This window comes from Phyllobates terribilis, unplaced genomic scaffold, assembly GCF_046119375.1.
Source record: "Phyllobates terribilis strain yellow unplaced genomic scaffold, ASM4611937v1 Scaffold_4__5_contigs__length_816908805, whole genome shotgun sequence".
Taxonomy (NCBI): Eukaryota; Metazoa; Chordata; class Amphibia; order Anura; family Dendrobatidae; genus Phyllobates; species Phyllobates terribilis.
The window spans coordinates 636,542,047-636,614,135 of NW_027362764.1; positions in this window are offsets into that span (position 1 = coordinate 636,542,047).

The following is a 72,089-nucleotide window of genomic DNA, read 5'->3' on the forward strand; positions in this document are numbered from 1 at the left end:
GGACCCGGGCGGGGAAGCCGGCAGTGAAAAGACTTCACCGCCGGCTTTCCCGTTCTGTGCTGCGCTTTCCCGCCGGTTATTTCAAATGAACAGCTGAGGTATCAGGTGATGCCGATCAGCTGTTCATTTGAAGTAGCCGCGGTGCCCTCAGAGGGTTCATGTGAGTTCATGCTTGACTGCATGAACTCACATCAACTTTCCCACGGCCGCACAGGTCAGCCTCACCTCCCGGACCCGTCATGATTAGTGTGTGCGGGGTGTGTGTGTGTGCGGGGTGTGTGTGTGTGCGGGGTGTGTGTGTGCGGGGTGTGTGTGTGTGTGCGGGGTGTGTGTGTGCGGGGTGTGTGTGTGTGCGGGGTGTGTGTGCGGGGTGTGTGTGCGGGGTGTGTGTGTGCGGGTGTGTGTGCGGGTGTGTGTGCGGGCAGACATAGGCCGATGTGACACTACTACTCCCATCGGCCTATGTCTGTCCCCCGTCCACTCCTGCCAGCAGGATCAGCTCGATGGGAGCAGTAGTTCCCATCAGCCTGATCCTGCTATTTAAATTGCCCTACTGTGTCCCCAATAAATTTTAAATACATGTCATTGGTGGCCAGTGGTTACCTAAAAGAAATTAGTTCATACATTACCTGTCTCCGCCGATCGCCACCTAAAATAAAGTAAAAAATAAAAAACTACACCTATACTCACCAAGACACCTAATTCCCCGAAGCCATCGATCTCCTGTAATAAAATATAAAATAATAAACCACAACCTTATCCTTACCCCTCCGTAGTAGTCCACGAGTGTCCCACGAAGATCTCCAGTTCAGAGCAGCCACATAGAATGTGACCGCTCTGAACCGCTGCCGCCGCTAGAATGACGGGGCCGTAAGGGTTCACCGGAGTTCAGGCAGCGCTGCTCCGGTTAGCTCCTTTACGGCACTGCTGTATCGTGAGAAATTCCCACGGTACAGCACTGCCGTAAAGGAGGTCTCCGGAGCTGCGCTGCCTGAATGCACTCCGGTGACCTCAGTCAGTGGCTCCCGCTGCCGGGAGCGGACGTGTTCCCGGCAGCCTGAGCTTACAGCAGCCATGCACAGCTGTCACCATCTCCAGATGTGACAGCTGTGCATGGGAGATCAGCGCAGGAACGTGGACAGGTAACTATTTTTTTTTTAGTAAACTAAGAATTAAATAAAATGGTGTTTTATTTCAAATAAATTATTTTTTTCTGGGTGTAGTGTGTTTTTTCTTTTTAACACTTTGTAGGTTAGTAATGGGGGTGTCATATAGACGGCCATCATTACTAACCTGGGCTTCATGGCAGCTGGCGCTGACATGAACCCCACCACTATTACCCCCTGCCACCGCACCAGGGCAGCGTGGAAGAGCGAGGCTAAGTGCCAGAATTGGCGCATCCTATGGATGCGCCATTTCTGGGGCGGCTGACGGCTGGTGTTTCTAGCCTGGGAGGGGGCCAATATTCATGGCACCCTTCCTGAGCTATTAATATCAGCCCCCAGCTGTCTGCCTAGCCTTTGCTAGCTATTAAAATAGAGGGGACCCCACGTCATTTTTTTTTGGGGGGTCCCCCATTTTAATAGCTAGTAAAGGCTAGGTATTCAGCTGGGGGCTGATATTAGTAGCCTGGGAAGCTCCGTGGGTTTTACCCCCTTCCCAGGCTTCAAACATCTGCCCCAGCCGTCTGCTTAACCTCCGCTAGAGACTAAAATTATGGGGGATCCCACGCCATTTTTTTTTTAAATAAATCCTTTATTTTAACACTAAATGACATTTGAGGACTTAATAAAGATGCAGTCCCTAAATTATTATTTATTTTTTAATAAATTTTTCCCAAAACTTTTGACGTGGGCTTCGCCATATTTTTGTATGCCAGCCAGGTACAGCATCCAGCTTCTATGAACGCGCCATTTTCCGGGGCGGCCGCGGACTGCAATTTTCAGCGGGGGGGGGGAGGGCAAAAAGCTTGGGCCTCCCTGCGCTGCAGATTCCATCCCCCAGCTGCCTAGTTGTACCTGGCTGGACACAAAAATAGGGAGAAGCTCCACGTTTTTTTTTTTTTAATTATTTCATGAAATTCATGGAATAATTAAGAAAAAAAGGGCTTCCCTATATTGTTGTGTCCGGCTAGGTACAAATAGGCAGCTGGTGGTTGGGGGCAGCCCGTTCCTGCCTGCTGTACCTGGCTGGACACAAATATAGTGTGAAGCCCCACGTCAATTTTTTTTTAATTATTTCAGGAAATTCATGAAATAATTAAAAAAAAATTATGTGGGGCTTCGCCCTATAATTGTGTCCAGCCAGGTACAGCAGGCAGGAACGGGCTGCCCCCAACCACCAGCTGCCTATTTGTACCTAGCCGGACACAACAATATAGGGAAGCCCTTTTTTTCTTAATTATTCCATGAATTTCATGAAATAATTAAAAAAAAAAATGTGTGGCGCTTCGCCCTATTTTTGTGTCCAGCCAGGTACAACTAGGCAGCTGGGGGCTGGAATCTGCAGCGCAGGGAGACCCAAGCTTTCTGGGTCCCACCCGCTGCAAATTGCAGTCCGCAGCCGCCCCGGAAAATGGCGCGTTCATAGAAGCGCCATCTTCTGGCGCTGTACCCAACTCATCCAGGGCCCTGGTGCGGTGGCTCACTGGGTAATAAAGGGGTTAAGGCCAGCTTGGCATTATCAGCTGGCCCTAAGCCCGAAATTCATGGGGTCACGCCAATATTAGACATGACCGCCATGAATTTCTAGTAAAGTATTTAAAAAAAACACAAACACCCAGAAAAAAGTCCTTTAATTGAAATAAAGACACAATTCTTTATTGTTCTAAATTAAACCATACTTACCGCCACACCCATTCCAGCTGAAGCCAACGATCTCCTGCAATAAAAGTAAAATAATAAAGCAACCTCATCCTTACCTTTCCATGGTTCCCAGGACAGCTTCAGCTCTGCTACATCGAGATGACAGGCTGGACCGCAGCAGAACGCTGCCATCCAGCCTGTCATCCCGCGGACACTGAGAAGCGCAGGCATGCTTGCGCTCCTCAGTGTCTTTCTGTGACGTCATCCAGATGAGCCGAGGTCATGTCCAATGAACTCAGCTCACCTCATGCACGTCACTGACAGCGTGGGAAAATTCTCCTGCACTCAGCGCTTCAGCGTGAGAATTCTCCCACGCTGTCAGTGACGTGCATGAGGTGCGCCGAGTTCATGGGACATGACCTCACCTCATGCACGTCACTGACAGCGTGGGAAAATTCTCACGCTGAAGCGCTGAGTGCAGGAGAATTCTCCCACGCTGTCAGTGACGTACATGAGGTGAGCCGAGTTCATTGTCGGCTCATCTGGATGCCGTCACAGCCAGACACTGAGGAGTGGAAGTATGCCTGCGCTTCTCAGTGTCTGCGGGATGACAGGCTGGATGGCAGCGTTCTGCTGCGGTCCAGCCTGTCATCTCGATGTAGCAGAGCTGGAGCCGTCGTGGGAGCCATGGAAAGGTAAGGATGAGGTTGCTTTATTATTTTTCTTTTATTGCAGGAGATCGTTGGCTTCAGCTGGAATGGGCGTGATGGTAAGTATGGTTTAATTTAGAACAATAAAGAATTGTGTGTTTATTTCAATTAAAGGACTTTTTTCTGGGTGTTTGTGTTTTTTTTAAATACTTTACTAGAAATTCATGGTGGTCATGTCTAATATTGGCGTGACCCCATGAATTTCGGGCTTAGGGCCAGCTGATAATGCCAAGCTGGCCTTAACCCCTTTATTACCCAGTGAGCCACCGCATCAGGGCCCTGGATGAGTTGGGTACAGCGCCAGAAGATGGCGCTTCTATGAACGCGCCATTTTCCGGGGCGGCTGCGGACTGCAATTTGCAGCGGGTGGGGCCCAGAAAGCTTGGGCCTCCCTGCGCTGCAGATTCCAGCCCCCAGCTGCCTAGTTGTACCTGGCTGGACACAAAAATAGGGCGAAGCTCCACGTTTTTTTTTTTTTAAATTCATGAAATTCATGGAATAATTCAGAAAAAAAGGGCTTCCCTATATTGTTGTGTCCGGCTAGGTACAAATAGGCTGCTGGTGGTTGGGGGCAGCCCGTTCCTGCCTGCTGTACCTGACTGGACACAAATATAGGGCGAAGCCCCACATCAATTTTTTTAAATTATTTCATGAATTTCCTGAAATGATTTAAAAAAAATTGACGTGGGGCTTCGCACTATATTTGTGTCCAGCCAGGTACAGCAGGCAGGAACGGGCTGCCCCCAACCACCAGCTGCCTATTTGTACCTGGTTGGACACAACAATATAGGGAAGCCCTTTTTTTCTTAATTATTTCATGAATTTCATGAAATAATTAAAAAAAAAAAATACGTGAAGCTTCTCCCTATTTTTGTGTCCAGCCAGGTACAACTAGGCAGCTGGGGGATGGAATCTGCAGCGCAGGGAGGCCCAAGCTTTTTGCCCTCCCCCCCCCCGCTGAAAATTGCAGTCCGCGGCCGCCCCGGAAAATGGCGCGTTCATAGAAGCTGGATGCTGTACCTGGCTGGCATACAAAAATATGGCGAAGCCCACGTCAAAAGTTTTGGGAAAAATTAATTAAAAAATAAATAATAATTTAGGGACTGCATCTTTATTAACTCCTCAAATGTCATTTAGTGTTAAAATAAAGGACTTATTTTAAAAAAAATTGACGTGGGGCTTCGCCCTATATTTGTGTCCAGCCAGGTACAGCAGGCAGGAACAGGCTGCCCCCAACCACCAGCTGCCTATTTGTACCTGGCCGGACACAACAATATAGGGAAGCCCTTTTTTAAAAAAATTATTTCATGAAATAATTAAAAAAAAATTGACGTGGGGCTTCGCACTATATTTGTGTCCAGCCAGGTACAGCAGGCAGGAATGGGCTGCCCCCAACCACCAGCTGCCTATTTGTACCTGGTTGGACACAACAATATAGGGAAGCCCTTTTTTTCTTAATTATTCCATGAATTTCATGAAATAATTTAAAAAAAAAATGCGTGGGGCTTCGCCCTATTTTTGTGCCCAGCCAGATACAACTAGGCAGCTGGGGGCTGGAATCCGCAGCGCAGGGAGACCCAAGCTTTCTGGGCCACCCCCGCTGCAAATTGCAGTCCGCAGCCGCCCCAGAAAATGGCGCGTTCATAGAAGCGCCATCTTCTGGCGCTGCACCCAACTCATCCAGGGCCCTGGTGCGGTGGCTCACTGGGTAATAAAGGGGTTAAGGCCAGCTTGGCATTATCAGCTGGCCCTAAGCCCAAAATTCATGGGGTCACGCCAATATTAGACATGACCACCATGAATTTCTAGTAAAGTATTTAAAAAAACACAACACCCAGAAAAAAGTCCTTTAATTGAAATAAACACACAATTCTTTATTGTTCTAAATTAAACCATACCTACCACCACGCCCATTCCAGCTGAAGCCAACGATCTCCTGCAATAAAAGTAAAATAATAAAGCAACCTCATCCTTACCTTTCCATGGTTCCCATGACAGCTTCAGCTCTGCTACATCGAGATGACAGGCTGGACCGCAGCAGAACGCTGCCATCCATCCTGTCATCCCGCAGACACTGAGAAGCGCAGGCATACTTCCACTCCTCAGTGTCTGGCTGTGACGGCATCCAGATGAGCCGAGGTCATGTCCAATGAACTCCGCTCACTTCATGTACGTCACTGACAGCGTGGGAAAATTCTCCTGCACTCAGCACTTCAGCGTGAGAATTTTCCCACGCTGTCAGTGACGTGCATGAGGTGAGCTGAGTTCATTGGACATGACCTCACCTCATGTATGTCACTGACAGCGTGGGAGAATTCTCACGCTGAAGCGCTGAGTGCAGGAGAATTTTCCCACGCTGTCAGTGACGTGCATGAGGTGAGCTGAGTTCATTGGACATGAACTCGGCTCATCTGGATGACGTCACAGAGAGACACTGAGGAGCGCAAGCATGCCTGCGCTTCTCAGTGTCTGCGGGATGACAGGCTGGATGGCAGCTTTCTGCTGCGGTCCAGCCTGTCATCTCGATGTAGCAGAGCTGGAGCTGTCCTGGGAACCATCGAAAGGTAAGGATGAGGTTGCTTTATTATTTTTCTTTTATTGCAGGAGATCGTTGGCTTCAGCTGGAATGGGCGTGATGGTAAGTATGGTTTAATTTAGAACAATAAAGAATTGTGTCTTTATTTCAATTAAAGGACTTTACTCTGGGTGTTTGTGTTTTCTTTTAACTTTGACTATGGGGTTAGTAATGGGGGTGTCTTATAGACGCCTCTCCATTACTAACCTGGGCTTGATGTCAGCTGGCATTATAAGCTGACATCAACCCCAACCCTATTACCCCCTGCCACCGCACCAGGGCAGCGTGGAAGAGCGAGGCTAAGTGCCAGAATTGGCGCATCCTATGGATGCGCCATTTCTGGGGCGGCTGACGGCTGGTGTTTCTAGCCTGGGAGGGGGCCAATATTCATGGCACCCTTCCTGGGCTATTAATATCAGCCCCCAGCTGTCTGCCTAGCCTGTGCTAGCTATTAAATTAGGGGGGACCCCACGTCATTTTTTTGGGGGGGTCCCCCATTTTAATAGCTAGTAAAGGCTAGGTATTCAGCTGGGGGCTGATATTAGTAGCCTGGGAAGCTCCGTGGGTATTACCCCCTTCCCAGGCTTCAAACATTTGCCCCAGCTGTCTGCTTAACCTCCGCTAGAGCCTAAAATTAAGGGGAACCCCACGCCAATTTTTTTTTAAATAAATCCTTTATTTTAACACTAAATGACAAGTACAGTAATCAACACTGTCACTGTACTTCATATATATGTGACTGACATGTTTCTATCTATCTAATCTATGTGTGATTCTCTATTCCTTCTATTCTAAATTGTCGGGTACAGATGCTGAATTGCCGGCCGGCTTTCTTAAAGAGACGGTGCATGAAAACACTATTATTTTTTTAAATAAATCCTTTACACTAAATGACAAGTTCTGTAAGCAACACTGTCACTGTACTTCTTATATATGTGACTGACATGTTTCTATCTATCTAATCTATGTGTGAAGCTCTATTCTGTCTGTTATAAATTGTCGGGTACAGATGCTGAATTGCCGGCCGGCTTTTTTAAAGAGACGGTGCACGAAAACACTAATATTTTTTTTAATAAATCCTTTACACTAAATGACAAGTACAGTAAGCAACACTGTCACTGTACTTCATATATATGTGACTGACATGTTTCTATCTATCTAATCTATGTGTGAAGCTCTATTCTTTCTGTTGTAAATTGTCGGGTACCGGTGAATGCCGCTGATGAATTGCCGGCTTTTCATGTCATTCTACATTATTCTTAGTTGTTTTACTTCATGTAGAATTAACCTACAAGGAAAGAAAGGGTTTATTTTCATTCCGATATTTGTGTCCCATTGACTTGCATTGGTTTCCGGTATCGGAATCGGCGATATCCGATACTTTTTGGGTATCGGCCCGATCCAATCCGATACGATATTTCCTGATATCGGAAGGTATCGCTCAACACTAGTCATAAACCGTATTTCCCATGCAACATGTCCACGAGCCCAAGTGGCAGACCGGCCCACTTGGCTCTAATTACAGCCTCCCGCAAGGTAATAAAACAATGTCCATGAAAATGTCCATAACATAAAGAGTATTACCTTTATCGGCTTTCATCTGCTTTTAGTCCGCCACCACTGTGACTCTAAGGCTTGACCACACGTGGTCTCCAGCCCTCCACCCTTTAAGGCTTACTGGCGTATTTCACATACCCAGGCTTCACCCTCCAGGACGCTTGTGTGGCACTCCGAGGCTTACTGGCATCCCACACACACACACACACACACACAGGGATCCAGGCTTCACCTCCACCGGAGTCCACCAGGCCTCACCAGGCCTCACAGGAGCGGTGTTCCCCCACACACAGGGAACAGCCTCGTGTCTCTCACACGGCCTCTCACGAGCGGTGTTTGTGTGGCACTCCGAGGCTTACTGGCATCCCCCACACTCTCACACGGAGATCCAGGCTTCACCTCCACCGGAGTCCACCAGGCCTCACACGAGCAGTGTTCCCCCCACACACAGGGAACAGCCTCGTGTCTCTCACACGGTGCCCACACAGGAGCTCCCAACACATAGGAACTCCTACACACCGGAACACACCCACACAGGAACACACAGGGTTTTTATATCTTGCAGCACACATGCACATATCCACAGATAGGACCTTAACTGATGTCAGAGTCATGTGTCCACACCCTCTGTGTTCATAAGGACCTGTGTGATGTCACGGTCATGTGACCAGTCAATTAAAGGGGAAGGTACATGGTCATTCAAACACACTGAACCATTAAAGGGATGTCTGCTACATCACATATTCCCCCCCTCTGTTCAAACTTGTGGGGTTGAACACATAATATATAAAACAGTCTATATCCCACAGTTCACACTGAGACCATGCACTCGACCCTTGCGTTTTGCAGCCCCTGGAACATTAATCATTGACATCAGCCCACTCCTTAGGGACCTACCATCTGTCAATGTCATCGACTCCGTCAAGTCACATTTCCGAGTCGTAAACTTGGCAGACTTCCGCCGCTCCCAACGGCTCCCCCGCTCCCAGCGGTCAGTCGTAACCTTGTCAGGACTCCCCCGCTCCCAGCGGTCAGTCGAAACCCTACCAGGTCTCCCCCGCTCCCAGCGGTCAATACAACAGTGTGACTCCACATGGTTCCGTCCCCTATTGGGTCAATTGTATGGGCCACTCAACCCTGAGTCACTGGAGGTCTCACTACCTCCAAACCCACTCCCAGGACTTCTTGAAAGGTCCCTAACCTCAGCTGCTCTGATATTTAGGGAGCCCTTTCTCTGTCTGGTCTCACACTTTCTAGACGGCTGCCATCTTCTACTGCTCAGATGATAGTGTCCATCTACTCGCAGTCCAGCGAGATTCAACTTTTCCACCTCTCGCAGGTAGGTCACTCGGTACTCCACCAGCATGTTCATATCTGCAAGACTTTCTTCCGTTCCTACAGCGTAGAACGACACCATGCCGTCTTCATCCGACATCCTGTCCTGACGATCACGTGGACTGCTTACTTTTACCACACCAGACTTCTTCACCATCATCTGCATGGCTCGGCCATTTCTCCCAATGAGCTCTCTCACCAGAACACGAGGCACCCGGATGACCTCTTCCCGCAGACTGTGAGCCTTTCTCATCAGCTCCAGTTGTCTAGCGGCTTGCTCCGTCTTCAACCGGAGAAACCGCTTCGTGCGAATACATCTCCAATGTATGTCACTCAGGATCGCCACCCTCTTCACCGTGACTTCAGCCTTGGACAGGACCACCAGCTGTCTAGCCTCTGAGGTCAAGTACACCTTACAGGCTCCCACGGCCTTCTTAAACTCCTCATGCACGAACTCACGGGTGCATTCTTCCCTCTAGTCCTCGGGTACATCTACGAGGCACTTGTACCGAGACCTTTCGGTCTCACCAGTGGTTTCCAGACAATCAACCAGCTCAGGTTTCAGGGACAACTGACTTCCAGCTTCTTCACCCTGGATGCTTCCCCTGAGCTGACTCACAGCTACAACTTCACAACTTTTCGTCTTGACCACCTCCACTTTACCTTTATCTTCCAACACCATACTCTTAGCTCTCCTCAGGTCTACCTTCTCCTGGTCTAAGGGAGTAAGTGCAACTTGTTTGCCTTTTCCCTCCTCCAGGGAGACCTCGTTCTCCACGTGACACTTTGCTAGGCGACCTTTGAGCTCTAAAACTTCTCCTTCCAGCTCAGTTACTCGCCTCTCAGCAGTCCATATCTGAAGCTCTTCCTGCTTCAACTGCTCTTCCAGCAGCAGAGCTCTCTCAGACCTCTCTGTCTCCAATGCGCCCACTCGGCTCTCAATAGCCAGTCTCTCACGCTTCTCTTGCGTCCACTGGGCTTGTAGCAACTCCTTGAGCTGCTTGATCTCGGCTCCGACATCCACCGAATCCTCCGAGCCCACATCACTCGAGGTGGTATCTGCTTCATACCTCCCATCACCAGCGGTCAACTCCTGGCCCTGGTCTGTGGCTTTTCCGATGGACTCCTCCATCTTCTCTCGCTCAGCTTCCATCTTGCTGACTGTTTCCTTAAGGTACGTCTCCGCCTTCTGGAGCGTATCACAGGACATCTGTAGCTCCTTCACCTGAGCTTCCAGATCTAGGGTCTTTCCCCGGAGATCATCATTCTCCTCACGGATATCTTGCAGAGTGGTCTCAACCACTTGGCACACTTGCTCTGCATCCGCCTTATCCTCCTCTAGTTTTTCCTTCACCTTGAGGAGATCCTCATAATCTCTCTTAACCTGTTGCAGTTCCTCACTGAACTTTCCATACCTCTTTTCTGCCTCATGATCATGAGCAGACACTTCAACTTTTATTGCCTCTTTCAGGGTGGATAGCTCATGGTCTCGCTGGTACAGAGAGTCCTCCAGCCGCTCCTTCTCCTGCATTAGAGGCTTTACTTGGTCCTGGAACTGCTGCAGCTACCTCATGAGTTCATCATACTCCTTTTTAGATTTACACAGCTCCCGGTTGAACTGTTCGCGCAGTCGTTCTAGTTCCTGATCACGTCCAGAAACTCCATCCTGCCGCGTCTCCTTCTCGCACCAGAGAGGAAGAAGTGCTGCTATCGCTCAACCCTTCATAAGGAGTAATGAATATCGCCGGCACCTCCCTCTGACACACAGCAGGTATTTATACAAGTAGGCCAGGGTTTGTCGCCATTCTTCGAACACCAATTTGATCGCCAAAAGTTCCCTATCACCCACGTCATAATTTCTCTCAGCCGAAGACAATTTTTTAGAAAAGAAGGCACATGGATGCCATTTACCAGGGGACGGACCCTAAGACAACACAGCCCCAAACCCGACATCCGAAGCATCAACCTCCGAGATAAAGGGTTGGGAAATATCGGGTTGACTGAGTATAGGAGCAGTGGCAAAACTATCCTTTAAGGAAGAAAAAGCCTGGAGGGAGGCATCCGAACATTTGGAAAAATCAGACCCCTTCTTAGTCATATCAGTAAGGGGTTTCACCGTTACTGAGTAATTTTGGATGAATTTCCGGTAAAAACTAGTAAAGCCCAGGAAACATTATAGAGCCTTCAGGTTCTCGGGACATTCCCAATCAAGGACTGTACAGATCTTCTCTGGATCCATTCGAAAACCTGAAGATGACAACAAGTACCCCCAAAAATGCACCTCTTGAACAGCGAAAACACATTTTTCCAGTTTGGCATAAAGTTTGTTATCCCTTAATATCTGGAGCACCTGCTTAACATGCCCCTGATGAGTCTCAAAATCAGGTGAATGTTAGGCGTCGGGCAGTTACTGGATTTGAAATGGGTTCAGAGCCATCAGGGGACTTGATGGTCTCCCATTCTGGTCCAGCCAGGGCTGATGCTGCTCTGCATTTTCATCAGTCCCAACACCTAGCTGGTGCATGAGATGGATGAGTTGTTTCTCGGGCCTTTATCCCTAGCAACATGAAGCGTAGGTTGCGGAGGGAAACAGGGCTGCTACAGCTGAAGTCCAGGATTCTCTGCACTGAGCATGCCCGTGACATGGCGGACCGTGATTGGTGGTTTGGGAGTCAGCTGATCCGGGTGACCTGGCACCACCTGATTGGTCGCGGGTGATGTAACAAATGGTGCGACGGTGGGCAGGGCTTAGTCTTTAAAAAGCCCTCCCACAAACATGGCTGCGCGCTCTGATCATTGAGCAGTGATGCTGTTGTGTGGACGCTTGGTCGTTTGAGCTCCACGTGTGCTATAGTTGAAATAGGCAGGTTTAGTGGAATTAGGCAAGTTAGTGGAAATAGGCAGGTAGTTTGGTCTGGCAGTCTGGCTCTTACAAGGGGGTCACCATACACCCCGAGCAGTGTGCAGACACCGCATTCCCGGTACCGCCTGTGAGCCACGTGGAGCGGTTCTCCTCAGTCCGGTAGCACGCACGTATACCCGGCGTGTATCACACACGCATCCTAGCGCCTTTCAACTGCAAAACCTCCTCCTTAATTTTGCGGCGGTCCTCCTTAATTGTGTGGAACATCTCCTTCCACTGGACAACTTCCTCGTTGCTTTCCTTTAGACCTCGCTGTAAGTCCTTCACAACCTGGTATACTCTCTGCCGTTCAGACTCCAGGCTCCGCTGGTCTGAGGACACGTTCTCCAGGTCCGTCACCTCCTCTTCTGCCTCTGAAGGAGGATCCATCCTTGTAACAACGGCACACACCATTACATTTTCTTTATTTTCACTTTTAGTCAAGACTACAGGAGCAACCTTTTTGTGGCCCTTGCGCTGTCTACGCGAGGTTGACTTTCTCACCTCATCTATCCCCTCCTGACTGACCTCTCCTTCTACTTCCATAGTGTCACCGTCAGCTACGTGGTCTGTGTCACTCCCCATGATGTTGTGGACTACCAGGTCACCTCCCACTTTGACTTCACCCCCTTCCACTGGAGCTACCCCGTTCTCAACGGTCAAATTGTCATTTTTAGGAGGTACCAACCCACCATCATCAACAATTTCAAGTTTTCTACACTACACACTCTTGTGAAAATTCGCCCCCTTTTTAGACTCCGCCCCCTTTTTAACAACCACACCTGTAAGGGAATTTTTACAAAAAACATCAGCGACAGTCTTAGGACTCAGTTCACAAGACCTCTTACCACCTCCCCGGGCACTCTGGGACAACACGGGCGCCCCCGGAGAGTCCATAGAATGGTCCACGGCCGCCATTCTATACGGTGCCCACAGCTCCTGCGGTTCCCGTACCATGTCCAGTAAGAGTTTCCCAAATACCTGATCCGGTCCCAACCAGTCCTTCAAACGCTCAATAGCTCCAGACACCTCTGTTGCTTTGCTCACAGCCATAACGGTACACTGTTCACACTTGAACTTCACCGCTCTCCCCGAAAAAATTTTCGTGGCCCCGCCGAGCCACCGCAAAACAGTATTTGAGTGCGCCGTCAATCTTCGCAACCCCGCCGAGTTGCAGCAAGATGCTTTGACTTCGTGAGCCCCGCCGAGCCACAGCAAACCAGGTTTGAGTTCGGCGACAACCTTCGCAACCCCGCCGAGTTGCAGCAAGATGCTTTACCACACTAGTCGACCTGTACAGTTGCTCCCAGCAACCAGACTGCAGCTGCCCCTAGCAACCAGACTGCAATTGCTCCCAGCAACCAGACTGCAGAGTGCCCCTAGCAACCAGACTGCAGCTGCCCACACTCTCAAACCACATGGAAGGCAGCGCTGCTTATTATCCTGGGGGATAGTCGCTTTGCTGCGTCAATCACTGCACACCAGCAACTACTTTGCCATTTTTCATAACCACAGTTTATTACACGTCATAAACCGTATTTCTCATACAACATGTCCACGAGCCCAAGTGGCAGACCGGCCCACTTGGCTCTAATTACAGCCTCCCGCAAGGTAATAAAACAATGTTCATGAAAATGTCCATAACATAAAGAGTATTACCTTTATCGGCTTTCATCTGCTTTTAGTCCGCCACCACTGTGACTCTAAGGCTTGACCACACGTGGTCTCCAGCCCTCCACCCTTTAAGGCTTACTGGCGTATTTCACATACCCAGGCTTCACCCTCCAGGACGCTTGTGTGGCACTCCGAGGCTTACTGGCATCCCACACACACACACACACACAGGGATCCAGGCTTCACCTCCACCGGAGTCCACCAGGCCTCACCAGGCCTCACAGGAGCGGTGTTCCCCAGCACACAGGGAACAGCCTTGTGTCTCTCACATGGTGCCCACACAGGAGCTTCCAACACATAGGAACTCCTACACACCGGAACACACCCACACAGGAACACACAGGGTTTTTATATCTTGCAGCACACATGCACATATCCACAGAAAGGACCTTAACTGATGTCAGAGTCATGTGTCCACACCCTCTGTGTTCATAAGGACCTGTGTGATGTCACGGTCATGTGACCAGTCAATTAAAGGGGAAGGTACATGGTCATTCAAACACACTGAACCATTAAAGGGATGTCTGCTACATCACAATATATATATATATATATATATATATATATATATATACAGTACAGACCAAAAGTTTGGACACACCATCTCATTTAAAGATTTTTTTCTACTTTCATGACTATGAAAATTGTACATTCACACTGAAGGCATCAAAACTATGAATTAACACATGTGGAATTATATACTTAACAAAAAAGTGTGAAACAACTGAAAATATGTATTATATTCTAGGTTCTTCAAAGTAGCCACCTTTTGCTTTGATGACTGCTTTGCACTCTCTTGGCATTTTCTTGATGAGCTTCAAGAGGTAGTCACCGGAAATGGTCTTCCAACAATCTTGAAGGAGTTCCCAGAGATGCTTAGCACTTGTTGGCCCTTTTGCCTTCACTCTGCGGTCCAGCTCATCCCAAACCATCTCAATTGGGTTCAGGTCTGATGACTGTGGAGGCCAGGTCATCTGGCATAGCACCCCATCACTCTTCTTCTTGGTCAAATAGTCCTTACACAGCCTGGAGGTGTGTTTGGGGTCATCGTCCTGTTGAAAAATAAATGATGGTCCAACTATAGAATAGCATATAGAATATAGAATAGATGGAATAGCATGCCGCTGCAAGATGCTGTGGTAGCCATGCTGGTTCAGTATGCCTTCAATTTTGAATAAATCCCCAACAGTGTCACCAGCAAAGCACCCCCACACCATCACACCTCCTCCTCCATGCTTCACGGTGGGAACCAGGCATGTAGAGTCCATCCGTTCACCTTTTCTGCGTCGCACAAAGACACGGTGGTTGGAACCAAAGATCTCAAATTTGGACTCATCAGACCAAAGCACAGATTTCCACTGGTCTAATGCCTATTCCTTGTGTTCTTTAGCCCAAATAAGTCTCTTCTGCTTGTTGCCTGTCCTTAGCAGTGGTTTCCTAGCAGCTATTTTACCATGAAGGCCTGCTGCACAAAGTCTCTTCTTAACAGTTGTTGAAGAGATGTGTCTGCTGCTAGAACTCTGTGTGGCATTGACCTGGTCTCTAATCTGAGCTGCTGTTAACCTGCGATTTCTGAGGCTGGTGACTCGGATAAACTTATCCTCAGAAGCAGAGGTGACTCTTGGTCTTCCTTTCCTGCGGCGGTCCTCATGTGAGCCAGTTTCTTTGTAGCGCTTGATGGTTTTTGCAACTGTACTTTGGGGACACTTTCAAAGTTTTCCCAATTTTTCGCACTGACTGACCTTGATTTCGTAAAGTAATGATGGCCACTCGTTTTTCTTTACTTAGCTGATTTTTTCTTGCCATAATACAAATTCTAACATTCTATTCAGTAGGACTATCAGCTGTGTATCCACCAGACTTCTGAACAACACAACTGATGGTCCCAACCCCATTTATAAGGCAATAAATCCCACTTATTAAACCTGACAGGGCACACCTGTGAAGTGAAAACCTTTTCCGGTGACTACCTCTTGAAGCTCATCAAGAGAATGCCAAGAGTGTGCAATGCAGTCATCAAAGCAAATGGTAGCTACTTTCAAGAACCCAGAATATAAGACATATTTTCTGTTTTTTCACACTTTTTTGTTAAGTATATAATTCCACATGTGTTAACTCATAGTTTTGATGCCTTTAGTGTGAATGTACAATTTTCGCAGTCATGAAAATACAGAAAAATCTTTAAATGAGAAGGTGTTTCCAAACTTTTGGTCTGTACTGTATGTATATATTTATATATATATATTAAGAGTTTGTGCATATAGATGGATAGATAGATAATAGTCGTTATTCCAGATGTGAAATCAGAGCATCCCATGGTTCTACTGAACTCAACTTATATAAAATAAATCTCTGGTGCTGTAAGTTTTGGTCAATATAATCAGAGTCCTGGTGTTAAACCCAACATATTGACTGGTAATCATTGATATAATACTCCCCTCAGAATTACTGCAAAATATATTAAAGATCTTTACTTGAGTGTTAAACACGATATATAAACATATTGTATGTTACACAATTTCTTCCACAGTTTCCTTATAAAATAAGACATAATTTAATTTTCAAAGATATTTTAACATCTTATACACAGTGATAATATTTTTCATTACGGATTATATTTGATTGAGCTTGCTTGGCTATTATGCAAATAAGAACATTAGTCTTATTTTAATAGGTGTCACTCTTGCCAAATGCAGAGCTCTAATAAACAACTAAATTTGTATATCCAATAAACACACTGTGAGTAATTAAATTCATTTTCCATTAACACAAGATAAATAATTGCATCTTGGATAAGCAGGCATAATTCCTCTAAGGTGTTGCATTGAATTATGATAGATTTGGCAAATAACACAGACAAACATATATATCATAAATATAGGATGGGCCGCAATAAACAGTACCCTGATTACTTTGTGTGGTTTGTGCAAGAAAATGGTTAATGGAAGAATGAACTATGTAGCCATTACATGAGATGTTGGAAGTTGAAAATGGTCAACTGTGATCATATCCAAACCAAAAATAAGTATTCCAAAAAGGCAAAAATTCAAAGAAATATAACTACTTCATTAAGAATAATAACGTAAATCACAAAAGACAATTAAGAATTAAAAAAATCAAGGTGTGGGAGGAATAGACCGATATTGACTAATGTACAAGGAAGAGGTCTGAAGTCAATTTATCAGGATTGCATGATCAAAAAAAAAAGTGGCATTGTGGACTTTTGAATGAGGGGTGAAATCAATTAAATAGTATCATGATCAAGAATTTGAGACAATATAATTAAATATTAAATAAAGATATTGCAATAAACCTGTGATGTAAACATGATAACGTTGATTGACACTGTGGGTAAATATATGTGAGAATAATGACAAAATTAAATGTGAACAAATAAAGAAAAAAGCCAAATGAATATGCATCAATAATATTACAGACTAGACTGCATAATTGAGATTGGATGATTGCACCGCCACCCACTCCAATGTGCGTTTCACGTCAGCTTCCTCAGGGAGTGTGATCATATCCGGTAGCCAATTCCAGTGGAAAACACTCTGAGTATCCGCTGCCTCTAACTCTTGCTTATTTGACACTCGGTATGGCCTCAGATGAAGTGATTTCAATGCACACAAACATGTTCTGCTGATGTGTGCCTGATGGAATAGTTTTGTGCGTCAATTTCATGGGGCTTTCCATAATTTTCTCCTTGATGTCTGCAATAATGGCTAGTATTTGAATATGCAGTTGTCTATTTCCTTTTTCATTGGCCATAGATCCGGTGTTACGCCATTTCCACACCAAACCATGTTTAACTACCATTTCCTGGAATGGAAAGGTCAGGAAATTGCCCAGCAGAACATTCATATTTTTTTTTGGAAATGACCCTGTCTGAACACTGCACTACACTATCCCAATTCTTTGAATCAAATGCAGCTTGTTGAACAAACTCATACACAACATTACTAATCTCCCCAAATATACAATTCTGCTAGCAGGGAAGGATACAATCTGCCTCTCATTTCTTACTCTCTGGTGAAAGGAATACTGAGCTTTAATCAGTTTCTTTCGGCAACAAAGACAATGTTATTGTAAGACAGTTCTGTTAAACAAGGCCAATAAGCATTATCCCATGCAAACCGCCCCAGTGAAACAGGGACCTGTTTCTTGTGCCTCACTCTATTTATCAATAGATTGAAATTTAGTATATATTTTACACATTAAAAGTATTTTTAAGACTAGATGATTTACCTGACTGTTATAATAAGTAAGTTGTTAATTTCTTCAGGCCTGCGAAATCTCACATGGTGTGGTTATTCTCAAGAGAATTGCTACAGCAAAGAACTGTTGAGCGTGGCCTAAGTGGGTGCTAAGGGGGTGGATACATGGAGTATATTTTACCTATAATCCAGCTGTGAAATCTGCTATTTGTTATCATGTATGAACTGCCTAAATTTATGTACATGTCTATATTGATCAAGGGTATAAAATATACAGACACTGCAGAACTCCCTGGAGATTGTTGGAAATTACACATCAGTTTTTTTCTTCTGTTTTCACGGGGTTTTGACTGAATCTCAGAAACTTGGAGTTGGATGCAGACAGATTTAGACCACAGAAAACAGAAAACAAAATATTTATTAAAAACATGACTGTTGGTCTAAGAAAGTGGAGATATTTGTGTCTCTAACTTTGGTAGGATAGTGCATTATTTCTTGCCATTGTAGGGTAAAAGAAAGGGTTAGTATTTAATTGTATAGTGATCTAAAGAAGTATGGGTTCATACCTGTGGTTTCAGGCAACATTGCAGTGTAAAATCACCAGTCACAAAAAAGCCTAATATCTTTTATGAGAAAGTTGAGTGAGCATCCGCTTTCATATGTGTCAAAGTTAGTGTTCCAGAAGAGGACGGAGGAGATGTGCAGTACTCATCAATGTTCAGAGCTATCCTTTTTTTTCTTGTGACTTTATAGTGGAATAAGGGGTGGTTTGTGGGCTTCCATTTATAAGAATATTCACATAATTTAATGCAGGAATGTCAAACTGAAACACACAGGGCCAAAATGAAAGACTTAGACAAAGTCGCAGGCCAACCAGTATACAGTATAATGGGCCCCACATAGTCCTTTATACAGGATAATGGGCCCCACATAGTCTTCCATACAGAATAATGGGCCCCACGTAGTCCTACAAAGAGTATAATGGGCTCCACATAGTCCTCCTTATACTATTATGGGCCCCACATTGCCTTCTATACAGTATAATGGGCCCCACAAAGTTTTCCATTCAAAATAATGGTCCCACATAGGGGTAGTGGTTCTTGTGTCGTGGGCCAAATATAATCACCCTGTGGGCCAGATTTGGCCCACGTGCCAGAGTTTGACATGTATGACTTAATGGTTATATATATGATATAGATACTTTTTACAAAGACATACACATATGTATGTATATGTATACATATAAATACAAAGCATTCAGCATAAATGAGTACCCCGCTTTTGAAAAGTACGATTTTAATCAAAATCTCTATATATACAAGAACAATTTTTAAGACTGCATGTTACATTAAGCCCTTTCGTAACATGAATTAGCAGTAGCCAATATTTAATACTGCTCAATATTAAGTTATAAAAATTAATATAAAATAATAATAAGAGCCATAATATACAGTGGTGGCCAAAAGTATTGGTACCCCTGCAATTCTGTCAGATAATACTCAGTTTCTTCCTGAAAATGATTGCAATCACAAATTCTTTGGTATTATTATCTTCATTTAATTTGTATTCAATGAAAAAACACAAAAAGAATTGTCCTAAAGCCAAATTGGATACAATTCCACACCAAACCTAAAAGAGGGGGTGAACAAAAGTATTGGCACTGTTTGAAAAATCATGTGATGCTTCTCTAATTCGTGTAATTAACAGCACCTGTAACTTACCTGTGGCACCTAACAGGTGTTGGCAATAACTAAATCACACTTGCAGCCAGTTAACATGGATTAAAGTTGCCTCAACCTCTGTCCTGTGTCCTTGTGTGTACCACTTTGAGCATGGAGAAAAGAAAGAAGACCAAAGAACTGTCTGACGACTTGAGAAACCAAATTGTGAGGAAGCATGAGCAATCTCAAGGCTACAAGTCTATCTCTAAAGACCTGAATGTTCCTGTGTCTTCCATGCGCAGTGTCATCAAGAAGTTTAAAGTCCATGGCACTGTGGCTAACCTCCCGAGATGTGTACGGAAAAGAAAAATTGACGAGAGACTTCAACGCAAGATAGTGCGGATGGTGGATAAAGAACCTCGACTAACATCCAAACAAGTTCAAGCTGCCCTGCAGTCCGAGGGTACAACAGTGTCAACCCATACTATCCGTCGGCATCTGAATAAAAAGGGACTGTATGGTAGGATACCCAGGAAGACCCCACTTCTTACCCCGAGACAGAAAAAAGCCAGGCTGGAGTTTGCCAAAACTTACCTGAGAAAGCCTAAAACGTTTTGGAAGAATGTTCTCTGGTCAGATGAGACAAAAGTAGAGCTTTTTGGCAAAAGCATCAACATAGAGTGTACAGGAAAAAAAAGAGGCATTCAAAGAAAAGAACACGGTCCCTACAGTAAAACTTGGCGGAGGTTCCCTGATGTTTTGGGGTTGCTTTGCTGCCTCTGGTACTGGACTGCTTGACTGTGTGCATGGCATTATGAAGTCTGAAGACTACCAACAAATTTTGCAGCATAATGTAGGGCCCAGTGTGAGAAAGCTGGGTCTCCCTCAGAGGTCATGGGTCTTCCAGCAGGACAATGACCCAAAACACACTTCCAAAAGCACTATAAAATGGTTTGAGAGAAAGCACTGGAGACTTCTAAGGTGACCAGCAATGAGTCCAGACCTGAATCCCCTTAGAACACCTGTGGAGAGATCTCAAAATGGCTGTTTGGAGAAGGCACCCTTCAAATATCAGGGACCTGGAGCAGTTTGCCAAAGAAGAATGGTCTACAATTCCAGCAGAGCATTGTAAGAAACTCATTGATGGTAACCGGAAATGGTTGTTCGCAGTTATTTTGGCTAAAGGTTGTGCAACCAAGTATTAGGCTGAGGGTGTCAATACTTTTACCTGGCACATTTTTGGAGTTTTGTGTGAAATGATCAATGATTTGATTTTTGCTTCATTCTCTTTTGTGTTTTTTCCTTGCAAGCAAATTAAATGAAGATAATAATACCAAAGAATTTGTGATTGCAATCATTTTCAGGAAGAAACTGAGTATTATCTGACAGAATTGCAGAGGTGCCAATACTTTTGGCCACCACTGTACAGTCATGGCCAAAAGTATTGAGAATGAGACAAATAGTAATTTTTCCAAAGTTTACTGCTTCATTTTTTGTAATGGCAATTTGCATATACTCCTGAATGTCAAAGAGTGATCAGCTTAACAGCAATTACTGTACTTGCAAAGTCAATATTTGCCCAGAAAATGAACTTTAACCCCCAAAACACATTTCAACATCATTGCAGTCCTGCCTTAAAAGGAGCAGCTAACATCGTTTTAGTGATTGATCCATTAACACAGGTGTGGGTGTTGATGAGGACAGGGCTGGCAATCAATCAGTCATGATTAAGTAAGAATGACATCACTGGACACTTTAAAAGGAGGCTGGTTCTTGGTATCATTGTTTCTCTTCAGTTAACCATGGTTATCTCTAAAGAAACACGTGCAGCCATCATTGCACTGCACAAAAATGGCCTAACAGGGAAGAGTATCGCAGCTACAAAGATTGCACCTCAGTCAACAATCTATCGCATCATCAAGAACTTCAAGGAGAGAGCTTCCATTGTTGTCAAAAAGGCTCCAGGGCGCCCAAGAAAGACCAGCAAGCGCCAGGACCGTATCTTAAAACTGTTTCAGCTGCGGGATCGGACTACCAGCAGTGCCGAGCTTGCTCAGGAATGGTAGCAGGCTGGTGTGAGTGCTTCTGCACGCACTGTGAGGTGGAGACTCTTTGAGCAAGGGCTGGTTTCAAGGAGGGCAGCAAAGAAGCCACTTCTCTCCAGAAAAAACATCAGGGACCGACTGATATTCTGCAAAAGGTACAGGGAGTGGACTGCTGAGGACTGGGGCAAAGTCATTTTCTCTGATGAATCCCCTTTTCGATTGTTTGGGACATCTGGAAAACAGCTTATTTGGAGAAGAAGAGGTGAGCGCTACCACCAGTCTTGTCTCATGCCAACTGTAAAGCATCCTGAAACCATTCATGTGTGGGGTTGCTTCTCAGCCAAGGGAATCGGCTCACTCACAGTCTTGCCTAAAAACACAGCCATGAATAAAGAATGGTACCAGAATGTCCTCCAAGAGCAACTTCTCCCAACCGTCCAAGAGCAGTTTGGCGCCCAACAATGCCTTTTCCAGCATGATGGAGCACCTTGCCATAAAGCAACGGTGATAACTAAATGGCTCATGGAACAAAACATAGAGATTTTGGGTCCATGGCCTGGAAACTCCCCAGATCTCAATCCCATTGAGAACTTGTGGTCAATCATCAAGAGACGGGTGGACAAACAAAAACCAACAAATTCTGGGAAAATGCAAGCATTGATTATGCAAGAATGGACTGCTATCAGTCAGGATTTGGTCCAAAACTTGATTGAGAGCATGCCAGGGAGAATTACAGAGGTCTTGAAGAAGAAGGGGCAACACTGCAAATATTGACTTGCTGCATTAACTCATTCTAACTGTCAATATAACCTATTGGTACTCATAATATGATTGCAATTATATTTCTGTATGTGATAGAAACATCAGACAAACACTAATAAAAACCAGAGGCCAGTAGATCTTGTGAAAATATAATTTTGGTGTCATTCTCAAAACTTTTGGCCATGACTGTACTTTGGTCTGCTGATTCGGCCCTCCACAACAGTCACATTCTCTCATGTGGACCCTTAGAAAAATTAATTGTCCACCGCTGCAATATGTAATAAAATTAGAAAAATATCAAATCTTTTAACATTCAAATTTGCATTGTTCAGCAATTTTTTTTTTTATAAAATTCTATCCATATCGTCAGTTTTCCAATTGCCCTGAAAAGACAGACATCAGGAACTTTTGTGTATATGATTTTATATCCTCTATTACAGTGCAACAGATAAGAGAGATAAAACTAAGATTTTAGGATTTTAATGCAAATTCCACTCTGCAGACACTGTTTTGAAATATGTTGGGTGCATGGTGCATGCACCAAAAGATTTCTTAGCACATACATTAAATATAATCATAAAATGTGATTTTAAGAAAGTCTTACTTGTATGTTCTATTACTACAATCCAGAATGTAGTGAGTCATCATAACTAATGATGCTTTGCAACAGTGACTATCTTCTCTTTGCTATTTCTAAATTGTTTGTAAAATAGAAAAAATGTCATTAAAAGAATATTCAAAGTTAAACAATGAAGACTTCAATGCCTAAATGTTTTTTTAACTTCTATGGTTATACAGATTGAAAAAAAGACATAGGTCCATCAAACACAACACAGATCAAAGTGCTCATCGCAGAACCTAATCTATGAGCCTGTTTTTTCCCTGCTTATCATTTCTTTTACAGTTATTTTTAAGTTATAGAAAAATTCAACCATTTTACATAATGACTTCAGAGAACAGACACAGGATTCACATGTCCATAAAGAACATCATGACTATTATGACTACCACACATTGTCCTATGCCAGAAATGTGCCCAGCTCTCTTTCCTTCTCGCATCTCACTTCCAACTCATTTTACATAATGACTTCAGAGAATAGACACAGGATTCACGTGTACATAAGGAGGATTCATGACTGTTATGACTACCACACATTGTCCTATGCCAGAACTGTGCCCGTCTCTCTCTCCCTCTCCTATCTCACTTCCAACTCACTAAGGACACTTAAACATATTAAAAAAAAGTAGACGAAAAATATATATATATAGAATTATATATAAACCTGCGCTAGTCTCAAAGTTTGTAACGTATAACTGCTTAATTCTAAAGTATAAAAGAGGAGATGTTGGCTGTATAAACTACAAATTTATTTAGAACAATAATAATCAGATAAAAAATATTTTGATAAGAGCAAAGGATAAATAGAGTTATAGGCAAATCCTGATGATCCTAAGTAAAGTGAGTCGTGCTTCGTAGTTTTGTAGTGGTTGGTTCCACATGGAGATAATATCCTATAGGAGGAAAAAAAGATAATAAATAAAAGTATTCTAGTGGGTGGCCTAATTGGGGGTGAAATTATAAGAAGATATTTACTTGAAAATTGGGGTTGGAGGGATATGATAGGTCAGTAGAGGATCAGTTTGAGGGACAATTTTGTTCTAAAAATCAAAATAGATGTTTAGGATTTCTGTTCTTAATTCTCAAATTTATGGCGAGTATATTTACCTGAATTGGTGGAACCAACCACTACAAAACTAAGAAGCACAACAAACTTTACTTAGGATCATCAGGATTTGCCTATAACTCTATTTATCCTTTGCTCTTATCAAAATATTTTTTATCCGATTATTATTGTTCTAAATAAATTTGTATTTTATACAGCCAACATCTCCTCTTTAATTCTTTAGAATTAAGCATTTATACGTTACAAACTTTGAGAATAGCGCAGGTTTATATATAACTAGATGGTGGCCCGATTCTAACGCATCGGGTATTCTAGAATATGTATGCGGCCGACCGGGCGCAATCAGCAGAGCGTTGTTTAAATTTGGTGCCAAAATCGCTGATTGGTTGCGGCCGGTGACCGCGACCAATCAGCATAGCGGTGTTTAAAATTGGCTGTAATATGGCGGCCGCGACCAATCAGCGAACCATGTTAGGGAGGACAGGAGAGCGGGTTTAAATTTGGCGACAAAATCGCTGATTGGTCGCGGCCGCCGGCTGACAGCTGTTATTGAGGACTGGAGACCGTGTTTAAATTTGGCACCAAAATCGCTGATTGGTCGTGGTCGGTGGCCGCGACCAATCAGCGAATCGTATTAGTGAGGACCGCGGAGCGGTGTTTAAATTTGTTGGCAATATCGCTGATTGGTCGCTGCCGGCAACCGTGACCAATCAGCAAAGCGGTGTTTAAATTTGGCGGCAATATCGCTGCTTTGTCACGGCTGGCGACCGTAACCAATCAGCTAAGCGGTGTTTAAATTTGGCACCAATAATGCTGATTGGTCGCGGCCGGCGGTCGCGACCAATCAGCAGACGGGTGTTTAAATTTGGCGCCAATATCGCTGATTGGTTGCGACCGGCGACCGCGACCAATCAGTGAATCGTATTATTGAGGACCGGGGAGCAGCGCTGCCTGTGCGGGTACTTCCACTGCGAGCAGGCGGGAGATGACCGGCTGCTCGCAGCAGAAGTATCCCGACCGGCGGCGCCTCTTCCCGGTCCTCCCTTCACACTTGCCATCAGGAGATTAGCAGCCCTAGCAGCTGATCTCCCGACGGTAGCCGCTAATGGCCGCCATCTTTTTCTGAAATCCTGCGTTGCTGATTGGCCGTGGCCGGACCAATCAGCGACGCAGGATTTCCTGGACAGACAGACAGACGGGGTAAGACGATTATATATATTAGATTCTATATATATTTTTTTTGTCTGTTATTTACCCACTAGACAACTGTGGTAGTTGTCTCCCTTGCAGCAGATCAAAGTTCTACCTATTAGCACCACCACTTCCCTTTTCTCCTTATATTAAAAAAAGTGGTATGCAGTACTAGAAATCCTCACACTGTGAGCCACATCATTTCAGCATAGTTATACTACCTGCAATTTATGGCAAATTCATTTTCCGCAAATTCATTTTTGGGAAAAATTTGTGATTTCTTGAAAAATTAAGAGTAGTCAGATTCCAAATTTTTCTGATTCGACTTACTGTTCGCCATTTTTCTGGATTATTTTGAAGGCCAGGATGAGTTAAAATAAAAAAAACATATAAACACACATTTCCCCTTGTTCTTACTCCACTTCCACTACATCTACCGTCATAGCTGCTCCCTGGTGTTCTTTTCTGTCATTACTTGACTCCCTCCATTCTGCCATTGAGCTGACTGGTCTCACATAGTAACTTGTGCGGGTGTCAAATATATTATCCCTAAGTATCAGTGTGGGGCCATTTCCAGGACTCAGATTGACCTATGTGATAGTATAGAATAAGTTAAAAAATGAAAGAACTAAAGATCAGGAAGCTGTGGGCTAGGAGGCTGAAAAAAAAGCAAAATGGGGATAAGAGCAGGACCATTGCCCTGCAAACAAATGTGGATAGGGAAATGACTTAAAATGTTATAGAATAATTAATAATAATAAATAATAATCTTGAACCAGGAGGTTTCTCATGGGTGATCACGACAGTAACGTCATCGCCGTGAGACATATTAAAATTGGATGGACCCTATTGAGTTATTAAAAATAGGGGGTACCCCATGTCACTTTTTGGGGGGTCCCCCCATTTTTAATAATCAGCAAAGGCAAAGCAGACAGCTGGGGGATGATGCTAATATGCTGGCAAAGTCCATGGATATTGGCCCCTTCTCATCATATTAAAACCAGCTCACAGCTGTCTAAAAATACAGGAGAACCCACATTGTTTTTTTCAATTATTTATTTATTTTACTCTGTCCCTCACTCGAGCTGTCCCTACGTTAGTCAAAGCACAATGGCGGCGCCACCTGTCATTCGCTGGTTAAGCAGGCCGAGTCACAGTTGGCGCCAGAAAATCACAGCCATGCTAATGATTGGCATGGCTGTGATCACTGCAGATGTGCCCACAGCCTTAAAGCTTAATGATTGGCTGCACTGCAGCCTTTCCACAGGCTTTATTAAGCATCCGCACTCCGAACAGTAACACAGACTCCTCCAGGACTTCCGGGAAAAGTCAGCATTCAGAGTTCAGCACCGGACATTAGGTGTCCGGTTCGAACCTCGAAATTTACATTTCTGCTTTCTATATCCTTTCTTACATAGTCTAGCCCAAAACTAAATCTTATATTCAGAATGCAGTATTCTAAGGTATTGCATAAATAGTATACAGTATACATTGGGATCACAGGCTTTTGTCTTTTTTTCTTCACTTTGTAACTTTTACTTTGCCTCTAGATCCATCTTAGTTATGATACAACTTAAATTGTCTGACAGCAGTTCTAATAATTGGTGCTATTGGTATAATGATTTTTATAAAGACAAAGCCACTGCAATTATTGAAGTATTAGTAAAAGAAATGCATAAACTGAAATTGATCTAAAGTTTAAATTAGGTTTTTCTGTTAAATATACTTTAATTTTTCATATCATAATCTGTATTAACATTTTTTTTAGAAATTCTTCAATCTGGTCACTGGAGCAATTCTCGTCTCATACTTCATGTTCTGTACAGATAATGTTTCAGAAGTCTCATTATCATCACAGGCAGGATTGTTTGTGCACATATATAAAAAATGCACCTACTTATGAAAAATGAAAATTCAGTTTTCTTCCCATTAAATGAAAATTTTTATTCATTCTCCAAAAGATCTTACTTATCCATAGATGTTACATGTGGTACTGTAAAGGCATTGTCTCATAAGGAAATGTTTTTCCATATGCCAGATTTTGGGATATCCCTTTATTAGTACCCTTTTGTTAGCTGCTATGTAGATAGAGTCTCTGACAAAAAAATCTTTGCCCACCAATAGACTGAGACCAACCATCTATAATATAACGCTGCAAGCGTCCCTCTGTCTGAAGCCTCTATAGACTGCGCATGTGCGACGTGCAGTCTGGCTCCAGACAGAAGAACGCATGGAGCCATTACAGGTAAGAGGAGTGTGTATGGCAACGGAGATCGCGGTATGCCTAGACACTGAACGCATACCGCGATCTACGGCACCATACTTACATACTTACCTGACCGGGAAGAGCGAAGGCGTTGGAGTTGGCGCATGCGCATAGCGCTATCTGGCGCCATTTTACTAAAGACACATTTGCAGTGTGTCTTCAGCAAAATGGCGCCGGACAGTGCAGTATGGGCATGCGCGTACTCCGGCGCCACACTCTTCCCCTGGCCTTCGGCAGAACAGGACACCACAGCGCTGGAGCACAGGGAAGAAAGGTGAGTATGAGTGTTTTTTTTAATATGTGTGCAGCGTGAAAGGGATGAGGGGTGCTACACATACCAGGATTGGGGGGTGAGGGGGCCACACATAAAAGGATTGGGGGATGAGGGGTCCACACTTACCAGAATTGGGGGATGAGGGGGCCACACATACCAGGATTGAGGGATGAGGGGGCCTCAAATACCAGGATTGGGGGATGAGGGGGCCACACATACCAGGATTGAGGGATGAGGGGGCCACACATACCAGGATTGGGGGATGAGGGGTATCATACATTCCAGGATTGGGGATAAGGGGGCCACACATACCAGGATTGGGGAATGAGGGGTACCATACATACCAGCATTGGGGGATGAGGGGTACCATACATACCAGGATTGGGGGATGAGGGGACCATGCATACCAGGATTGAGAGGTGAGGGGACCATGCATACCAGGATTGAGGGGTGAGGGGACCATGCATACCAGGATTGGGGGATGAGGGCTACCATGCATACCAGGATTGGGGGATGAGGGGTGCCATGCATACCAGCATTGGGGATGAGGAGTACCATGAATACCAGGATAGGAATGTGGGGTACCATGTATACCAGGATGATGGATGGAGTGCCATGCATACGAGGATGAGGGGTACCATGCATGCCAGGATGAGGGGTACCATGCATACCAGAATAGGGATGAGGGGTACCATGCATACCAGAATAGGAATATGTGGTGCCATGCATACCAGGATTGGGGGATGAGGAGTGCCATGCATACCAGGATAGGGATGAGGGGGCCATACATACCAGGATTGGGGATGAGGGAGCCATGCATACCAGATGAGGGGTTGGGTGCCATGCATATCTGGATTGGGGGGTGAGGAGGCCATACATACCAGGATTGGAGGATGAGGGGTGCCATACATACCAGAATTGGGATGAGGAGTACCATACTTACCAGAATAGGGATGTGGGGTACCATGCATACCAGGATGAGGGATGGGGAGCCATGCATACCAGGATGAGGGGTACCATGAATACCAGAATAGGGATAAGAGGTACCATGCATGCCAGGATAGGAATGCGGGGTACCATGTATACCAGGATTGAAGGATGAGGAGGCCATACATACCAGAATTGGGATGAGGGGTGCCATGTATACCAGGATGAGGGGTACCATATATACCAGAATAGGGATGCGGGGTACCATGCATACCATGATGAGGGATGGGGTGCCATGCATACCAGGATGAGGGGTACCATACATACCAGGATTGGGGGATGCGGGGTACCATGCATGCCAGGATAAGGGATGGGGTGTCATGCATACCAGGACTGGGGATGAGGGGTACCATGCATACCAGGATTGGGGATGAGGAAGCCATGCATACCAGGATGAGGGATTGGGTACCATACATACCAGGATTGGGGGATGAGGGGTGCCAGGCATGCCAGGATTGGGATAAGGGGGCCATGCATGCCAGGATTGGGGATGAGGGGTGCCATGAATACCAAGATTTGGGATGAGGGGTGTCATGCATACCAGGATAGGGATGAGGGGTACCATTTATACCAGGATAGGGATCTGGGGGGGCCATGCATATGAGGATTCGGATGAGGGGCCATGTATGCCAGGATAAGGATGAGGGGTACCATGTATATCAGGATGGGGTGCCATGCATACCAGGATAGGGATGAGGGGTACCATGCATACCAGGATGAGGGGTACCATACATACCAGGATAGGGATGAGGAATGGGGTACCATGCATACCAGGATTGGTTATGAGGGAGCCATGCATACCAGGATGAGGGGCGCCATGCATGCCAGGATTGGGGATGAGGGGTGCCATGCATACCAGGATTGGGGATGAGGGGTGCCATGCATTCCAGGATTGGGTGTGAGGGGTGCCATGCATACCAGGATTGGGGATGAGGGGTGCCATGCATACCAGGATTGGGGATGAGGGGTGCCATGCATACCAGGATTGGGGGTGAGGGGTGCCATGCATACCAGGATTGGGGGTGAGGGGTGCCATACATACCATGATTGGGGGTGAGGGGTGCCATGCATACCAGGATTAGTGGTGAAGGGTGCCATGAATACCAGGATAGGGATGAGGCGTATCATGCATACCAGGATAGGGATGAGGGCAGCACATAACAGGATAGAGGAATAGAATTGACGAGCACAAATACAAGGATGGGGGCAGCAGAAATACCAGGATGAGGGCAGCACAAATACCAGGATGGGGGCAGCACATACCAGCATGGGAGACCATATACCAATAAAAATGCTCGCCACCTTGGCGTAGAACGGGCTCAATAGCTAGTGTGTTATATATTCAGGTAGCCTAGCGACAGATGACAACAGACATTTGCTGGAAGTTTTATAAACTGGACACACAGGGTTCAGTTGAATGCCACAATATATACACTCAAAATAACAGGACAGAAGCCGGAAGCTGCTCTATTAAGAAACTTTATTTATGATCTGTCCCCTTTTAATTGGAATAAGGCTGGTATAGTTGTATATGTGGGATTTCTAGGTATTTGATAGCTTCTCCCCACAAGATTTTTCATATCAAAAGCTAAGACTTTTTTATTTTCTTTTGTGGGTTACCTTTAAAGTTGACAAAAAAACACATAGGTTATCATTGTCACAGCAAATGATTTACAATCACTAACCATCATCATTATTTCTATGATATTTCTCTCAGTTGTTAGTGGTAGATATTATGATCGTGAAGGTTACTACTAATCTAGAAGAGTACAGACGGGATATATTATTCAGTATGATACAATTTCCATTGGTGTTTAATTGCCCATTTCATGTCCATTCTGGCAGTAGTAGCACATGTGACAGAACTCAAACTCACAGCCATAATTAAATAATTTACCAGTAACGACACCATTAGCCCCTCTCCCCAATCAATAAAACTACAGAATATTAGAAATGTGCAAAAAAGCAGGGCCAAAGATGACACTTTTGAGCAACCATAGAGTATACCACTACTTCCTTGACAGGCATGTCCTTGTTGGGATGTAAGGTGACATGCACAAAGTTCTTTCTGTGTTTTCAATAAAGACAAGGTTCTACCATCTTCCAGTAATGACACTTGGGATAAAGCAAAAGATAATTACAACATATATAGAAAAAAAACTAACTAAAAAACTAAAAATGGGATGTGGAAGTTGATGTTTTGGCTGAATGGAGGGTCCAAAAGGAGCAAAAAGCACTTCTCTACTGGAACTGTAAAAGGGGGCTATGCCAGTCAGTAGTTCATAAGGTCTGGTTAGGACAGAAGTGCACAGTACGGCAATACCGCAAGAAAAATGAGAGACGGTGAGAGTGATGGTAGTACTCACCTGGGGTGGTTGTATATGGACACAAAACCAATAAGACCCTCAGAATCTGCGGCTGCAGTATCATGTCTGGAGGAAAAATTCTTCCAGATAGCAATTAACTTTAGTGGAGAGATCTTGGAAACTGGGCTGCACTTGCGTTAATGAAGAATTCTTGATGATTCGAAATAAAAGTTTTATTAACCAATTCGTTTCAGCACCAGACTGGCGCCTTTTTCAAAGTAAAAACTAAATGTCAGTAGTTCATGACTTCAACAAAGGCTCTACCTTAATAAAGTTGCTTCCATTTAATACTGCTTCTTGTAAGAACAACAGGAATAAAAAAAAAAACTCATTTCTGAATGGCTGGTCGCCATTCGGCTGGATTGTTTTGAAGGCTAGAAGGGTTTAAAATAAAAAAAAACCTTTATACATACCTTTACGCTTGTTCTTAATTATTAAAACACAGCATTCCATCTAAATAATGGATAATAAACTCTTTTGCCAAATCACTATTGTAACTGAATCACTTAACTATTGTGGTCAGGTCAGAAGAAATAGAAGCGCAAAAAGACAATTTCTCTTCTTATTTTCAATTCAAATTTTATGAACCTTATTATAATTGTGGCCGACTAAGCGAAATTTATGTCCACATTGGGCTTCCTCTTTTCACAAATGAATATTTCCTTCATTAAGTTGAGAAATCCTCTTTGCTCAGCGTTTTACTTTCATTTATTCCATTAAAAGTTCACAATGATGTAGACACCAATTTAATTTTTTAAGCTCTTCAAACATTTAGCAAAATGACAATATGATTATATGTTACCTCCCGTGCCTATCAAACTTTATTCAAATTTGACTTTAAAATCATTGCTTGTTAAGAGACATATTCACAGCATTAATTACAAGCAAGTACAAAGAGATACACATTCTCTTTAAAATGTCCTCGTCCTTTATACCAAATAAACTACCAGTGCAGCAGTGCAGCTGTACCCCAGACATCCTAGTGATTGCCCAGCAGGATGAAAAAGCCTTTATTTGTCTCATAAACTTAATGGAGTAAATTCATACCCACAGCCCCTCCTTTTCCCTGCTCTTTTCCTTTAAGGGAAGCTTGGGGCCTGATTAAAATTCAGACTTTTTAGCTCAAGCGGCTGAAATGAAGCTTTTTGAAGGAGGAGGGTGGGCACTTGTGTTTCACAGAAGAATATATAAAGTGAGCAAAGAAAACATGTAAAGCCTTCTGAGGAAATCAATCTTAAAAAAAAGAAAGTAAAGGCTTCAATTTTAGTGCAAATCATTACTTAATTTGCAATTGCATTTGAAGAAAATATTCAATCAGAATAAGTATATTTGATTGTTTTGGATCCCATAATGATGTATCATTTTAGCAAATGTTAACTGCGACCTGTTATATAAAAAAAAAGTTCTTGAGATTTTATTTTGTTATGAATTTTAGCTTAAGATAGAAAGATACTTTAATAGTTTTTGTACCTGTCTCAAAGACTGAATGCTAAAATACCCAGGAGAGTGTGATAAATTATCCAAGTATAGCAAATGCATAACGTAATCATCCCTTCTGCTAGACTGATATAAATGATTATGTCATGCTGCAGCATCCAAACATGGGGACAAAACTTACTTTAATTAATAGAAATTGCAACATAAAATAACTACAAAATACATCTCACATTTGGTGCAGATTGTATGGAGGGGTCCTAAGCCTTTTAGAAAATTAAAGATCTGCAAGAATGATTTGTAAATCTTTACTTTTTCTCAACAAATTGGATTTTTTTTTAATTAGACAAAATACAGGTGCATCTCACTAAATTAGAATATCATCAAAAAGTTAATTTATTTCATTTCTTCAATACAAAAAGTGAAACTCATATATTATATGGTCATTACAAACAGAGTGATCTATTTCAAGTGTTTATGTCTGTTATTGTTGATGATTATGGCTTACAGCCAATGAAAACACAAAAGTCATTATCTCAGTAAATTGGAATAATTAATAAAAAACACCTGCAATGGCTTCCTACGCGTTTAAAAAGTCCCTTAGTCTGTTTCAGTAGGTTCCACAATCATGGGGAAGACTGCTGACTTGACAGATGTCCAGAGGGCAGTCATTGACACACTCCACAAGGAAGGTAAGCTACAAAAGGTCATTGCTAAAGAAGCTGGCTGTTCACACAGTGCTGTATCCAAGCATATTAATGGAAAGTAGAATGGAAAGAAAAAGTGTGGTAGGAAAAGGTGCACAAGCAACTGGGATAACTGCAGACTTGAAAGGATTGTTAAGAAAAGGCCATTCAAACATTTGGGGGAGATTCACAAGGAGTGTACTACTGCTGGAGTCATTGCTTCAGGAGCCACCACACATAGACATGTCCAGGACATGGGCTACAAGTGTCGAATTCCTTGTGTCAAGCCACTCATAACTAATAGACAATGCAAGAAGCGTCTTATCTGCGCCAAGGAGAAAAGGACCTGGACTGATGCTCAGTGGTCCAAGTTGTTGTTTTCAGATGAAAATACATTTTGCATTTCATTTGGAAAACAAGGTCCTAGAGTCTGAAGGAAACGTGTAGAGGCACACAATCCAAGCTGCTTGAGGTCTAGTGTGAAGTTTCCACAATCAGTGATGGTTTGGGGAGCCATGTCATCTGCTGGTGTAGGTCCACTGTGTTTTATCAAGACCAAAGTCAGCGCAGCCGTCTACCAGTAAATTTTAGAGCACTTCATGCTTCCCTCTGCCGACAAGCTTTTTGGAGATGGAAATTTCATTCTCTAGCAGGACTTGGCACCTGTCCACGCTGCCAAAAGTACCAATACCTGGTTTATAAACAACAGTATCACTGTGCTTGATTGGTCAGCAAACTCGCCTGACCTTAACCCCACAGAGAATCTATGGGGTATTGTCAAGAGGAAGATGACAGAAACTAGACCCAACAATGCAGATGAGCTGAACACTGCTATCAAAGCAACCTGAGCTTCCATAAAACCTCAGCAGTGCCACAAAATAATCGCCTTCATTCCACGCCGCATTGATGCAGCAATTGATGCAAAAGGAGCCCCGACCAAGTATTGAGTTACTGAACATACATTTCAGTAGGCCAACATTTCGGATTTTAAAAACATTTTTTTAAGCTGTTGTTGTAAAGTATTCTAATTTACTGAGATAATGACTTTTGTGTTTTCATTGGCTGTAAGTAGTGATGAGCAAGCACTAAAATGCTCGGGTACTCGTTGCTCGGGTCGAGCAAATTGGAATACTCGGGTGCTCGACCCCAGCAACGAGCCCAATGAAAGTCAATGGGAAACTCGAGCATTTTTCAGGCGGCTCCCCCCCGATGGTCTGCAGAGGGCCTAAAAATTGCCCAAATTGATGGGAACAGTGCTCAAATGACATGAAAACAGCATGGGAAAGACCCCTTGGAGCATCTCTCACTCCCAGATCACTGCTGTCAGCAACGTGGTCAGAGTATTACACCACTTTTACGGACTCACAATGAAACATACAAAAACGAAACCAAAATGGATTTTCCTGGGAAATATGTTAAGAAACATCCTTTCCAGGGTAATGACTTGTATATAAGGCAAAATAAATAACCAAAAACAAAAATACTCCTCCACAACTTGGGCTATTTTCACACGTAGCGTTTATGATGCGTTTTTGCACTTTTGAATTGCTTTTAACCAAGACAAATGCATTCACCAGGAAATGTCATTTTAACATTTTACAACCTTATCTGGCCATGTGGTGTGTGACACATCATCAGACACATGCATACAGTGCTGAAAAGACATGGGAACAGCATGGGGAAGACCTCTGGAAGCATCTCTGACTCCCAGGTCGCTGCCTAAAAGTGTGCCCATCTTAAGTGATCTTTGGCGAATGCGAAGATGCCTCCCGCCATGCACCTGTCATTGCAGACTTGCAACAATCACTGTTCACGTCCTTGTCCCACTGCAGCATTCAGTTGTCCCTACCCCATTCCTTGGAATGCAAGCGCAAGTATGCAGGCAGCCACCCACCCACCCACAGGCTGCAATACTATATTGCCAAATTTTTGACAGCTGCTTGCACTTGAAATGTGGCCTTTTAGGCTTGTGGAGGTGGAAGCTTTTCACAACCTCATGCTGGCGGCGGCCGAGTGTCCATACTCGGTCCCCAGCCGCCATTATATTTCCTGCTATCGCCTCCGCCTTCCACAAGCACAGGTCCCACACCATTACACGTGCCCTCCCCAGTGCACTTACTGGGAAGGACCGCCTAACCACAAACACGTGGACAGATGAATGTGGCCAGGGATAGTACTGAGCCAGTCCACAACTTTTTTTGCTAAGAGTTGTATTTAGCTCAGTGAAAGGACTGGCTAAGAGGGAAACCGTATCTACTCTGTGTGTCATTTCTCCCAGGAAATAAACAATAAAGACCAAGCTCAACTATGGACAAGACGGATGCCAGGAATACAACAAATGCATCCGTGTAAATAAAGATTCCGGCACACCAAATAATGTGGAAAAAGTCTCATATAAGTGATGAAATAATAGATGCTTTATTTCTCCAACATCAACTGGTTCAAATAATAATCAGTGTACAGTTGCCTGCCCAACGTTTCAACCCCAACGGGGTTTTCCTCAGGGGCATCAAAGGAGCTTGAAAACCAGAAAATAAACAAAATAAAGACATAAGTGTGACATAAAATAAAAGACAATACAATGAGTAATATACAACAAAATAGGCATATGTGAACGGAACAAGGCAAAGGGGAGAGAAGGGGAGTAGGGGGGGGGAAAGCGAGGGAAGAAAAAAGCGGAGGGGGGGGGAAAGGGGGAAATAGGGGAGAACATTGTTTTATTTTATTTTATTTTTTATTTTATGTCACACTTATGTCTTTATTTTGTTTATTTTCTGGTTTTCAAGCTCCTTTGATGCCCCTGAGGAAAACCCCGTTGGGGTTGAAACGTTGGGCAGGCAACTGTACACTGATTATTATTTGAACCAGTTGATGTTGGAGAAATAAAGCATCTATTATTTCATCACTTATATGAGACTTTTTCCATATTATTTGGTGTGCCGGAATCTTTATTTACACGGATGCATTTCTCTCAGGAAGTCCTGTAATTGAGCTTGTTGCAGAAGCAATGGCAGCCTGTCCAACATCAACTCGCACTTGTCAGTGGCGCTTTGACACACACACATCTTTCTTTGCGCATTTAATTTCTTGAATATAGAGTTGGACAATGGCCTGATCTGTAATGTGTTTTGAGAAATAACATGCATAAGCATGGCCAATCCACATTAAAAAAGAAGCCATAGAGTGTCCGGGAACCTTCCCCCACACTTTTCTTAGCCAGGGCTGCTTTTCGGCATGGTTGGACGGGCCCACCAGAGAACCGGAGACTCCTCGGGCGGGCCCTGGCTTCTCCTTTAGGAGAGTTCATAGTGCCGAGGTGAGGCCATGATGATGATAGAGGCCACCATCTGCTTAGTTTTCTGTTACTTGGAATGCAAGTGCAAGTATGCAGCCAGCCACCCACCCACAGGCCGCAACACTAAACTGCCAGATTTCTGGGCAGCTCTTTGCACTTGAAATATGGCCTTTTAAGCTCGAGAAGGCGGAAGCTTTTCACAACCTCATGCCGGCGACAGCCGGGTGTCCATACTCGGTCCCCAGCTGCCACTATATTTCCCGGTATAGCCTCCGCCTTCTACAAGCACGGGGGGTCCCACAACATTACCCGTGCCCTCCCCAGTGCACTTACTGGGAAGGACCGCCTAACCACAAACATGTGGACAGGTGAATGTGGCCAGGGACGGTACGGAGACAGTCCACAACTTTTTTTGCTAAGAGTTGTATTTAGCTCAGTGAAAGGACTGGCATAGAGGGAAACCATATCTACCCTGCATGTCATTTCTCCCAGGAAGTCCTGTAATTGAGCTTGTTGCAGAAGCAATGGCAGCCCGTCCAACATCAACTCGCACTTGTCGGTGGTGCTTTGACACACACACACATCTTTCTTTGCGCATTTAATTTCTTTAATGCAAAGTTGGACAATGGCCCGATCTGTAATGCGTTTTGAGAAATAACATGCATAAGCATGGCCGATCCACATTAAAAAAGCAGCCACAGAGTGTCCGGGAACCTTCCCTCACACTTTTCTTAGCCAGGGTTGCTTTCCGGCATGGTTGGACGGGCTAACCAGAGAACCGGAGACTCCTCCGGCGGGCCATGGCTTCTCCTTCAGGAGAGTTCATAGTGCCGAGGTGAGGCCATCATGATGATATAGGCCACCATATGCTTAGCTTTCTGTTACTTGGAATGCAAGTGCAAGTATGCAGCCAGCCACCCACCCACAGGCCGCAACACTAAACTGCCTGATTTCTGGGCAGCTCTTTGCACTTGAAATATGGCCTTTTAAGCTCGTGGAGGCGGAAGCTTTTCATAACCTCATGCCGGCGGCGGCCGGGTGTCCATACTCGGTCCCCAGCTGCCACTATATTTCCAAGTATCGCCTCCGCCTTCCACAAGCACGGGGCCCACAACATCACCCGTGCCCTCCCCAGTGCACTTACTGGGAAGGACCGCCTAACCACAAACACTTGGACAGGTGAATGTGGCCAGGGACGGTACGGAGCCAGTCCACAACTTTTTTGCTGAGAGTTGTATTTAGCTCAGTGAAAGGACTGGCATAGAGGGAAACCGTATCTACCCTGCGTGTTATTTCTCCCAGGAAGTCCTCTAAAGCTGCTTGCACTTCAAATGTGGCATGAACATTACTGCTGGTACTTTTCTGTGGGAATTTGCTTGCCTCCTACCAGTCTGGAATATTTCCTGCAAACTATGGTACGACGCCATGGTATTAGCACTGCCCCCTGTACCAGTAGCAAAGCCATCCCCAATTTCCTTCTCAGGAATTTTATTTGGTAGACTGAGTGGCTGCCCAAATACATTTTCTCACAAAGGAGCTGAAGATAGAGTGGCAGTAGGTGCAAGTTTCTCCAGCCTGTTAGATATTAGAGGGTGAACGGCAGCACATTGAATCAGTGGTTAGCACTGAAGCCTTGCAGCGCTGGGATCCTGGATTCAAATCCCAGCAAGGACAACATCTGCAAGGACTTTGTATGCTCTCCCCGTGTTTGCGTGTGTTTCCTCCTCAGTAAAAAAGCAGCCATAAAGTGTCCGGGAACCTTCCCACACACTTTTCTTAGCCAGGACTGCTTCTCAGCAGGGTTGGACGGTCCCACCAGAGAATCCTCTGGTGTGTCTTGGCTTCTACCTCAGGAGAGTTCATGATAGCGCTAACTTTGCAGCTGCTATGGGGCTCTTGAGCGGGTGAGAAAGGTTATCCCTCAGAATCAAATCCTCTGGTGGGCACAATGGTTTTCAATCTGAAACTGCTTCTCAGTGTGAGTTGTATTTCACCACAGCCATATTCTTTAGCTCGGTGAAAGAGCTGGCATAGAGGGAAACCGTATCTACCCCGGCTGTCATTTCTCCGTCACCAAGTTCGGCCCATTGTCACACACGACCATGCCTGGCTGTATGTTCAGCGGTGAGGGCCACAGATCAGGCTGCTGTGTTACAGCTTTCAACAACTCTGCAGCGCTGGGTGGTTTGTCAATTAAGCATTAAGCATGTTATCTTCAGCACAGTCTGTTGCCGCTTTGCCAAGGCAGTGCTGCAGTGCTGTCAGTTTGTGACTGATGTGATCATTTCGGAGATGGAGGAGGAGGTGCATGAGCTGAACAATGTGATTACATTGAGGTTAAATTGGTGACTCTGTTTTTTATACTAAAGAAAGATCCTATTGTTTTGTTCTTTTTACGTTATTTTTAAGACAAATGCATTCACCGGGAAATGTCATTTTAACATTTTACAACCTTATGTTGCAATGTGGTGTGTGACGCATCTTCAGACACATCCTTTTTTATTTATGATGGAGGGACTCTGAAAGTCATAAAGCCTATTTTTACAGGGACATCAGACGGCCCTTACTATTCTTAAAAGGCCAGCAGTCGGCCCTCGCTGTTGTTAGAGAGCCATCAGCCGGCTATGCTTTGTTGTTCCCATTATAAACAAGTGGATCTCCTATACTGTTATTGCGTATCCAGTGATTGCAAGGGCTGCAAAAAATTTGAACGCAACCCAATACCCCTTTGAAGAGACATAGAGGAGGGTCTCAGTAAAAAAAATGTTCCATTTATAAAGGAGCGGGTCTCCTATAGTGGTAATGCCCATGCTGTGACTGCAAGGGCTGCCAAAATTTGGGAAAAACCCACTAAGAATTTAAAGACACATAGAGCAGGGCCACAGTAACAAGGTGTGACATGCTCCCATTAGAAAGGAGAGGGTCTGCTATACAGTTATAGGGTATGCAGTAAGTCCAACGGCTGACCAATTTTAGGAAAAACCCCACTAAGAATTTAAAGACACACAGAGCAGGGCCACAGTAATGACAAATTCCCATTATAAACGAGAGAGTCTCCTATAGTGTTGGCCTATGCAGTGAATGCAAGGGCTGCCAAAAATTTGGAGGCACTCCAATGCCCCTTGGAAGAGACGTGGAGGAGGGCCTCATAAAAAAATGTTCCCATTAGAAAGGAGCGGGCCTCCTATACTTGTAATGCCTATGCACTAAGTGTATGGGCTGACAAACATTTACCCCTGGTGGGTATACACGAACATACTGTATAAAAAAAATTTTTCACGGGCATCATAAACACCCTTTAAAAAAATTATGTGGGTGTTGCATCACGGACCACGATCACCCTGGTGATATGGTGGTGGAGGATGAGGAGAAGGAGGAGGACAAGAGCAAATAGACAAAATCAGGAAGCGTATACCCATGTGTGGGTGTGAAAAGGTGCATGGGAATTCACCTCCCAAGAAAAGACACTGGATTTGAGTTTATGTTACGCTGCTATCATTCGGCTGTGTTGAGAAGTCTGTCCCAATCCAGCCCTTGTTCATTTTTATAAGAGTCAGCCTATCAGCATTTTCCGTTGACAGGCGGATGCGCTTATCCGTTATAATTCCACCAGCGGCACTAAAAACCCACTCTGATAAAACGCTGGCGGCAGGGCAGGCCAGGACTTCCAAGGCATAGAGAGCCAGTTCATTCCGCGTATCCAGCTTGGATACCCAATAATGATAAGGCACAGAGGAATCACGGAGGATGTTGGTACGGTCGGCAAGGTACTCCCTCACCATCTTCCCAAACTTTGCACTCCTTGTGAGAGTACCACGTGCCTCAGGGCCTGTGCAATGGGAGGGTCTGAGAAAACTCTCCAAGAACTTTGACAGTATTCCTCTGCCTCTGCTGGATTGAAGTTGTGTCTCTCTCGCCTGTTCTCCTTGGTTGTCCAACAAAGTGTGCCCTTTACTGCCAGCGTTTTCAGATGGGAATTTTTTTAATAGTTCCGCAACTTGAACTGCCCCATTTTTGTACACCTGTCCACCTCAGGAATAAGAGATATAAAGTTCTCCTTGTAGCATGGGTCTAGAAGTGTCACCGACCAGTAATGACTGTCACCCAAAATTTTGAGAAAGCGAGGGTCATGGGAAAGGCAGCGTAACATAAACTCAGCCATACGTGCCAGACTACTAACAGGCAAGACTTCCGTGTCCTCACCAAGAGGATGACTGACCATGCTCTCCTCCTCCTCCTTTCTGTCCTCTGGCCACCAACGCTAAACAGACGGAATGACAGCTGTGCAGGTAGTACGGTCTATAGTGCATGAACCTAGCTCCTGTCCTTCCTCCTCCTCCTCCTGTTCCGCATTGTCACCCAATCCACATTGGGATGAGATGAGGCTTGGATGTGTGTAATCACAGTGTATTGTTCCTTGCTCCATCTCATCGTGCTCTGCCTTCAGTGCATCCTCTTTGATTGTGAGCAGAGAGCGTTTCAGAAGACAGAGAAGCGGGATAGTGATGCTAATTATGGTGTCATCACCGCTCACCATCTTGGTGAAGTCCTCAAAGTTTTGGAGGATGGTACATATGTCTGACATCCATGTCCACTCCTGAGGATTTATGTGTGGAGCTCGAACTGAATACCGACGGCCTTGTTGATGCTGGTACTCAACAACTGCCCTCTTCTGCTCCCAAATCCTTCCCAACATCTGCAGTGTAGAGTTCCAACGTGTGGGGACATCACAGACCAGTCTGTGAGCTGCAAACGCTGCTGAAACACGACAAGGGCGGCGGAAGCTGTAGCTGACTTTCTAAAATGCGCACACAGGCGGCGTACTTTAACAAGCAGATCCGGCAGCTCTAGGCAGGATTTGAGATACCGCTGAACCACGAGGTTAAGCACATGGGCCAGGCATGGTACGTGTGTGAGCTCGCCTCGCCTCAGAGCCACCACCAGGTTCCGGCCATTGTCACACACGACCATGCCTGGCTGTAGGTTCAGGGGTGTGAGCAACAGATCTGCCTGCTCTTTCAGAGCTGTCCACAACTCTTCAGCATTGTGCGGTTTTTCAGCTAAGCATATTAGCTTCAGCACAGCCTGTTGCTGCTTGGCCGAGGCAGTGCTGCATTGCTTCCAGCTTGTGACTGATGTGGTCATTTCGGAGATGGAGGCTGAAGAGGAGGCGGAGGCTGAAAAGGATGAGGTGCAGGAGCTGTAGACCGTGGGGTCAACCCTGATTGACCTAGGGCCCGCAATCCTTGGGGTCGGGAGGACATGTTCCGTCCCAAGGTCCAACTGGGTCCCGGCTTCCACTATGTTAACCCAGTGTGCCGTCAGCGAGATGTACCGTCCCTGCCCACAAGCATTTGTCCACGTGTCCGTGGTTAGGTGGATTTTACAGGTAACTGTGTTGTTGAGAGCACGGCTAATGTTTTGGGACACGTGCTTGTGTAATGCGGGGACGGCACACCGGGAGAAATAGTGGTGGCTGGGGACCGAGTACCGAGGGACAGCTGCCGCCATCAGGTTGCGGAATGCTTCCATCTCCACCAGCCTAAAAGGCAACATTTAGAGCGCAAGCAGTCGTGAAATGTGATAATTTAGTAGTGTGGCCTGGGGGACATTGGCAGCAAATTTTCGCTTGCATTCCAAGGACTGGGGTATGGACAACTGAACGCTGTGCTGGGACAAGGACAAGGACGTGCTTCCTGATGCTGCTACTTGAGAGTGTGCAGCGACAGGTGCAGGGCAGGAGGAGTCTTCGCATGCACCATGGACAGGGGATTGGCTTGCATGCACAACAGCAGAAGAAGCAATGGTGCCACCCGCAGACACTCTATCTGGACTAGTGTTGAGCCACCCCCGTAGTGATCGAGTTCGATTCGGTTCGTCGAACACCCGTATGTTCGCCAAACTGTTCGTCGAACAACTTCGAATACCGTTAAAACCAATGGCAGGCAAAGAAAAAAACATAGAAACACATAGAAAACACATAGAAAACACTTCAAAGGTGTCCAAAAGCTGACAAACTGCTCAGAAGACACAACTAACATATGTAAAAGTGACAAGTACATATAGTCATGCGAAAAGAAAAGAGGTGGAGGAGTAAAAGGAGGGGGAGACACAGATATAGGCATGTCATGCCCTTCTAAAACCAAAAAAGTGCGAAGCCGACACGGCCAGTCCGTTCCTGCCCGTGCGATCTCCTTGTCGCCGGGTTTGTGCCAGAGCTGCGGTGGACCCTGACTGCCAGCCCCCCTCTCCCAATACTGGTGCCTGTCCGCTGGTAGGTCGAGCGACCCCCCCTGCGGTGGAGGCAGGTATAATCTTTTTAATTTAAATTGTCTCTCTAATTTGAATGAGAACACTTTAAATCCTTTTACAAGGATCTATTGGAGGGCAAGTCTCATGCCAGCCGCTGCGGTAATTCCAGCTCCAGTAGCGTCCACTAAAGCTGCTGCAGTTAAAAAGCTTTTATAAGGATCGAGCTTGGCGGTCCACCGCAAGGCGTCCTACCACCAGTCCCAGCCCCTGTGCCTTGGGGTGCCTCCCCAAGGCTCTTCACGGAGTGTCCCGGGGGCCTGAACCATTTCCTTTGAAAAAATTAAGTGTTCAAACTACAGGTGGTGTTGCTTGCTTAACAGCTGGGATAATCCGCTGACTAGCAGACACTGCTACTAGGCACAAAGTATTTCCTGGGCTAGATGCAGTTAAAAATTTGTACTTAGATACTCTCGTTGGATGCTGAGAAAGCATTCCATAGAGTCTCCTGGCACGCCATATATTATTCTCTTTAAAAGCTTGCGATAGGGGTTTAGGGGATCCTTTTATAGGCAAAATCGCGGCCCTGTATCGCAATACGTCACCTAGGCTGAAGATAAATGGAACATTTTCATCACCTTTCATAATCACCAATGGGACAAGGCAGGGATGTCCTCTGTCCCCTCTCTTATACATCCTAGTGACGGAGCACCTGCTCTCATCAATTCGCCATAACCCCAATATTAGGTGGATTGAGGTGGGAGGCACCGAGTACAAGTGCTCTGCATTTGCTGATGATGTCCTAGTATATATCACTCAATCACGTATATCCATCCATGCTGTTATGGCTGAAATAGATCACTTTGTTACATGGTCAAATTTTAAAATCAATGCAGCGAAGTCTGAGGCCCTCGATGTCTCCCTCCCCAAATCCATACAGGATTCCATCCAGTCCAACTTTCCCTTTGCCTGGCCCTCACAGGGTATCAAATACTTAGAATTCCTATTCGTAGAGACCTCTCCCATCTATGTTATCTTAATTTTGGGCCCTTTATTGAACAACTCCATACAGACCACGATTGGCAAGTTAGAACTAAGGTAAGGTAAGGTAAGAAATTTTTTGTTTGTCAGTTAAACTCTTTGATGGTGATGTGTGTCAGGGCTCTTTATATCACTGTAAGCCATTGCAGACACCTGTGCTAATTAGCTTGGCAGGTGTGTCCAATGAAAGGCAAGACTACTTAAGAAGGCTGTCCCACATTATTAAGCAGCCTACATTTTCTGCCAAAATGGGAAAGAAAAAGGATGTGTCGGCTGCTGAGAAGCAACAAATTGTGGAGTGTTTAGGTCAAGGCATGACTACAATCAACATTGCCAAGACACTTCATCCTGATCATCGCACAATCAAGAAGTATGTAGCTGATTCACAGTACACACATGTGCGTGCTGATAAGGGCAAATTGAGGACTCTTTCCTACAGGCAATTACGTCAGGTTAAAAGAACAGCGGCAAAAAAGCCTTGTCATAGCAGCAGCAAGTTTTTGAAGCTGCTGGTGCTTCCAACGTCCCCCAAACAACAAGATGCAGTGTCCTTCGGAGGTTTGCAGCTGTGCGTAAGCCATCCTGTCGACCTCCTCTATCCATTGTACACAAGCAGAAACGGCTCCAGTGGGCCAAACAATACATGAGGACTGACTTCAAAACTGTTTTGTTCACCGATGAGTGCCATGCAACGCTCAATGGTCCAGATGGATGGAGTGGAGGATGGCTGGTTGATGGACACCCCATGCAAACACGACTACGGAGTCAACAAGGAGGAGGTGGAGTAATGTTTTGGGCTGGAATCATGGGAGAGAGATTGTCGGCCCCTTTAGGATCCCTGAAGGGGTAAAGATGAACTCCATAATGTATGTGGCGTTTCTCATACAGCACTTCCTGCCATGGTTCAAGAAGAAGAACCGTGTATTCCGCAGCAAGATCATTTTCATACATGATAATGCACCGTCTCATGCTGCATATAACACATCTGCATCTCTGGCTGATATGGGCATAAAAGGGGACAAACTTATGGTGTGACCCCCATGCTCCCCTGACCTCAACTCCATTGAGAACCTCTGGAGCATCATCAAAAGGAGTGTCTATGATGGCGGGAGGCAGTTCACATCTAAGCAACAGCTCTGAGAAGGTATTCTGTCCTCATGCAAAACAATTGAAGCAGAAACCATCCAAAACCTGACAAATTCAATGGACGAGAGAGTTCAGAAGCTCCTTTCGAACAAGGGGTCCTATGTGCAAATGTAACATCACCTAGAATAAAGTTTTGAGTTGTAAACTGTTTGATTTCAGTTTCTAATAACCTGCTAATGCTTATAATTCAAAAATGACCATTTTTTTGGTCTTTATTAAAATGAAAAGGTTGATCGAAGAGTGTGGGGGATCTAAGAGTGTGGCAACCCAGTAGTCAGGATTATTTTGAATTCTGACAATCTGAGGGTCATGTTGCAGGTAGTGCAGCAAGAAGGCACTCATGTGTCTTGTGCATCTAGGAGCCCCAAAATTATTTTCCGGGCTAGATGCAGGTAAAAATTATTATTAATTTGAAAGCTGGTGGAGATTAGTATAGATGGCCTAATAGAATCAGTACTGCAAACTGCTACAAGGCCCAAATTATTTTCCAGCCAAGATACAGATAAACATGATTAGTAATTTTAAATCTGGTGGAGTTTAGTATAGATGGCCTAATACAATCAGTACTGCAAACTGCTACAAAGCCCAAATTATTTTCCAGCCAAGATACAGATAAACATGATTAGTAATTTTAAATCTGGTGGAATTTAGTATAGATGGCCTAATAGAATGAGTACTGCACATTGCTACAAGGCCCAAATTATTTTCCAGCCAAGATACAGATAAACATGATTAGTAATTTTAAATCTGGTGGAGTTTAGTATAGATGGCCTAATAGAATCAGTACTGCAAACTGCTACAAGGCCCAAATTATTTTCCAGCCAAGATACAGATAAACATGATTATTAATTTTAAATCTGGTGGAGTTTAGTAAAACTGGCCTAATAGAATCAGTACTGCACACTGCTACAAGGCCCAAATTATTTTCCAGCCAAGATACAGATAAACATGATTAGTAATTTTAAATCTGGTGGAGCTTATTATAGATGGCCTATTAGAATCAGTGCTGCACACTGCTACAAAGCCCAAATTATTTTCCAGCCAAGATACAGATAAACATGATTAGTAATTTGAAAGCTTAAAACGGTTGGTGAGGTGATTTTAACCAATCATCAAGCTTTTACTCTCCCCTGGATGACGCAGGGGTAGAAAAGTCGTTTCGGATCCATGATTTGTTCATCTTTATGAATGTGAGTCTGTCTACATTATCAGTGGAGAGCCGCGTGCGCTTATCTGTCAGCACACCACCAGCAGCGCTGAACACACGTTCAGACAGAATGCTGGCTGAGGGGCATGACAAGATCTCCAAGGCGTAAGTGGCAAGCTCCAGCCATTTATCCAGATTGGAAGCCCAAAAAGAGCAAGGGTCCAGTGACACAGTCATGGCTTCAATGTTTACTTGGAGATACTCCTGTACCATCGTCACTAGGCGTTGACTATGTGTCAGACTTCTTGTCTCCTGTGGCCTTGCAAAGGATGGGCAAAAAAAGTGGTGAAATGATTCCGCAAATTTGATGTTACCAGCAGATATTGTGTTTCTGTTACGTTTTAAGTGCTGAAAACTCGACTGTCCCACGGTTGGCAAGTTGGAACTGTGAGATTCACTACGTGCACCACTATTGTTTTGGGGAAAAGCACATGTAAGATTCTGCAACAGTCTCTGCTGATACTCCTGCATGCGTGCATCTCTTTCTATGGCAGAAATAATTTCTGCAAATTTACTTTTGTACCGGGGATCTAACAGTGTGGCAACCCAGTAGTCAGGATTATTTCTAATTCTCACAATTCGAGGATCATGTTGCAGGTAGTGCAGTAAGAAGGCACTCATGTGTCTTGCGCATCCAGGAGCACCAAGTCCTTGTTGTGTTGGTGGCGAGGTAACAATCATGCTTCCTTCCTCTGCCCTCTCCCCCCAACCTCGCACAACAGAAATGTGATCAAGGTCTCCCTCATCTGATGAGTCTTCCATCAGTTCGTCCTCCACTTCTTCCTGGGCTCCTGCACCTTCCTCACTAGTTTGGCTGCTACCATGCGCCCTGGTAAAACCATCTCCCCCACTCTCAAATGCCTGCCCTTCCGCATACAACTCCTCTTCCTCTACTTATCCACCTCCTCTTGTGCCACCACCTGACTCCGAATTCTGTTTAACATGTGCTCCAGCATGTAAATCACCGGAATAGTCATGCTGATAATGGCATCGTCAGCACTAAACATTTCAAAACTGTGCAGAAGGGTGAATAGGTCCCTGATCTGAGACCACTCCTCCAGCGTGATTTGCCCCCCCTCTGGATCCCGTTGGCCCAGGCTATTGCACCAGGGCTTGTCGGTGCTGCCACAGTCGCTGCAACATGTGCAGAGTTGAATTCCACCGGGTAGGCACATCGCATTTTAGCTGGTGAAGTGGCAGGCCCAACGACTTCTGTAGAGATGTAAGTCGCTGAGCTGCGGGATGCGAACGGCGGAAGTGAGCACACAGTGACCGTGCCCTCTGCAGAAGGCCATCTAGTCCGGGATAGTGGGCTGAAAATTGTTGGACAACCAGGTTCAACACGTGAGCCATACAAGGCACGTGTGTGACATTGCCCCGGCGAAGGGCCGCACCCAGGTTTACAGCATTGTCGCACACGACTTTCCCTGGTTTCAGGTCCAGTGGAGACAACCATTCATGAAACTGGTTCTCTAGAGCTGACCACAACTCCTCAGCTGTGTGACTCACATTTCCCAGACATTTCAAAATAAAAACCGCCTGATGACGTTGAGCCCTGCTGCCAGCATAGTAAGGAGGTGTGCTGGATGCCTTCTGCGCAGTTAGAAAGATTGTGGCATGACCAGACAGGCTTTGGGTCAGGTGGAGGACCGAGAGGAGGTTGAGGAGGCAGAAGCAGTGGAGGAACTTTGAGATAAAGATGATTGAAGCACAACTCGTGGGGACGGCAAGACTTGGACAGCAGCCCCTTGTCCTGCTGTCACCATAGTTACCCAGTGCCCAGTCAGCGACATGTAACGCCCCTGTCCATGCCTACTCGTCCAAGTGTCTGTGGTGAAATGCACCCTGTCACACACAGAGTTTCTCAAAGAAGCGGTGATGATGTGTGCGACATGCTGGTGGAGCGCAGGCACACCTTTCTTTGTGAAGTAGTGCCGACTGGGCATCTGGTACTGGGGCACTGCGACGGACATAAGGTCTCGAAAATCCTCCGTGTCCACCAAGTGGAAAGCCAGCATTTCTGTAGCCAAGAGCTTGCAGATGGTGAAATTCAACCTCTTAGCTTTCTCATGGCTAGGAGGAAATGGTCTTTTACTTGTCCACATCTGAGGGACCGAGGGCTGGCTGTTGTGCTTAGACGGGGTTGAGAAGGGTGTCCAGGGCAAACTGCCAGTCTGTGAGGAAGATGCAGGTGGACATGTTAGGTTGCCTTGATCCAAAGGTGGTGCTATCGATGTCGGACAGCGCTCAACACCAGCTGGTGTTTCCATCTCCAAAGAAAATGATGACCTGCCAATCACGCTGGCTGTTGCGGGTAAAGAGGTGGCAGGTCTGCATCCCAAAACAGGTGTGACTGCTGTCCCCACAGTGACAGAGGATGAAGAGGCCGCGGATGCACAAGATGTGGCAGACGGTGGTTGGCCCGGCCGGCTAGGCCACATTGTAGCACAGTGAGCTTCCCACTGCAACTTATGCTTCATATCCATGTGCCGGTTCATGCATGAAGTTCTCAAACTATGTATTTTTTGGCCTCTACTTAGCTTTTGCTGACAAATGTTACAGATAACACGAGTTGTGTCATCCTTATCGATCTGAAAAAAAGCCCAGGCTATGCAAGGCTTAGCACCCATGCGACCTGAAGAGCCACCACGACTTGTGGTCAGAGGCAGAGTTGTGTTTGAGGATGCAGTTGTTGACGTGCTTCCAGTACTACGTCTCTGTCCAGGAAGGCGCAACCTGACCTCGTCGTCACTAGCATCCTCCTCCACCTCCTCTGCTGTCCTCATTGACAGGCTGACTGTGGGTTGACAGTAAGTGGGATCTCTAACCTCATCATCATCACCCTGTGTGTTATCACACCCGTCGTCCTCAGAGCCAACCTCTTCCTGCTCTGACAAAAAACTAAAGTTGTCGCTCCAATCAGGTATTTGAGTCTCATCATCGTCTTCCTCATTGTCTCCACCAACAGGAGTTACAGTTTGGGAATGAGGGTCTACATTATGGTCAGAACCTTCTGCGTCTGGTCCTGGATCCGACTCATAAAGATTCTGGGCATCAGTGCAGATCATTTCCTCGTCTGGATTCACAGAAGCTCTGGAGCCGACCTCTGATTCACAGGCTATGGTATGAGTAAACAGCTCTGCAGACTCAACCATCTGTTCTACCCCATACTCAGATGGGCAGCTGGAGACTTGGGAGCTGTGAGGAAGCAAGTGCGATTGGGGTGACACCTCTGAGGACTGGAGGATTTGTGATGTTGAAGTTGAGGTGGAGGAGAGCCCACTTGAAGGAGCACTTGATATCCATTGAAGCACCTGCTGTTTTTGTGCCTCATCTGGAATTTGTAGCGATTGGCATGGCCGTAAGAAAGGGATCTTATCACATTGTCCGCTAAAAGAAGTAGACATTTTAGTTTGGCTGGAAGATGGTCTTTCTTCTGCAGATGTTACTGTTGCTTTAACACCTACCCCACGGACACAATCTTTTTTCCCCTTCCCAACACGCCCATTCCCCTTTCTACCAGCAGCAGGCCTTTTTCCACTCATTTTGGTGGTTAACTAATTCACAACTCTGGAGTTGTTTGCACAATAAAACAATGGATGGGAATCGAGCAGAGCTGAGTGTCCAAACTGTGTTATTAGCCCAAAAGTATTGGCTGGGTTAGATGCAGTAAAACAATTTTATTACATACACAGGCGGTGGAGGTTAGTATAGATGGACTAATAGAACAAGTCTCACACACTGCTACAATCCCAAGCCCAAATATTTTTTCAGAGCTAGATGCAGATAAAAATTATTTTGAATTTGCAACCAGGTGGAGGTTAGTATAGATGGACTAATAGAACAAGTCCCACACACTGCTACAAGCCCAAGCCCAAATATTTTTTCAGAGCTAGATGCAGATAAAATTTATTTTGAATTTGCAACCTGGTGGATGTTAGTATAGATGGACTAATAGAACAAGTCCCACACACTGCTACAAGCCCAAGCCCAAATATTTTTTCAGAGCTAGATGCAGATAAAAATTATTTTGAATTTGCAACCTGGTGGAGGTTAGTATAGATGGACTAATAGAACAAGTCCCACACACTGCTACAAGCCCAAGCCCAAGTATTTTTTCAGAGCTAGATGCAGATAAAAATTATTTTGAATTTGCAACCTGGTGGAGGTTAGTATAGATGGACTAATAGAACATGTCCCACACACTGCTACAAGCCCAAGCCCAAATATTTTTTCAGAGCTAGATGCAGATAAAAATCATTTTGAATTTGCAACCTGGTGGAGGTTAGTATAGATGGACTAATAGAATGATGCTATGCCCAAAAGATTTTACTTGGCTAGGTGCAGTAAAAAAAATTGTATTCTATACACAGGTGGTGTAGCTTGCAACACAGATAGGCTACTCCACTGACTAACACACACTGCAAGAGGCCAAAAAGGATTTGCTTAGCTAGATTTAGCAAAATGCTGTGAAAAAAACTTGCACAGCACTGGCACAGACCTGCCTGGCAAAAAGTGATAGGAACTGATGTAACCTAGCCCTCAAAAGAACTGCAATTACAATTAGTCTTTACTCCCAACCTATCTATTTAAGAGCACAGACCTGCCTGATAAAAGTGATAGGAACTGATGTAACCTAGCCCTCAAATGGACTGCAATTACAATTAGTCTTTACTCCCAACCTATCTATTTAAGAGCACAGACCTGCCTGATAAAAGTGATAGGAACTGATGTAACCTAGCCCTCAAAAGGACTGCAATTACAATTAGTCTTTACTCCCAACCTCTCTATTTAAGAGCACAGACCTGCCTGATAAAAGTCGTAGGAAATGATGTAACCTAGTCCTCAAAAGGACTGCAATCACAACTATTCCCTACTCCCAAGCTATCTGTAGATTTGTGCGAAAATTGGCTTGAAATTAACACTCAAAGTATAGCGCACACAGCAACAGCGGTGCCGTCTAACACGCAACTGCAGCAGTGAGAAAATGGTGGTTACGTGGAAAATGGCTGGGTCTTATAGGGAAAGGACATGTGACATACTATGCCAATGACACATGCCCTTGCTTGTGTGAAAAAAAGCAGTTCGCTCCGTGTGTGCGCTGCTGATAGACTGACAGATTGCACCTCCCCACTGTAAATGCGGGAAAGAGAAAAAAAATGGAGATCTTCATTATTTATGCAGAGATCCATCCCCTGCCCCTCCCCCCGCCCCGCTGTACACTCAAACTGCGTATTAACATTAATTTTCAGCATTACTGAGAAAAAATCCAGTTATGATTTTGGTGCACGAACAGTTATCGAACATAACCTCGAACAGCCAAATTTTTTTTTCAAATTGTTCGTGTTCGCCGAACGGCTCGAACACCGCCCAAAACAGCTCCAATTTGAGATTGGCGAACAGTTCGAGTCGAACACCGCTCATCTCTAATCTGGACACTGGGGTTCAGCCCACAAAGTCGGGTGCTTTGCTGCCATGTGCCTGATCATGCTGGTGGTGGTCAGGCTGCTCGTTTTGCCACCCCTTCTGATTCTGGCCTGGCAGGTGGTGCAAATGGCCTTTTTGGGGTTATCAGCAGAGTCTTTAAAAAACAACCAGACTCGGGAAGACCTAACAGTTGAACTGGCAACTTCCTTCATGTTGGTGTTATGGGAAACGGTTTATTCCTTCTGTTTTTGGCAACCACACTGCTTCTTCCTGCCTGTTGAAGTGCTCTGCCTCCCTCCCCCTGTGTGCTGCTGTCCTCGCTCTGCATGTCTTCCTGCCAGGTTGGGTCAGTTACTACAACATCCACCACCTCGTCTTCCATTTCCGCACCCTGTTCCTCCTCCTGACTTTCTGGCAATTGTGTCTCATCATCGTCCACCTCTTGTGACACTTTCGCACCGTCGCCTTTGTGTGACTGCTCAAGTATTTGGGCATCGCTACACGCGATCTCCTCTTGCCCCCCTTCAAGTGGACCCGGCGAGAGGCCCGAATCTATAAATGGAAAAGTGAACAGCTCTTCTGAGTGTCCAAGTGTAGGATCAGTTGTCTCTAGGTACTCGGCATGGTGGGAGGAAGGAGGATCAGGGTGAGGAACATGCGGTCCAGACTCACGACTACTGAGACTTGACCGTGTGGAAGACAGGGTGGTGGTTGTGGTGGCTAAGTGACTGGAAGCATTATCCGCTATCCAACCAACAACCTTTTGACACTGCTCTGGGTTCAATAGTGGTGTGCTGCGGTCCCCTAGAAATTGGGACAGGAAGGTCAGGCAAGAAGATGTGGGTGTTTGTTGTGGCACAATTTCAAATTGCCCACGGCCTTGTCCTCGGCCTCTGCATACACCATTACCATCACGTCCAGTTCCCCGTCCCTTGCCACGTGCCTTGCCCATTTTAAATGGAGGACAGTATCTTCCACTCTCACTACAAATGACTGAGTTTGGAGCAAACTTATATGTGATCCGTGTGATAGAGAAAACAGAGTTTTAAATACCTGGCCTGTAGGTAAGTAGTTTGAACAGCAAACTGCGGTGAATTGCTTCACTGACACACTAAAGGAAATTTTTAATGGAGGCCAGAAATGGCAGTATTTTCTGACAACGTATATGTGATCCGTTTGATGGAGAAAACACAGTTTTAAATAGCTGAATTTCTAGTACTCTAATATGGAAAGGACCTGGCTGTATTCTGCAGTGCCAACAAGCAAATGGCGCAGAAAAAATGGTGTTCTCTGGATTGCTTTTTAAGCAAATAATGAGGATTAAGATCCAAAGAAAAGTATTCCTGACCCCTTAGACCTGGGCCTTTGCATAGAAATATCTAACAGCAGCAGAAGGCAGAATTGGAATGGAGCCTCTTGTGCTATATGCACTGCAGTCTGCTATATACACTGCCTGCCTATACACCCTACCTGCCTGATATCTCTGCAGATAAATTAGTCCTCAGAAGGACTGTTTGTTAAGATGGATATGTGTAATGTACGTTTTTTCTCCCTACGCTACCTAATACACAAGCAAATCTGTCCCTGACGCAGCAGCACCGCTCCCAAAACAAGCAAATGGTGCAGAAAAACGGTGTTCTCCGGATTGCTTTTTAAGCAAATAATGAGGATTAAGATCCAAAGAAAAGTATTCCTGGCCCCTGAGACCTGGGCCTTTGTATAGAAATATCTAACAGCAGCAGAAGGCATAATTGGAATGGAGCCTCTTGTGCTATATGCACTCCGGTCTGCTATATACACCGCCTGCCTATACACCCTGCCTGCCTGATATCTCTTCAGATGGATTAGTCCTCAGAAGGTCTGTTTGTTAAGATGGATATGTGTAATGTACGGTTTTTCTCCCTACACTACCTAATACACGATCAAATCTCTCCCTGACACAGCAGCAGCTCTCCCTACACTGTCTGATCCGGAGTGACTGTGACGAGCATGGCGGCGCCAGGTCTCATATAGACCTGATGATGCTCTGCGGCCAGCCAATCACTGTAATGCCCACAACCAACATGGCTACGGCATTACAGTGCATGGCAGGCAATCCCTGCATGTTCATTGGCTCTCTAAAGAGCTCCAAACATGCAGGGAGGAGACCCGAGTTCCCGCCTGAGCAACCCGGAAATACTCGGCGAGCGCCGAGCATCTCGAGCAGTGAGATGCTTGGGCGAGCAGTAGCGAGCATGCTCGCTCATCACTAGATGTAAGCCATAATCATCAACATTAACAGAAATAAACACTTGAAATAGATCACTCTGTTTGTAATGACTCTATATAGTATATGAGTTTCACTTTTTGTATTGAAGAACTGAAACAAATTAACTTTTTGATGATATTCTAATTTTGTGAGAAGCACCTGTATATGATTGGAATATACAGTACCAGTCTTAACTAAAAAATATGGAAACTGGTCATTTTCAATCAAGAATTTAAAAATGGAACTATAAATCTTTTGAAAATTTCTGTGCAGTGTCATCAACCCCTTTTCCAACTGTTAATTAATGGGTAGTCTGCAAATACCATGTGTTTTTTTATACCTTTTGTAGTGCCCAGCAGAAGAAATCTCCAGGCAGTGTTTTCTCTATGGCCCCATTTGGAGACAGGCCAAGCCGCTTTAAGCCACATAGAGATGGGAACTGGGGATGTCATGTGAGCACCTCTATATACAAGCTCTGAAACCTTGGTCAAAGTTATCTGAGCACACAAATCTCTAAGGGCACCCAAACTTTTGCATTGGCACATTTTCCTTTTTGTAATTTTTAAAATGCAAAAGATGAAATATATATTTTTTGCCTAAAATGCAAAGAAAATTTGTCATTTTAACTTTAGGCCTTTTAGAGATCATTTCATCTTCAACTTGCTTAACTGTTCATAATAATAGTAATTTTGACCAGGGGTGCACAAACTTTTACATGCCACTGTAGATCTATGCAGAAAGTAATACTTTTATGTATAAGTGAAATAAATATTAAACACTTCACCAATTTTCTAAGTAAATATATTTGTAAAGGTGCTATTGACATAAAATTCTCACCAGATGTCGTTAATAAACCATCCAATCCACACAGGCAAAGAAATCAAACCATAGCTGTCCATAAATTAAGTTATGTGTAATAATGAGAAATGACACAGGGAAAAAGTATTGAACACATGAAGAAAGAGAGGTACAAAAAGCCATGGAAAGTCATGACACCAGCTGAAATCTATCAGTAATTAGAAAGCAATCCTGACACTAAGTGAAAAATAATATCAGCTAGATCAACTGATGGCCTATAAAAAGTGTCAGTCTGTTTCATCTTTTTTTTTCATGTTGAACTGGACACACAATGTAATTGTGGTTGCAAAGCAGAATAAAATATTTTTCCATTTTTCCTTGTTTTGATTTTTGCCACCTAATGAGTTATCTTTTGTTAACTTCTAGTGAGTGTACTCAGATAGTTTTCACTGGAGGCGTGTTTTTTTCTCCATGTATGATGCTGACCAATCATAAGCAGGCATCAATACTCAAAGAAGAGAAGAACATGCCCCCACCACAGCTTACAGAAGGTTTCTTAGTGTGTGATAAGTAATCACATTAGTAAGTCAAAGAAATCCCTTACAGGGTTGTATAAAATTTTCAACCAAATGTTCCCTATTATCCCCTTTTTCCATTGTATGACCTCAAAACTATATAATATCTTCACTGCTCAGACTTTTTCTTTTTTACTATTGTTTTTGGATTTCTTTGTAAATAATGAAAAGTATTGATATGTCAATTCTATATGTGTCACCTACATACAAATGTGATAGACAGAAAGTTAGAATTCTGGTGACAGATGGATAGATCACATTGATTATCTGACAGGCTGACAGATGTCGGTTTGTTTGGTTTCTTTCCGTAGATGGGAAAATGGCTAAAGCTAAAGTTGAAAACTCTAGAACTGTGAGGTAAAATATATCCGAGTTTGTGATTATAAAATGTGATAGAGAAAGAAATTTATATACTGTATACACACACTATACATTGTATAGATAGCATGTTCATAGAGAAATTACAGCTTTTATAACTCAACATGATTACAAAAAAAAATCTCTTTTTTAATTTTAAACTGATTATTATCATGGCTTGAGATGCATAATATGGCATTACTGTGAAAAAGCTGCTTTTCTCCATACCTGCCATTCACAAAATTTTAGCCCAGATTTGAGCTCATCAATTCAGACAGACAAGTTGCTAAAGACAATTGTCTAACTACCACTATCTATTCTATTGCATTATTAGACAGGGCTGGAGCCAGGAACTAGGAATATGCAACTGCCTTAATTGCCTAGGTTATTCTAACTTGCACTGAGATCCTACACTTCGGCTCAAAACATGGAAAGGCAGCTGCACCGGATGATGCTTCGCTGCCTAATTTGTTAACTGGAAAGTCTTATTTGGACACTTTATACAATGTTATTTTGGCATTTTATTATCCAGACATCATAAGGTACATCAATAGAAGGTACTGCAGAACCAAACCTTACCAAAGACTGGACACAACCAAACTAAGACTGGCCCTTTTGTCATAAACAGCATACTTGCCAACAGTCCTGATTTTGCTTGCACAATTTTGGAATTGCAAAAAGGGCAAACCCCATGCACACATAATCTGTCTTGGCTTGATTAAGGCTTTGTGTGGCAGAAACAGTGGTGTTTTAAGATGGAAGAAATTAATTTTACATATTTGCGGTAAACTCTGGTGCCCTGATTTTTTTCAATTTGGATAAAGTAGGGAAACATTTTTTTCATATTTACTTGACCAATAATAAGGGTGACAATGTGACATAAAAATCCAACAGTTTATTAAGTAATATTCTTTAAATTTATTAAAAATATCATATATTATGGAAATGTGTGTACAAAAAATCCCTAACATATTTATAATAAGAGAAATGCTCTCTCTTTTTTTTTCAATTCAAACAAGTTTTATTGAGCTACAGAAGATTCTATGTAATTGTTGTTGATCAAAACAAAAATACTTAATAATGCTTTTTGCTCATTTGCCAATTATTGGAAACGAGTTTTCCTAAGAATGCTCATTCCTGATAATGAGAAGTGTAAATGCAGGGTGCACCCTGCATTTACAAAACCTACTAATTTACTTAATTTGTGTTAGAAATGTGCACTACAATTTTGGAGCAATTTTGTTTGTACAAGCAGTTTGTCAGGATTCTGTTGTTCTTCTGTGGATTGACCACTAGTGGCTGCTATTATTCACTTTGATAAGTGCTGCATTTCTACCACTGGAGGCTGATGTTGTGTTTCTGCAATCGCCCTTTACTAAGATGGCCGATGTTGAACCTGTGGAAGCCATCATGTTTGGGACTGCTTAAAGCCACATGAAACTCTTATTCATTGCTTGAGTATTGTGTCTAGCCTTAAAATGGTATTACCATCTCCACGATCCTATCCCAATATATACTAGGTGTAATAATAATGTTAGCAAATGCCTTCAATTAGAATTGTAGTATAGTTCTGTCAATCATATAGTGACAGTTAGTTAGTTGTTAGTGATTGTAACCATGGATATCTAAGCTCCTTCAATGACTGCACATGGGGTAAGCGACATACCTTATCAGGACAACTATATTACATTTTTAATTGGTGGTATTTGCTAATATTATTATTACACCTACTACAAGTTGGGATAGGATCTTGGAGATGGAAATACCTCTTTAAGTCTAGTTCCTGTCTCCAGTTCCTGAGAACCGTCTAATCCAGACTGTTCCCACTCCGCTCCAGATTATTCCTACTGTTTCCAGTGCTACTTCCAAAAACGTTACCTATCTCTTGCTGTGTCCCATGCATGTACCTCCAGTCATTGGATTCCAGTCGTGCTGCATCAAGATTGTAATACTGTTGACCATAAAACCATGCTCTTTTCGGCTAAGCCTTTATCATGGAAGTCAATTCCCCTTGTCATGTAAGGCGCAGGAAGTGTCTAAAATGCATAACAAAAATGGATTAAGTCTTGGAATACAGTTTTTTGGCACAAATCTTTCCCAATGTATTTATGTACATATTTGTAATGAGCAAGATGCATGTGTACAACTGATTTGCATAACAAAAATATATTTCTTCCAAAAAATCTGTGTTTGTCCTTGCCTCTGATTCTATTCCATCTTCACAGTGGTTTCAGTTGCTCTGGCACTGTATAGGCCTGATGATGTCATGCTGTACATTGGCCTCCACAAGGCCCAGTGAGAACCAAATATGCCAAAGACCACTGTGGAGATTAAAGCAGATGGGTGGAAAATATAAGAAGACTGGAGGATAAGCAGGGAGCTGCACAAAGGGACAGGTGAGGACCAGGGAAAGGTGAATATAAAGTTTTTAAACCATACATGCATTATGATCTGAGGTCTAGAGAAAATACAAGCATAATAAGGCACATCCAAATTGCAATCAAACTAATTTTATGTGAATCAAATTTCTTCGGCTTATACAAGAAAATCAACCCAGCTCAAATTTTGGAATATTAATATATTTCTACTCAACTATAAATATTGAAAGAGCCTGGAATCTGATTGGAAGGATATGAGTCCTATATGTATATTTATATTTTACAAGTATAGGTGTAACTCACCTGTCCTGGTGCTATTGCCGGGCCTTGCTCCCTTCTTATAACGCTGACCCCCTTTAAGGTATTCTACAAGGGGTTTCTCATATAACTAAACAAATTCACCCTACACCTTTTAAGATTAGCTCAAGCAAGTTAAGGTGCTTGGGTATTGATGTCACACAAGATGAAGGAAAGACTAAGTGCACAACAGCGGGAAAAGGGGAAGGGAGCCCAACAACTAGTGAAATGGGGAGTGGAGACCCCTAGGCAGATCTAATATCAACCTGCCTTCCCTATTGTCCCTATATAGTCGAGCAGGAACCTAATCCCTCAATCTCCCTAGAGCTTGTCCTTAGATAGGGAGGGGACGGGGTGAGCACTAGTCAGGCCCCACTACAAACTAAAGACATCAAGGTAAGCAAACAAATGGGATATACTTAGCTTGAGCAGACACCAGAGAGATAACGCCAACTGTCCTCCAAGGGCACAAAAGAAGAAATTAGCTGACTGCTAGTGCTCCAAGCCTGCTCAGAGGTACATAGAACTATCATCCTTGACTGTCTGGAGAAACTGAGAGTTTTTAACTACAAAGCATGGGTGTGTCAATCAGCAGCAGAATATGGAGGTCGCTGCTGGGTCCTAAAGGGAGAAGGATATAACTATACTACAGAGATGGGAGGATCAAGAAGATGTTTGCAATGCCAAGCTCAGTGACCTTCTACAGCCGGATCCAGAGCGACTGTCTGTAACACCTAACACACCCGTGACAGTACCCCCTCTTCTACGAGTAGCCTCCAGACACTCAGGACCAGGTTTCTAATGATAATAGGTATGGAATGAAGGAACCAGTGGGGGCATTCACCTATGATGCCGAAACCCACATCCTTTCCTCTGGAGCATAACTCTTCCAGTGCACCAAGTACTGTAGGGAACAATGCTGGAGGCAAGAATCTACAATCCTCGAAATCTGAAACTCCAAATTACCATCAACCATGATTGGGGGTGGCAGAAGGGGAGAGGACTCAAGAGGTTCTACATATTTCTTGAGCAGAGACCTATGAAACACATTGTGGATCTTAAGGTCCTGAGGTAACTCAAGACAAAACTCTGCTGAGTTAATGATGGTGGTTATTTTATAGGGACCAAAAATTATAGGTCTCAGCTTCCAGGAAGGACCTTCAACTTGATATTCCTGGTAGACAACCACACAAAGTCATTCACACTTAGGTCCGGACATGGCGAGCGTTTCCTGTCAGCCGTACGTTTGTACCTCCCATATGTCTCCCATGATCTTCAAATTACTCTGAACCCCCCGCCACACAGAGGAGAGTGACGAAGCAAAATGTTCCTCCTCAGGAACTCCTGAAGCCCCTCCCCCACTAAAAGTAAAAAACTGTGGATGGAAACCGTATGCACAAAAGAACAGTGACCTGCCGGTAGATTCTTGACGATGATTATTAATAGAAAATTCTGCCAACGGTAAGTAAGATGCCCAATCCTCCTGGTTTTTCCAGACTAAACACCTGAGGTAAGTCTCAAAATTCTGATTAATGTGCTCGGTCTGTCCACTTGACTGAGGATGGAAGGCAGAGGAAAAGGACAGCTGCACCGCCAGTCGAGTACAGAAAGCTTTCCAGAACTTAGAAAAAAACTGGGTCCCCCGATCTGACACCACATGGGAGGGAACCCAGTGAAGCTTCACAATCTTATTTATTAATACCTGAGCAAGAGTCTTGGCATTCAGAAGTGCCAGTAATGCAACGAAGTGAACCATTTTACTGAACCTATCTACAACCACCAAAACCAGTCTTGCCTGCAGATACCGGTAGGTCAGTAATAAAATCCATGGACAAGTGTGTCCATGGCCTGCTAAAAATAGGTATTGGAAGAAGTGGACCAGATGGACGGGTATGCAATACTTTAGAACGCGGGCAAATACTACAAGCAGACACATGTTAAAGCACATACCGATGCATCCCCGGCCACGAAAAATTACGAGAAAGGAGGTCCACAGTTGCCTTTATCACCTGGATGGCCATCAAGCACAGAGTTGTGATGTTCCCTAATTACTTTGTGGCGCAGATTAGATGTTACAAATAGCTTCCCTGAAGGGCAGGAGGCAGGGGCGTCCCCCTGAACCTCCAACACCTCACCCTCAAGTTTGGGGTCCAATGCCGAAATGACTATCTCCTTCTGCAAAATCGGGGCAGGGTTATTATGGTCACCACCACCAGGGAAGCTCCAGGACAATGCATCAACCTTGACGTTTTTGACCCCTGGACGGAAAGTGACAACAAAATTGAAACTAGTAGAAAACAGGGACCATCTATCTTGCCTAGGGTTAAGACGTTTAGCCAATTGGAGATATGACAGGTCAGTAATAACAGTAATAGAATGGACAGCCCCCTCCAACCAATGTCGCCATTCTTTGAACGCCAATTTAATCGCCAAAAGTTCCCTATTACCCACGTCATAATTTCTCTCAGCTGAAGATAATTTCTTGGAAAAGAAAGAGCATGGACACCATTTACCAGGGGAAGGACCCTGAGACAACACAGCCTCAAACCCCACCTCCGACAAATCAACTTCCACACTAAAAGATTGAGAAGCATCAGGTTGACTGAGTATTGGTGCAGTGGCAAAACAACTCTTTAGGGAGGAAAGAGCCTGCAGGGCAGCATCTGACCATTGAGAAAAATCAGACCCCTTCCTTGTCATATCAGTGAGGGGTTTCACAATTACCGAATAATTTTGGATACATTTCTGGTAAAAATTAGTAAAGCCCAGAAAATGCTGTAAAGCCTTCAGGTTCTCGGGATGTTCCCAATCAAGGACAGCACGGATCTTCTCCAGATCCATCCGAAAACCTGAAGATGACAACAAGTACACCAAAAACTGGACGGTGAAAACACATTTTTCTAGTTTGGCATATAGTTTGTTATCCCTTAATATCTGAAGCACCTGATGTGTCTCAAAATCAGGTGAGTCAACCAAAATATCATCCAGATAGACCACAACAAACCTGCCCATCAAATGAAAAAAAATATAATTTATGAAATGCTGAAACCGCAGGTGCATTGGTCATACCAAAAGGCATAACCAGACTCTCAAAATACCCCTCAGGGGTATTGAGCGCTGGTTTCCATTCATCCCCTTCTCTGATTCTAACCAGATTGTAGACTCCCCTTAAATCCAATTCGGAAAACACCATAGCTCCCACAACCTGGCTGAACAAATCTGGAATCAGAGGAAGAGGGTATGGATCTCATATGGTAATTTTATTAAATTCCCAGAAATCTAAACAGGGACATACACCACCATCTTTCTTCTTCACGAACAAGAACCCTGCCACCATGGGCAAAGAAAAGGGTCTGATGTGTCCCTTCTCCAGACTTTACGCAATAAAATCCTTAATGGCTTGTCTCTCAGGGCCAGAAAGATTATACACTCTGGACTTTGGTAGCTTAGCTCCGGGGGTCAGGTTAATAGTACAGTCATATGCACAATGAGGAGACAAATCCTGACACCCCTCCTCAGAAAAAAGCATCCTCAAAACCAGATAAAAATGCAGGTAATGTCTCTGTAGAGACTTCAGAGAGGGAAATGCTTAAACAGTTCTCATGGCAGTAATAGCCCCATTCAATGATTTCTCTGGATTGCCAATCCACTGTCGAATTATGTTTCACCAACCATGGTAGACCCAGTACAATTGGAGTGGGAACATAACAAGGATTTATCTCACAATGAACAGACCCCACCCTCAGTCTTACATTATGTACAATCTGAGTCAGAGTTTTCTGTGCAAGTGGCGCCGAGTCTATGGCAAAAATAGGCTTATCTAAAGTACAGCAAGAAGGCCTATGAGTTCTCACAAACTCAGCATCAACCATGCTGACGCCAGCTCCACTGTCTACAAACACTGAAATTTTCTCAGCCCTGCTCTCTAGCATCATCTCTGCTGTCAGGACAAACCGAGAACTGTAGGTTGATGACAAACACACCCCTTGATTATCCAACTCCAGACTACCAAGGGTTAATTGAGCTTTATCGAGTTTGATTTTGTTTAGGAATCGAGGAACAGGCCCCAATAAAATGTCCCTTTTTTCCACAAAAAACACACGCCCTTTTTTTTGCCGATCTCTGGTGAAACGTGTAATGCAGAAGCACCTCCTTACTACGTGGGTTTTTCCACCTCCACCAGTACTGGTTCACCCCCAGACCGCTCCCCCGGCAAAGGCATTACCTTGAAAAGGGGGCTCCGGAGAAGGTGGTCTCACCCACCTATCCCGAAGGCATCTATCATCACATATAGCCAATGACATGGCAGTCTCCAAGGACTCTGGGGTTTCATACACTGCAAAGGCATCTTTCAACCTTTCAGTAAGGCCCTGACAAAATTGGCTTCTAAGAGCCAGGTCATTCCATTAGGTATCAGTTGCCCAGCTGTGGAATTCGGTGCTATACATCTCCACTAACTGATTCCCCTGTTGAAGGCAACGCAGCCTGGACTCAGCAAAGGAGATTCGGTCAGAATCATCCTAGATGAGGGCTGGAGCCCCGAAAAACCCCTCCATTGACTGGAGAAAAACAGAACCCTGTGGCAAAGAGAAAGCCCAGGATTGAGGATCTCCTAGCAACAGTGAGATCACAATCCCCACTCACTTCATCTCATCTCCAGAGGAGTAAGGATGAAGTTTAAAATATAACTTGCAAGCTTCCTTGAACACAAAAAACTTGTCCCTACCTCCTGAAAACCTGTCCGGGATGGCAATTTTGGGTTCAGACTGAACTGGCCTTCCCGCAGAGTCCCCAACAATAGGAATCTGCAGCCTCTGCCATTGTTGCTGCACATCAGAGTTAAAGTCAGTCACCTCTAGAGACAGCTTGTGCAGCTGCACTGCCAGCATTTCAACGGGATCCATAAACCAAGGGAGAAGGAAAAAAAAAATCACACAAAAAAAACAACACACGAAAAAAAACACGTGTCAGTTGTTTTTTTTTATGTATGGCCAGTGATAATGTCACGCAAGGTAAGGGAAAGAGTAAGTGCACAATGACAAGAAGAGAGGAAGGGAGCCCAACAATTAGAGAAAGGGGGAGTGGAGATCTCTATTCAGATTTAATATAGGTTCCACACCTATCGCCAAGCAGGAACCTAATCCCTCAATGTCCCTAGAGCTTGGCACCAGATTGGGAGGGGATGGGGTGAGCACTAGTCAGGCCCCACTACAAACTAAAGACAACAAGGTAAACAAACAAAGGGGATACACTTAGCTTGAGCAAACACCAGAGAGATAACGCCAACTGTCCTCCAAGGGCACCAAAGAAGAGACTAGCCGACTGCTAGTGCTCCAAGCCTGCATAGAGGTACATAGAACTATCACCGGTGACTGTCTAGAGAAACTGAGTTTTTTACTACCAAGCATGGGTGTGTCAATCAGCAGCAAAATGTGGAGGTCGCTGCTGGGTCCTAAAGGGAGAAGGATATAACTATACTACAGAGATGAGAGGATCAAGAAGATGTTTGCTTTGCCAAGCTCAGTGACCTTCTAAAGCCAGATCCAGAGCAACTGTCTGTTACATCTGACACACCCGTGACAATTGAGTAGCATTGCCAACAGTTGCTTCAAGTTTGTCAGTAATTTGCTTTAATTTCATATGGCTCAGCTTAAGCCAGGTGTCTAATCAACTCTACTGTTACTCCCAATTTTTATGCTACTATGCAACTAGCATTATTTGTGAGCTCAGTCTACCTTACTATGTGTTGTCCACACCTATCTCTCTGAAAGCAAGTTCAAAACTTCTCACAACTGTTATTGTTGCTGTTCACACACGGCCACTGCAATCAAGGTAATGTATTTCTTTAAGCAAGTCTCCAGTTTACCTTTATTTCACTGTTTTTCTGTGGTTAACCATTTCCTTGCTACAAGTCTTAGTTTGCACACATTGCTATATTTAACTGTTGCCCTGCTGGAAAATACCAGACTATATTTACTTCTTTGTTTTTCCTTTGAATAACCATTGTCCTACTGAAAGGTACGAGACTGAATTTATGTGATTAACTGAATCCTTGCCGGAAGATACAAGTTTTCTATACAATTACTGTTCTTGTGTGTATCCATACACTTAACTCTGCAAGACCTTATCACTTTGTTTGCTTGTCCTCCGGTATACCATGCTGTCCTTGTCCTCATTGATTCACGTGTCGTCCACCAAAAATCACTCTGCTTCACCATCTCCTCTGGTCTGCGCTGCTCTCCCAAACCTAGAGCTCAGAGAATTCACCTCAGCAGGTGAGCCCATAACAGTAGGATATCTTTGATAACTCAGAAGTTATACACAGAATTCAGAAGGTTTGAAATATTGTTTTTATGAATATTAATGATTTGATAATAGATCAGGTATGCTATGGGTAAATTAAGATTCCTTTCTTCTCAGCAGATTTCTATATGTAAAAAAAGTCAAACAGACATCAGACCTTCTATTGGAAAACATGCCAAAAAAATAATCATTTAGGCATTGTATTGCAATACAAATTAGTAGTAACATGGAATCCGTCATATAAATATTCTGGCAATTATGACAGGTGTGTTTAATCATTTATTTCTAGTATAAATGCTAAATGTGACAGCAAAATAAACAGTATTATTATTATTTATTGTTATAGCACCATTTATTCCATGGCGCTTTACATGTGAAAAAGGGGTATACATACAAAAACAATTACAATAATTTTGAACAAAATGTGATGGCGACTGGTACAGGAGGAGTGAGGACCCTGCCCGTGAGGGCTTACAGTCTACAAGGAATAGGGGAGGATACAGTAGGTGGGGTTAGGTCTAGTCGTGCAGTGGTATGGTGGAGTGATGGTTACTGCAGGTTGTAGGCTTGTCAGAAGAGATGGGTCTTCAGGTTCCTTTTCAAGGTTTCCACGGTAGGCAAGAGTCTGATATGTTGGGGTAGAGAGTTCCAGAATAGAGGGGATGCACAGGATAAATCTTGTATGCGATTGTGGAAGAGGTGATAAGAGGGGAGTAGAGCAGGAGATCTTGTGAGGATCGGAGGTTGCGTGCAGGTATGTATCAGGAGTCTAGGTCACAGATATATGAAGGAGAGAGGTTGAGGACGGCTTTGTATGCCAAGGTTAGGATTTTGAACTGGAGTCTCTGGGCAATGGGGAGCCAGTGAAGGGATTGACAGAGTGGAGAGGCCAGGGAATAGCTGGGGGACAGGTGGATTAGTTGGGCAGCAGAGTTTAGGATAGATTGGAGGGGTGCGAGAGTGTTGGAAGGAGGCCACAGAGAGGAAGGTTGCAGTAGTTGAGGCGGGAAATGATGAGGGCGTGCACTAGTGTTTTTGCAGATTCGTGGTTGAGGAATGTGCGGATCCAAGAGATATTTTTGAGTTGGACTTGGCAGGAAGTGGAAAGGGCTTGGATATGTGGTTTGAAAGAGAGATCAGAGTATATACTTATTTGTCACATAATTTATAAATTAAATGACTCATGATCCTAGTATGTGATACTTCACCATTTATACTTACTCTTCTACAGTATATGGCACATGTGACTAAATATTAGATTAGATGAAGGAGGAAGACAAGCACCACTATCCTTTTAAATATAATGTGCTCGAGCAAGGGACTTGTGGTCCAGACTAATCGGCTTACACCCTGCCGCAGTTCTTGGTTCCAGGCTCTTGTAACACACAGATGTCCTTGACAAAGACAGTTCTCTGTTGAAATGTTGGACCATATCTGTCGTGACTCCTTGCTGGATCAAAATAAACACTGCAGCAAGACATAGAGTCCCATTTTCTTTTTTGTGGTGTAGAGGTTTCTGCTTCAAATATTAGATTAAATTCCATCTCATATATCCTGGATATGCCTGTTTCTGCTAAAATAAAAATGTACTAACAGGAATGTATCAATAATTGTTTAATTATATATATATATATATATATATATATATATATATATATATATATATATATACACTGCTCAAAAATATAAAGGGAACACTTAAACAACAGAATATAACTCCAAGTGAATCAAACTTCTGTGAAATCAAACTGTCCACTTAGGAAGCAACACTGATTGACAATCAATTTCACATGCTGTTGTGCAAATGGAATAAACAATAGATGGAAATTATTGCCAATTATCAGGACACCCTCAATAAAGGAGTGGTTCTGCAGGTGGGGACCACAGACCACATCTCAATACCAATGCTTTCTGGCTGATGTTTTGGTCACTTTTGAATGTTGGTTGTGCTTTCACACTCATGGTAGCATGGGACGGACTCTACAACCCACAGACTTTGCTCAGGTAGTGCAGCTCATGCAGGATGGCACATCAATGCAAGCTGTGGCAAGAAGGTTTGCTGTGTCTGTCAGCGTAGTGTCCAGAGGCTGGAGGCGCTACCAGGAGACAGGCCAGTACACCAGGAGACATGGAGGGGGACATAGGAGGGCAACAACCCAGCAGCAGGACCGCTACCTCCGCCTTTGTGCAAGGAGGAACAGGAGGAGCACTGCCAGAGCCCTGAAAAATGACCTCCAGCAGGCCACAAATGTGCATGTGTCTGTACAAACGGTTGGAAACCGACTCCATGAGGGTGGTATGAGGGCCCGACGTCCACAGATGGGGGTTGTGCTCACAGCCCAACACCGTACAGGACGCTTGACATTTGCCACAGAACACCAGGATTGGCAAAGTCGCCACAGGCGCGCTGTGCTCTTCACAGATGAAAGCAGGTTCACACTGAGCACATGTGACAGACATGGCAGAGTCTGGAGATGCCGTAGAAAGCGGTCTGCTTTTGCAACATCCTTCAGCATGACTGGTTTGGCAGTGGGTCAGTAATGGTGTGGGGTGGCATTTCTTTGGAGGGCCGCACAGCCCTCCATGTGCTCGCCAGAAGAAGCCTGACTGCCATTAGGTGCCGAGATGAGATCCTCAGACCCCTTGTGAGACCATATGCTGGTGCGGTTGGCCCTGGGTTCCTCCTAATGCAGGACAATGCCCGACCTCATGTGGCTGGAGTGTGTCAGCAGTTCCTGCAAGATGAAGGCATTGAAGCTATGGACTGGCCTGCCCGTTCCCCAGACCTGAATCCGATTGACCACATCTGGGACATCATGTCTTGCTTCATCCACCAACGTCACGTTGCACCACAGACTGTCCAGGAGTTGGCGGATGCTTTAGTCCAGGTCTGGGAGTAGATCCCACAGGAGACCATCCGCAACCTCATGAGGAGCATGCCCAGGCATTGTAGGGAGGTCATACAGGCACGTGGACACAATACTGAGCCTCATTTTGACTTGTTTTAAAGACATTACATCAAAGTTGGATCAGCCTGTAGTGTGTTTTTCCACTTTAATTTTGGGGGTGACTCCAAATCCAGACCTCCATTGGTTAATAAATTTGATTTCATTGATGATTTTGTGTGATTTTGTTATCGGCACATTCAACTTTGTACAGAACAAAGTATTCAATGAGAATATTTCATTCATTCAGATCTAGGATGTGTTATTTGAGTGTTCCCTTTATTTTTTGAGCAGTGTATATATATATATATATATATATATATATATATATATATATATATATATATATATATATTCTTTTTTGTTCATTCTGCCTCCCAAAAATCAGAATGGAAAGTGATCAAAATATGTAATGTGCCAAAAAATTGTACCAATAAAAACGTCAACGCGTCCTGCAAAAAAACAAGCCCTCACGTGACTATGTCAAAAGAAATATAGAAAATTTATAGCTCTCAAAATATGGCAATGCAAATCTTAATTTAGCACAAATAAACACCTTTTTAAGTGTGAGATAGTAACCAAACATAAAAAAACAACATAAATCTGGAATCGCTGCAATTGCACCGACTGGAAAAATGAAATTGTCTAATCACTTATACCGCATGAGGAACAGCATAAAAGAATAAATAAAAGCAATTCTTGACGTTTCTGTTGATTTCTTCACTTTGCTTTCCAAAGATCGCAGTGAGATATCACATTTATCCTGTGCTCTGTGCTGAGAGCTTACATCAGAGCTTGTGTAAATCTCTCAAATACTTGATTCAGACAAAACCTATGGTGGAAGATTCCCTATAAAAAGGCAGGTGGAGACACTGTGGGTGTTGTCTGGCCTTTGATCCAGTGGTGTCCGTCTTTTTAAGTATGCATAAAATGGTGGTCAACCACACTTTATTGCATCTCTGAAACGAAGGACAATGCTGAACAGAGGCCAGACAGAGACCAGAGTATCACTGCTGCCTCATTATGGTGAATGGATCCCTCAGGGGTTTCATCTGAATCACATCATTTGGAGATTTAGAAGGAAACACAGATGTAAGTGCTCAATGTAGAGCGTAGGATAAATGTGATTCCAAATGTTATGTAAAATGTTCCCAATAAAAGCTTCAAGTCACACAACAAAACATGCAAGTCACTACTCAGGTCCATCATCTATCAATGGAAATATAAGGGGCCTCCACCTTACTGGTGACACAAAAGCTCTGGAAAAGCTCTATGGCTCCTCAACCCCCAAAAGAAATCCATCTAATTCTGTGCTCCCAAATCCAAATGGCCCCTCTCCCTTCTGAGCCCCATAGTATGCCTAAAACACATTTAACAAAAGCCAAAGGAAAAAAACTTCGAATACTGATCCAATGTAAATGAAGCAAATTTTATTTGTTCAAAATACTAACATGAACGACAAAGTGTAGTACGCGGACAAGGGAATAAAAACAACATACAAAAAGGGACCTGAGTAGTGACTTGCATGTTTTGTTGTGTGACTTGAAGCTTTTATTGGGAACATTTTACATAACATTTGGAATCACATTTATCCTACGCTCTACATTGAGCACTTACATCTGTGTTTCCTTCTAAATCTCCAAATGATGTGATTCAGATGAAACCCCTGAGGGATCCATTCACCATAATGAGGCAGCAGTGATACTCTGGTCTCTGTCTGGCCTCTGTTCAGCATTGTCCTTCTTTTCAGAGATGCAATAAAGTGTGGCTGACCACCATTTTATGCATACTTAAAAAGACGGACTACACTTTGTCGTTCATGTTAGTATTTTGAACAAATAAAATTTGCTTCATTTACATTGGATCAGTATTCAAAGTTTTTTCCTTTGGTTTATGTTAATTTATCTCATTCGATGGTCCATTTTTTACATGAGTCCATACCTGGGTTATATAACAAATGGTACACAAATAGGTACCTACAACGATATTTACTTACTTTTGTATAGCTCTTGTTTATATGGTTTTCCTAAAACACATTTAGGATCCACATGTTTGGCATTTCTGTAGCAATGAGAGCCGGCTTAATTTACGGGGTTCATGTCTCCAGAAGCACAAGCTGGGCACAATGTATGATCACTACAATGTATAGGCACCGCAATGTATGGGCACTACAATATATGGGCACTTCAATGACAGATTTTAAATATTCACTCAGCAATATCCACTGCTGCTTGTTTCTAGATAACACCCATGGAGTCAAAATTGTCACTACAACTGTAGATAAATTCCCAGAGCTTGATGGGGGATTCTGCTCTTCTGGCACTTAGGGGCTCTGTATATGGAGTCTACAAACTATTCTACCACACTTTCTTCTCTGAGAGTCAAATAACACTCCTTCCCTCCTGAGTCTCGTTGTGTACACATGTGTATAGCAACATGTGGGGTATTGCCACGTTTGGCAGAAGTTGTGTGACAAATTTTGGGCCATTTTTAGCCATTTCCCAATATGAAAATGTAAAATCTAGGACTAAAACTACATTTTTGTGGTAAAAATGTAATTATTTTTTCTTCACTGCCCAATAGTATAACATTCTGTGGCACACCCCTGGTGTCAATATGATCACTGCACCATTATTTGAATTCATCGAGATGTGTAGTTTGTAAAATGGGGTCATTTATGGGGGAAAATCTGTACTATAATATGGCACTCCTTCTTTTCTGAGCTTTCCACTGTAACTGAAAAGAAGTTCCCGATTACATGTAGGGTATTGGCGCACTCAGGAGAAATTGCACAACAAGCTATGCGGTCTAGTTTTTTCAAATTAGCCTTTGTAAAAATTAAAAATTTGGGGCTAAAACAACATTTTAGTGGTAAAAATGAAATTATTCTTTCTTCACTGCCCAAAGGTATAAAATTATGTGAGGCACATGTGGTGTCAATATGCTCACTGCATCCCTTGTGGAATTCATTGAGAATTGTAGTTTGTAAAATGGGGTCACTTATGGAGGGGTTCTGCTGATCTGGCACCTCAGGGGCTCTGCCAATGTGACATGTCACCCTCAAACCATTCCAGCAAAATGTGTTCTACAATATGGCGCTCCTTCCCTTCTGAGCTGTGCCCTGTGCCTCTAAAGTAGTTTTCAACCACATATAAGACATTGGAGTACTCAGGACAAATTTGCGTAACATACTTTGTGGTCCATTTTCTTGAGGCCAAAGTAACATTTTAGAGGAAAAATGGTAATTTTTTATTGACTCAACCTGATGATATACAATTCTGTAAATTGCCATAGGGTTAAAAATTCTCATTACACCATTAGATGAATACCTCAAGAGGTGTAGTTTCCAAAATGAGGTGACTTTTAGGGGTGTCTGCTGTTTTGGCATGTCAATGGATCTTCAAATGCGATATGGCAGGCATCCACAATCTATTTGAGACAAAATTGAGCTCAAAAATTCAATTGGCACTGCTTCCCTTCCGAACCCAGCCGTGCATCCAAACAGTAGTTTTGCACTACATATGGGGTATCAGCATGTGCAGGAAAAATCACACAACAGATTTTGGGGTCCATTTTCTCCCTGTACCCTTGTGAAAAGGAAATATTTGGAACTAAAGCAACATTTTTGTGGGAAAACAGTATTTTTTCATTTTCAAAATTCTGTGTAGCACCTGTGGGTTCAAGATGCACACCAGACACCTATGTAAGTTCCTTTAGGGGCGTAGTTTCCAAAATAGGGTCACTTGTTGGGATTTCCACTGTTTAAGCACATCAGGGGCTCTGCAAATTTAACATGGCTTCGACTCTGTATCCCAGCCAATTTTGCGCTCCAAAAGTCAAAAGGTGCTTCTTCCCTTCCGAACCATGTCGTATGCCCAAACAATATTTTTCTACCACATATGCAGTATTGGTGTAGTCAGGAGAAATTGTACAACAAATTGTATAGTCCACTTTCTCCTGTTACCCTTATTAAAATGAAAAATTTGTGGCTAAAGTTACATTTTTGTTGGAAAAAATGTATTTTTTTCATTTTCACGGCTCAATGTTATAAAATTCTGTGAAATATCTGTGAGTTCAAAGTGCTCACCACACCTCTAGACAAATTCCTTAAGGGGTGTAGTTCCAAAATGGGGTAAGTTGTGGGGTGGTTTCTGCTGTTTAGGCACATCAGAAGCTCTGTAAATGCTACATGGCGTCCGATATCTATTTCAGCCAATTTTGCGCTCCAAAAGTTGAATTGTGCTCCTTCCCCTCCAAGCCCTGCAGTGTGCCCATACAGTAGTTTTCCACCACATATGAGGTATTAGCGTTCTCAAGAAAAACTGCACAACAAATTGTATGGTCCATTCTCTCCTGTTAGCCTTTTTAAAATTCAAAAATTTGGGCTAAAGCAATATTTCTGTGGGAAAACCAACATTTTCGTTTTTACCTTCCACGAGGCTTTAATTCCTGTGAAGCCCCTAAAGAGTTAATAAACTTCTTTAATGTGATTTTGAGCACTTTGATGGGTGTAGTTTTTAAAATGGTGTCACTTTTGGGTATTTTCTGTCACACTCAAAGTCACTTCAAATGGTCCCTAAAAAAATGGTTTTGTAAATTATGGTGGAAAAATAAGAAATAGGTGATAAAATTTTAACCCTTCTAACTTCCTATTACAAAAAATGATGTTTCAAATATGATGCTGATGTGAAG